At 42.0% G+C, this 72,089-nt stretch overlaps 1 protein-coding gene across 1 annotated transcript; it reads left to right on the forward strand.

Moving 5' to 3' along the window:
* Positions 1 to 20,778: 20,778 nt before the first annotated feature.
* On the forward strand, positions 20,779 to 55,790 carry TIMD4 (T cell immunoglobulin and mucin domain containing 4; the record flags this gene model as incomplete). Its single annotated transcript, XM_079702835.1, has 9 exons — positions 20,779 to 20,836; positions 26,541 to 26,882; positions 29,028 to 29,342; positions 31,125 to 31,208; positions 32,492 to 32,572; positions 51,515 to 51,561; positions 53,025 to 53,118; positions 54,519 to 54,558; positions 55,718 to 55,790. The coding sequence occupies 9 exons, from the start codon at positions 20,779 to 20,781 to the stop codon at positions 55,788 to 55,790; spliced, it is 1,134 nt and encodes a 377-aa protein (XP_079558961.1).
* Positions 55,791 to 72,089: the final 16,299 nt, after the last annotated feature.

A 72,089-nucleotide genomic window follows, 5' to 3' on the forward strand; every position in this document is an offset into this window, starting at 1 on the left:
TTTGGTGGTGCTGAATTCTCTTAGCTTTTGCTTGTGTGTAAAGGTTTTAATTTCTCCATCGAATCTGAATGAGATCCTTGCTGGGTACAGTAATCTTGGTTGTAGGTTTTCCCTTTCATCACTTTAAATATGTCCTACCATTCCCTTCTGGCTTGCAGAGTTTCTGCTGAAAGATCAGCTGTTAACCTTATGGGGATTCCCTTGCATGTTATTTGTTGTTTTTCCCTTGCTGGTTTAATATTTTTTATTTGTATTTAATTTTTGATAGTTTGACTGATATGTGTCTTGTCATGTTGCTCCTTGGGTTTATCCTGCCTGGGACTCTCTGTGCTTCCTGGACTTGCCTGACTGTATCCTTTCCCATGTTAGGGAAATTTCAGCTGTAATCTGTTCAAATATTTTCTCAGACACTTTCTTTTTCTCTTCTTTTTTTGGGACCCATATAATTCAAATGTTGATGTGTTTAATGTTGTCCCAGAAGTCTCTGAGAGTGTCCTCAATTCTTTTAATTCTTTTTCTTTATTCTGCTCTGCGGTAGTTATTTCCACTCTTTTATCTTCCAGGTCACTTATGCGTTCCTCTGCTTCGGTTATTCTGCTATTGATTCCTTCTAGAGAATTTTTAATCTCATTTATTGTGTTGTTCATCATTGTTTGTTTGCTCTTTAGTTCTTATAGGTCCTTGTTAAACCTTTCTTGTATTTCTCCATTCTATTTCTAAGATTTTAGTTCATCTTTACTATCATTACTCTGAATTCTGTTTCAGGTAGCCTGCCTATTTCCTCTTAATTTTTTGGTCTGGTGGGTTTTTACCTTGCCCCTTCATCTGCTGCATAATTCTCTGTCTTCTCATTCTGTTTAACTTGGTGTGTTTGGTGTCTCCTTTAAGCAGGCTAGTTCCCATTGTTTTTGGTGTCTGCCCACAGTGGGTGAGGTTGGTTCAGTGGCTTGTGTAGGCTTCCTGGGGGAGGGGACTGGTGCCTGTGTTCTGGTTGGTGGGGCTGAATCTTGTCTTTCTGGTGGGCAGGGCTGCATCCGGTGGTGTCTTTTGGGGTGTCTGTGAACTTAGTATGATTTTAGGCAGCCTCTCTGCTAATGAGTGGGGTTGTGTTCCTGTCTCACCAATTGTTTAGCATGGGGCATCATGCACTGGAACTTGCTGGCCGTTGGGTGGAGCTGGGTCTTAGCGTTTAGATGGAGATCTCTGGCAGAGCTCTCACTGATTGATATTATGTGATGCGGGCAGGTGTCTGGTGATCCAATGTCCTGAACTCAGCTCTCCCACCTTGGAGGCTCAGGCTGGAGCACCAAGACCCTGTCAGCCACACAGCTCAGAAGGAAAGGGAGAAAAAAGAAGGAAAAAATGAGTTAGAAAAAGATTTTTTTTTTTTTTTTTTTTTTGCGGTATGCGGGCCTCTCACTGCTGTGGCCTCTGCCGCCGCGGAGCACAGGCTCCGGACGTGCAGGCCCAGCGGCCATGGCCCACAGGCCCAGCCGCCCCGCGGCACGTGGGACCCTCCCGGACCGGGGCACGAACCCGTGTCCCCTGCATCGGCAGGCGGACTCCCAACCACTGCGCCACCAGGGAAGCCCCGATTTTTTTTATTTATTAAAAAAAATAAAAAAGAGAGCAACAAAACCATAAACAAATCCACCAATGGTAACACATGCTAAAAACCAAACTATGAGAAACATAAAAATCAGAATGAAATCAGTCACAGAGAGCAAACCCCAAGTCTACTGTTGCTCCCAAAGTCCACTGTGTTGATATTGGGATGGTTCATTGTCTATTCAGGTATTCCTCAGATGCAGGGTACATCAAATTGATTGTGGAGATTTAATCCGCTGCACCTGAGGCTGCTGGGAGAGATTTCCCTTTCTTGTCTTTGTTCACATGGCTCCTGAGGTTCAGCTTTGGCTTTGGCTCTGCCTCTTCATGTACACCTCCCACAGACGTCTGTTCCCCACCTATAGAAGAAGGGGTAAAAGCAGCGGCTGATTCGGGCACTCTTGCTCTCTCAGGCCGTGGGGAGAGAGGGGTACAGTAGTGATAATTCTCTATAGTGTTTTTGAGTGTGTCTCTTTTTATAGCGTTTTAGTGGTTTCTCTATATATTGCATTATTTGTGCATAACTTATCACAGTCTACTTGTGTCATTATTTTACCAGTTTGAGTGAAGTGTACAAACTTGAACTTCCTTAACCTTCTTCTATTTCTAATATGATTGTCTGAAATATTTCCTGTACATAAATTAAGAACAACAGCAGATAGTGTTATAAATTTTGTTCAACCTTAAACATGATTTGTAAAACAGCAGAAGAAGTGAACCCTGTTGTATTCACCAGTATTTTTGCTTATCATCTTTCCTTTCTCTGATATTCTAAGATTCCTTCATTTATTACTTCCTTTTTGTTTAGACAACTTTGTAAGTTATCCTGTTACGGTAGGTCTCCTAGCAACAAATTCTCTTTCATCTGAGACTGTCTTTATCTTCCCCCTTAGTCCTGGAAGTATTTTTGCCAGACATAGAATTCATGTTTGACAGTTGTTTTCTTTTATCACTTCAAAATATTGTACCATTTTTTGGGGCCTCCATGCTGTCAGATGAGAAATTCTGTCATTAAAATTGGTGTTTCTCCATAAATAAACATCATATCTCTCTAGCTGCTTTCAATATTTTTTCTTTGTAAATTCAAAATTTGACTATGATTTTTCTTGGTGTGGAATTATTTTTTTATTTCCCTTGTTTGAAGCTTTCTCAGATTCTTAGAGAATTATTTTTCAATCTATTTTCTCTCTGTTACTCAGATTGGGTAAATTAATCTGTCATCAAGTTCTCTCCTTCTCTCCTCTGTTATCTCCACTCTAATATTGAGCCCATCCATCTAGCTTTTATTTCAGTTATTTTATTTGTCATATTTTTCAATCCCCTGATTGCCATTTGGCTCATTTTTGTAATTTCCATTTCTTTGCTCTTAGTTCTAGACATTTTTAGGGACAAGGATACTTTTTAAAATGATGACCATTTACTTATTAAATATTTCAGTATACATCTCTAAAATATAAAATAAACTTTGTGTGTAATTACCATTATTGCACCTAAGATATTAGTAGTAACTCTTTAAAATCAGTGCATATTTCTTTAATGATTTCTCTCAAGTATCTGTTTATAATTGAGTGATTCAAATCAATATTCAAATAAGACCCTTAGGTTACATTTTGTTGTTTTGTCTTTTAAGTTTCTTGTCATCTAGAACAGTTACTTCTCCCTTTTTTCATGCCTCTGACCTGTTGAAAAACTAGATGGCTTGTTCTGTGAGATGTCCCACATTGTGGATTTTTCAGATTGTTTCATTCCCTATAAACTGGAAGTTAGAGCCAAATGCTTGATTAGATCCAATTTCAATATTTTTGTTAAAAAGTAAGAAGGCAAATTGTGTTATTTTGAGGGGCATTTGAAGAAAATGGTAACTTTAACATTACCATGGAAGACTATGTATGTAAGTAGTACAAATAATTATTCTGTTTATTAAAGTAAAAAATATACTTCATAAGTCATGTTCTTAAAGTGCTATTTCTCATAGCTAAAAATTTGGAGGGGTTACCTAACTATCCAGTAAAGGAGACTTATTTAAATGAATTATGACATATCCTTACAGTGTGCAGCCAATCCTGAAGACATTCAAAAATATGCATAAAAGAAGGTTTAAATTAAAATTTGAGACTATGAAACATGTTCATGGTGCCGTAAATGATAAAAGCTGGTCACCAAGGCATATATATGCTCTGGGTGATTATGACTGGCAGGATCTACAGCACAACACTATCAGTTAGTGGTGGGATCATAAGCTACTTGTCCTGTTTTCCTTTGTAGGAAATAAAGGAAAGAGAGATACCTAATGATCACGCATTGCTTTGTAATAATGCTAATATTAAATTAATGTAAATTATCTTTAAAAAGCATCCCAGAAATAGAATGGTGTAAAGAGGGTGTAAAACTCTGTGGCTTCCTGCAGGTTCCTCAGCTCCTTCATACCACCTTCTTCAAAGATGGAACGCCTGGCTGGGTTCAGTGTGTTTTTATATTAGAAGCCCAGAAGCCTGGGGAAGGAGGCAAAGGCAAATTAGATACAACATGTAAAACAGCATGTATCTGCTTCTTTTCAACCCAGAGATTCAGGGAGCCCTCAGCACATGAATGCCCACCCCGTGACTGAGACACACCGGACGGTCACCCTAGGCACAGTCCAGACTGTGTCATGAGGGTACCCCTCCCCCATACAATGGTAAGGGACACCAGAGGCCAGCCAGGCCACAGCTGTGAAAGAGGACGTGACTTCCAGCACCTTGCCATTTCCCCTTTGGGCTCCTTGTCCTTGTGTAGCCACCCCACCTTTCCCACTTCTTATTTCCAAAGGACTTCCTCCTCCCAGACCTCTCACCATCCCCGCATTGGCTCTTACTGTATTTTTGTTGGGAGCGTTTGTTTGAGGTGAGGTGGTGACCCGGTGTCCAGGCTCTAACCTGCCAGTAAAGTCTAGCTCTACCACCTGTTGGCATGTGTCTTTAGGCAAGGAATGAACAATTCTCAGACTTAGTATCCAAAGTATCATTAGAAACGCAAAGTGTGGACTTGAAGGTTTTCCAAATATTTAATATAGCTGTTTTGCTAGGTTTCCAATGGCAGGATTTGGGGCTGAAGCTGGGGAAGTTTTTTCCTACTCTCCTTTCTTCCCTCTACTTTCCAACTAAGTATTTAGCAGAGAACAGTATTAAAGTAATTTATAGGATATATGTTTTCCCTTGAACTGTTATGTAAAGTTTAATACAGCTAAAAGAAATAAAAGGAACAGATAGCAGTTCTTTTTTCTCTTTGCTTATACACACTCCCCCGTTTATCAAAGGGAAATTGTCATTAGCTGAATGCATTCCAACGTTGTTTCTTTGTACTTTGTTTAGTTTTAATAGAAGTGCCGTTAAGAAAAATTCCTTTATTTCTATAGAGGTTTACATTTTATAATATATTTTCACATACTTTATTGGATAGTGTTTTTTCTTAAGTTCTCCTGTGTGCTTTATTGAGGTGTAATTTACATACAATAAGATTCACTCATTTTAAGCATATATCATATTGGCAACTGCATACAATTATGTAAACACCACCACATTCAAGATGCATACATTTCCATCACACCAGTGAGTTCCCCTGTACCTCTGTGCAGGCAATACCTGTCCCCTCCTCATACTTCCAGCCTCAACTGATCAATTACTGATCTACTGATCTGCTGTCTCTGCTGTCACATGGTTTTTCTATTTTTTTTTTTCAGTCTAGATTTTTCACTGGGCATAATATTTTTGAGATTCATGTTGCACGTATTGGTAGTTTGTTCTTTTTTATTTTATTGCTGATTAGCATTTTAAAATTTTAGAATATATGAATATTTAAGTTTTTGGCTACTGAGAATAATGCTGTGGGCATTTATGTATAAGTCTTTGTGTGGACGTGTTTTCATTTCTCTTGGGTAAATACCTAAGAGTGGAATTGCTGAGCCTCACAGCAAATGTATGTTTAACTTATTACTAATTGTTTGTGGGAGGATGTTTTGATACCACAAAAACTCTGTGCCAGAGGAAGACAGCTCTTCCTACTTTACAGGTAAGGAAACTGAGGCATGAACAAAGTTTGGTGAGTTACTCTGACTTTTCTATTAAGCTTGTGACATTCTGAGACTGGGCCATGTGTCTCCAGTACTCACTTGTCTTTGGTTTGTTTTCTGTTTTCTTTCTTTTTAAATCTTTTGCTTTAATACAAGAATATAAGCTAATTGTTACACAAAATTTTAAAATATAGATTATGAAGGAAAAAGGAACCAAAAATCGCCTGTTCCCTCTGCTGAGAGGAGGACATTGTTAACATCTTTTATATCACTTCAGGCTTGTGTCTGTGTATGTGTGTGTTTCTTCTTAGAAAATGGGTTAAGACTGTGCATAATCATTTGTATCTTGATTGTCACACTCAATCATGAGTCATTTTCCTCACTTCTATCATGGAGATCATTTTACATCAATAAGGATACACCTGTAACATTCTTGTAAATGGTTGCTGAATCTTTATATGGATGATCCAGTCTAACTCTTCATTTCAATGGCACGTGCCACTCAGGTTATTTTCAGTTTTGTGTGATTATTAGCAATAGTCTTGCATTTGTTTTTAATAATTTATTTGTATCTCCACCTATTTCTAAACCATATTTTTGCATTTTGAGATGGTCATTTGATTTAAGATTTACTGTTCTTTAAAAGCATAACTTTGGTTTCTTTCCAAGTTACACTGGAGATGTTGGTAAGGGAATTGGACCTGCTGTATCGGTGGAGGCATGGAGCTCATCTAAGTGAAAAAATATACCTGTTATTCAAGATACTCCAGTGATGGGTTTTGTACTTTGTCACAAATTTTTTTTTATTTGAATATGAAGAAAAAAAAAGTCTTACCTCACAAAAGAGGAACTTTGAGTAAAATTTTGGCAGGAAAGGCTCTGAAAGAACAAGCTTTCTTTAACAATGCAACTGCAGAGGTTTCACTTCTCCGTCTTCCTCTTCTCTTCCCAAGCTAGAAAACTCTTAAACTACATGGACCCTGTTGAAAAGCGCTTCAGTATTAGAGTGGGGGTAGAGCTGATGAAAGGGAAGGAGCCAGATCAGTAACCAGCCTCAATGACAGCGATAAAAATAATCCAGTTCTCTCTCCAAGCGTCCATTCTCAAATTGTCCCTGTGCAGTCACATGTACTAAACTTATTCCTCTTGAGTTTCCCATAAAGAATAACTCTTCTTAAAGGGAACCCTCTTGCACTGTTGGTGGGAATGTAAATTGATACAGCCACTATGGAGAACAGTATGGAGGTTCCTTAAAAAACTAAAAATAAAATTACCATATGATCCAGCAATCCCACTACTGGTCATATACCCAGAGAAAACCATAATTCAAAAAGACACATGTTGGGACTTCCCTGGTGGCCCAGGGGTTAAGGATCCGCCTGCCAATGCAGGGGACATGGGTTCAAGCCCTAGTCCGGGAAGATCCCACATGCCGCGGAGCAGCTAAGCCCGTGTGCCACAACTACTGAGCCTGTGTGCCACAACTACTCAAGCCCATGCACCTAGAGCCCGTGCTCCGCAACAAGAGAAACCACTGCAATGAGAAGCCCATGCACCACAACGAAGACCCAACACAGCCAAAAATAAATAAATAAACTAAACTAAAAAAAAAAAAAAAAAGACACATGCACCCCAATGTTCATTGCAGCACTATTTACAATAGCCAGGCCATGGAAGCAACCTAAATGCCCATCGACAGACAAATGGATAAAGAAGATGTGGTACATATATACAATGGAATATTACTCGGCCATAAAAAGGAACAAAATTGGGTCATTTGTTGAGACATGGATGGATCTAGAGACTGTCATACGGAGTGAAGTAAGTCAGAAAGAGAAAAACAGATATTGTATATTAATGCATATATGTGGAACCTAGAAAAATGGTACAGAGGAACCAGTTTGCAGGGCAGAAATTGAGACACAGATGTAGAGAACAAAGGTATGGACACCAAGGGGGGAAAGTGGCGGGGGGTGTGTGTGATGAATTGGGTGATTGGGATTGACATGTATACACTGATGTGTATAAAATTGATGACTAATGAGAACCTGCTGTATAAAAAAATAAAATAAAATTCAAAAATTAAAAAAGAAAAAAGAAAGAATAACTCTTCTCAAAGGCTCTTTGCCAGAAAAACCAATAGAATAGGGAAGTCAATGGAGGAGATTAATTTGCACTTAAAATTATTTTTTCACTCCTATGTTTCATTTTCTAAAAGGAATATTTTCAGAGACTTGAAGTAGAAGGAAGTTTAGATATCATTTAGTACAGTCTCTTCATTTTATAGATGAGTGGAGATGTATTGTTTAGGTTTCATTCTGATCTTAGTTTTCTTTTTTGCTCTAAAGTTTCAGTTGTTCAGTTCTTGTATTATGTAACTCTTCTTGAAAAGGGTTGTTGGCTCAGTAATTCCTTGATACACAATGACTGACCTGGGTTTTTCTAACAGAAAGGTATTTTCTTTCTTCAAGGGATAAAGTTCGAACCCATCAGGATTATTTCTATTTGAGGAATGAACTAATCAACTTCCCTCAATTAATCCACTACATTTCCCTATTTCTTTGACCTTTCTTGTGTCACTCTTCCTGATATAGAAGAAGAAATAGCCTTATTCCTACAAAGGCAAACTTTTTATGTGTGTTCTTTCCCACCCCTTTTGTTTCATAAATTTTTTTTAAAAAGTAATCCATGTTAATTGAATGCAAAATAGAAAGTAGTTAAGATGCCAACAGCAATTGCTATCTCAGCAATAATTGTCTAGAAACTATAAGATATAAATCACATTAGCTATAGAAAGTATAATGTAGTCATTAACCTAATCAAGGATACACAAAACCTGTATGAAGAAAAATTTTAAACTCTGTCATGGAACACAAGAAAACCTGATATACTACGTTCATGGACTGAATGACTTAATATTTATTAAGATATCATTTCTTCCTTAATCAATCAGGTCATTCAAGCTTATTCAATAAAACTCTAACAGGATCTTTTTTTCCTCCAATTTTATTGGGATATAATTAACAGATAGTATTGTATTAGTTTTAAATGTACAACATGATGATTAGATACTTGTATATATCGTGAAATGATTACCACAATAAGTTTAGTTAATATACATCACCTTACATTGTTAGAATTTATTTTTGTGATGAGAACTCTTAAGATTTACTCTTTTAGCAACTTTCAGCTATACAATATTGTTAAATTTTGTCACCATGTTTTACATTACTTCCTCAGAACTGATTTATCTTATACCTGGAAGTTTGGACTTCTGACCACCTTTACCCATTTTGCCCACCTCCCATTGTAACAGGATCTTTTTAAGTACTCAACCATTGAATCTAGAATTTTCATGGAAGTATAAAATATAAAATAGTTTTTTAAAAAATTTTAATAAGACCAAAGGAAGTGGAAGAGTTTAGAATCACCCTTCTTAATATTAAGTCTTGATACAAAGCTGATATAATAAGGAATGTACAACACCACCACCAACAAGAACAAGAAACCCCAGTGCATCAGAGTAAACAGCATAGAACACAAACACATTCACACATATTTACCTACTCGTCTAATATTCTACATAGCTTATGATAGAGATGGCATCACCAATAATTGAAGAAAGAATGAACATGTAGCAGAAAATAGTGAGAAAACTAGCTTACTATATAGAAAAAATAATGTTGAATCCCTACCTCATACCATATATATGGTGAACTCCAGAGGAATTAAAGACCAATTTCAAACGTAAAACTATACACTTAATAGAAAAAAATATAGGCAAATATTATAGTAATTTTAGAGTGGAAAAAGAACTCTTAAATAAGACCTTCAAGGTAGAAGCCATGAGGATAAAGCTTGATGGGTTTTAATGTATCATTATTAATGTTTTCAGTTCAATGATGTATTCAATCAACAAAGTTGGCAGAGGGATGATGGAGCAGAAGGAATCACTTGTAATGTTCAGAGATGACAATACACACACACACACACACACACAGAGAGAAAGGAAACAATTAGAAAAATGGGCAAAGATAAGAGAAGTCAGCACACTGAAGGGGAAAAACAAACAGTTACAGTAAGTGAAGAGATGATTAAACTCACTAGTAATCAAAGAAATCCGAAGGGAACAAAGTAGCACATTACATCTATCAACATGGCAAAAATTATAGAAGGATTGTATTGTTAGCATAGATGTGGGGAAACAAAATTCACATGCACATCCGGTAGGAGTAAAACTGTGCAGTTGTGCTGGAGAGAGATTTGGCAGTATGTGTTGAAATTAAGTGTGTGACTAGCCTATAATTTAACAATCCCTTGTCTGGATACCTACCCCTAAAAAACTCTTTCTCAGGTCCATGTCAGGACATGTATGAAGTTGTTCATTGAAATGTTTTTAGTGTTAGCCGGGAGTTGGAGGTAAACTAGGTGTTTATCATTAAGAGAACGGATGACTATAATAGGGGATATGCCTACAATGGTATATTATGCAGCAGTTAGAAACTATAAGATAAATGTACATATGGTAACACAGAGCTCAAGAATACAGGGTTGAGTAAACAAGGAAGAAGAATGAGATCTATAACAAAACATTTTGTGAGTTTGAAACAAAGTATACAAAGCAATACTATGCATCTTTCAAGGATACTTATATATCCAATGACACACAATACATTAAAGAAAAATTGGGATAGATGTGGAGATATAAGGGAAAATATGAGAAAGCTTAACAGACCTGAGATGATATTGTGCCTTAAACTGTACAATGAACTCAACTCTACACCTGTGAAAAAATATACGTATTCATTCACACAGAGAAGTACCTATTGAGCACCTGCTGGAAGAGAAAAAATTATCACCCAAACCTCACCACATAGAAATAACCGTTTTTGCCATTTTGTAGACCTGTGCTCTTTTCTCCCCCTCCTTCTCCTATTTCTGAATCCTTGACTAACAAAAATTATACTTCTCTGTTGAAACACACTTTTCCTTTTAAAAGATATACTTCCCAATGCTACAAAATTGGCTTTTTTCCCTTCCTAAAAATGACCCATTCTCTTGACCACCATCATCTGCCTTTCTATTTCTCTTGACAAGGCAACATCGTCAAATAACCTTTTCACATTCACTTCTCAATTTAGAATGGTTGTCATTTCTTCCAAGTTCTATTAAAGCTGTTTTCTCAGAGGTTGCCATTGGTTTCTTAGTTTTAATCAAGTGGTATTTTCTCTGTTTAAATAAATAAGCATTTATTGCATATATACCTTGATATATAGCGTGATGCCAGGATCTAGGTGTTGGGGCTACAGGAAGATTTTAGTACAGTCCCTGTGTTCTGGGAGATCACACTCTGTTTGGAAAGTAGATGTGGAAAAGGATAATCTTATGTGATGTTCTAATTACAGAGATCACATGTGCCCAGGTTGCTACTGGAGCTCAAGTGGGAACTTTGGACTCAGGAAGACATTTTGGAGAAGATTCAGTCTGAGTGTTAAAGGGTGAACCAGTTAAATAACATTAAGGAATTCTAGACAAGTAGCTCTCTAACCTAGCTGTGCATTTGGCTTAAAAAAATACCAATGCCTAGACCCCCCCAAGACCAATGAAATCACAATGTCTGGTGTAGAACCTGGGCATGTATTTGAAATTCCTCCTGTGATTTGAAGGTGCAGCCAGATCTGAGAACCACAGATCTAGGCTGATAAACGAACATGAGCAAGGCTAAGGGGGTGTAGAGAGGTAGGCCATGGGACTAGTAAGTGTCAGAGCCTCCAATCCTGGACTGGATCACTTCAAAGAATGTTTTTAACCCCTCCTTGTTTCTGTTTCCACACCACTGTGGTGGTATTAGGGTACATGACATAATGCTGCAGTGAAACAATTTAGTGGTTTAGAACAAATACAGTTTTGTTTCTGCTTGCTTCCATGGAGGGTCATCGGGGGAGGGGGTCCTGCTTGATGTGATTCTCACCCTGGGACTTAGGCTTGTGGAGCTTTCACTGTTTGGAGCCAGTTGCCCTGTCAGGGGAGGGAAAGTAGTGAATTGTACACCAGTTCTTATAGGCTTCCACCTGCAGGTGACCCATGACACTTCTGCCCACACACACTGGCCAAATCAAGTCTGGTGGTGGAATCTGACACCATGAGGTGGGGCATACTCCTTCACCATGTGCCTGAAGTTAGCTGAAATATTTGTAAAAACAACTACCTCTCAGCTCTATGGAATCAAATGGAGCTCAGTTGCCACAGGCAGCCAGCTATATGCATCCGTGGTTCCACAATACAGTGTAAACTGGAAGTAGTGATTTCACTATATTTGGACCAACTAGGAAATCCCTGGGGGGGGGGGGGTGCTGAATGCTGTACTTTTTCTTCTTACGTCTAATGTGCCCACTTTCAATTTCTTAACCCAAGCTCTGGACTTGCCGGAAAATAAGCGTTGGGTTTCTAACATACCAGCACTTCCCATATTATTCAGATGGAAACCATCTTTCATCTTCAGAGGGTAAAATCCACGTAACAATGACTTTTTGGACTAACCAGAATGAGTATCCACCCAGGTTCCATTTCTCCTTTTCTATTTGTGGAGGTCTCCCTTGTAAGAATGATTTCTAAGGCTTATTGACTCGGGCCAGTTTCCTCCTATCTTTGTTTCTATTGCTTTTAAGTTGAAACAATATTTCCTAATTCTTTATGATTTCAAACAACTTACCCATAAGTAGTCTCATTTCATCCCCAAATCAACTTTATGGTGAATGGATTATTCAATCTTATTTTACAGATGAAGAAATTGAGGTTCAGAAAGGTGAGACAAGGTCTCACAGAGATTTTTGAAATATTTGTATCTCCTGACAGCCACCATGGTCTTCTTTCTACTTTGTATTAGTTTCTCTCTTTCATGAGTCAAAATGTTCATTCATTCATTCATTCATTTATTCACTGACTCAACAAGAACGTGTTATCTACTGGAAGCAATGGGTCAGCTGCAGGGGGTACATATACAGGTCTCTTGTCATGGAAGAGTGTTCTGTTAGAGAAGTTGCTGTTCATTGCTCAACTAACAGCCTTTCCTTTTCCTAATAGAACTCTACTACTTTTTCAGGAAACGAGCATACTGCATCCCTTGATCTCAGAGACCCTAAGTCCCTACCCCAGGCTCAGGGGATGTCCCTGATTTGTCTAAACCAGTCATAGACATCTCATAGATTGGATTTGAGGACTGGCTGGTAGCCTTTTTCTGGATAATAAGTTATAAGAGGAAGACTGCTTAGAAGGTCTTCCCTTCCCCAATGAAAGTCACGGAACAATGGTGTGAGAACCCTTTGACTCTCCTTTCCCCTTCCCAAAGATGAACCTGACATTCAGAAGTACGTCAACCCTACTGTGACCATGTTGTGACAAATGAATAAGAGAGAACAGAAAGAAAAGAAGCCTGAGTCCTTGATAATTTTGAATCTGTGGGTTGCCTACATCCAGATGTCTTGTTATGAGAGAAAAAAACAAACCCTTTATGTTTAGGCTTCTGTGAATTGGATTCTCTGTTGCTCACATTTGAATGAATTCCTAAGTGATTCAGCTGACTATTTTGGTGACAAATATATGAATTCTTATCTGTGTTAGAGTTCTTAGTCATTGCTGCTTCGCCCCAGCCAGTTCTGAGGGACTGTACCTCATTCATAGCCTTCATCGCTCAAATTGCAAATGGAATGATTGTATTCTGCACAGTGGGGTCTTTCTTCTCATGATCCTAGTGTGCCAACCACAGACCTGCCAGTGAACTACAACCTAAGGCCTGCCATGGGAAATGAGAAATGGAGGAACTGGAGTTCTCTTTCAGGGCTATAGAATTTATAATGGAGAGAATGAGTCAACCAACTCAGAGAGCTGAATTGAGGGTCTCAGAGAGGGCTTGGGTCTGGGGTGTGTGATGTGGACCAGGAACAAGCTGAAGTCATGAGGAAACTGGTCATGGGGAGAGGTTCAGAGTTGAGCAGAAAGAGACACCTGAGAGAAGAGCAGCGCAAGTGATGCCTTGGAGGTTCCTGATGGGGTAGGCATTCCAGACCATGAGTGCCCTTGTCAGGAGTCCCCTCTTCCCTGGGGTAATATGAGTGACCGTCTGTCCTTGTCCTCAAAGAAGCTCTAGCAAATATACTAGACAACAAAAGCTATATTGTGAGTTAATTTTTTAACATTTCCTATCTCTCTTTCCTTGCATAAGTAGTGTAAAAGATAATACTTACAGGTTTGCGGTTGGGAATATATGTGAACAATGCAGTACATAGCACATAGCTGCAGTTTAATGAATGTTAATTCCTTTCTATTTTCCTAATAACTAGGGCTGTATGGAGGTAGAATGGACTACTTGGAAGAAAGTATGCAAGCTGATGCTTAACCACATGTATCAGGCTTTGAAATGATGGTAAATTAGTGATCTTTCGCTTGCCTTTCTTTTCCAAGATTCATGATTCTCCACATCTCTGATTGAACTAGCATCTCCAAGTAACCTGGTCTATTTTCTTTGCCTTGTACCAATCCCTACAAAGGAGTGGGTTAAAATGATTGGCTATACCCACCCACTCAGATGCTGGACTGGATCCACACAAATTGAGGAATTGTTGGTTCCACAAAGGAAGGGTTTTTTCCACAAAGGAAGGGATGGTTCTACAAAGGAAGGGATGTTGAGCAGGCAATGACAAGATATCCATTGCAACAGGTCATTCTGCCTTCTGTGCTCCTTCAACACTACCTGAATAGCAGCTACTTGAATAATTAACATTTGTTGGGTGTTCATTATTTGCCTGGTATGTTGCTAAATGCTTTCCATGGACCATCTCATTTAGTACTCAACAGCAATCCAAGATGTAGGTACTATTAACTCCATTTTATAGAGGGGTAATTGTGCACAGAGAGGTTAAGTAAATTGCTCATTGCCACACAGCTGGTATGTGGGCAAGATGGAATCCAGGGAGTCTGATTTCCCACCCCACAGGAAATCATAGATAGTAAGGAAGCTGATGCAAGAGTCACTGGGTGAGAGGAAGCAGGCTGAGTGGATCCTCATGGTTGACAATAAGCAGGAGAGGCTACCCTTCTCCTCCTACTAAGAGAACCCATAGAATAGTCCCCTTCTCAGGTTAAAGCCATTTCCTGATCTCAAGAATCATAAGCTGTACAAGCTGGAGGAGATTTAGAGATCTTACAACTAGTCAGTTCTTGAAAATGCTCCCAATTGTGAAATTCTTTTTTTTTTAATAAGTTTTACTTTCAGGTTCAATGATCATACACAAAAGATAGCAATCAACTATACTTCAATTTAAAAAAAAAAAGGGGTTCCTTTTTGCCCTCAGGATGGTGCCCATACTCCTTCATGTGGCTTTTCAGGCCCTTGGTGATCTGACCCCAGCCTGTGTTCCAGCCTCCTCACTTGGCACTTCCATTTCTTCCTCCTGATTTCAAGTCCAGCCATATTGAAATCCACACACACACACACACATACACCAATCATAATCCTTGGATCCGTACATGGTCTCATTGTTAATCTACACATAGCCCTGTTTTATTTATTTATTTATTTTGTTTGTTTGTTTGTTTGTTTTTGGTTTGTTTTTGTTTTTTTTTGTTTGTTTTATTTTTTAAACTTTTTTTTTGGAGAGAACATTTAAGTTCTGCTTTTATTTTGAAATACTATAATATACACCTTTAAATAGCTTTAATAATGTAATAAACACCTGAAAAGCTGAAATTCTTCAGTTAGTCTGAAATGCCTTGCGGCTATCACCACTGAATTTTATAGGCTCCTCCCTCTGCCTGAAATTCTTTCTACCCCACCCCAATCCTCTCCAATGTCCTTTAGGTCTAGACTAAGAAAGTGTCCTTGACTCTTTTCTTCCACCTTTAAGACTGGGCTAGGAATCTTTTCCTAACACTCCTATAGTGTTCCATCCTTTCCCTGTCACATCTTATCAAAATGTGCTTTATTGTCTGTTAACTTGCTTGTCTCTCACTAGGAAACACTAGCCCATGAGCTTATTGAAGACAAGAATGGCTGGTGTAACACTGCAGCCTGGCACATTGCAAGAACTCAATATATAGTTCAGAGGCTGACAATATTTTATTGTTAAGACCAGATAGTAAACATTTTTGGCTGTGTGGACCATACAGTATCTGTTGCACTTACTCAACTCTGCCATTGCAGTGTGAAAGCAGCCATAGACAAGAAGTAAACAAATGGGCATGGCTGTGTTGCCATAAAACTTTATTTATAAAAATGGATAATGGGCCATAGTTTGCTGACCCCTGCTATAATGATGAAGAAATGAAGAAATAAAAATGAATGAGTGGGATTATATTTAACCAGAGAGGAATTACTGGCTACCACAAAGAGCCCTTTATCAGAAAACATGTATTCTATTTTCTTTCTATTACTTAAAAGACTTTTATCCTCTGTGGCCTTATCTTTAGAATGGGACCTGATAATAGCGCCTCTGCCTAAAGATGAACCTATCAGGTCCTTAAGGGTAAAATCTATGTCTTATTTGTCTTTACTCCCAGAGCCCAGAGCCTAGCAGAGTTCCCACATGCCTAGGGTATAATAAGTGGCAGACACTAGCTGGGGTGAAGTACGTGTTTGGTGAGGCACGTAGTTGGACCAGATAATAGTGTAAACTCTTAAGACTGGGAAAACTTTAGTCATCCAGCCAAATTACCACTATGTAGATGTCCTTCTAGATTTAGACTTGGGACCTTTTGATCCCAAATGACAAAAGACTCAACACAAATTGCTGAAGCCCTAAAGGGAACTTACTGGCACATTGATGTGCCTTGATTCAGGGACTCAAACCATGGTTTCTCTATGTCTCCACTTGCCTTCTGCCTGATTGGTTCTCTTATCAGGCAGCCTTCACCCATTGGCTGTACGATGACAAACATTGGCTGGAGGCTCATGTCCTCACAATTCAAAGACCAGTAGAAAACAGGGAGAGTCCCTATTTCTCAAAAGCTCTAGTAAATGTGACAAGACTGTGTATCCTTGGCTTTGTTTGGGTCACCTGTCCATCCTTGAGCCAATCACCACAAATAAAATCAATGCTAACTGCACTTTGTTGACTGAGAAAGAGGGAGAACAGGTTCTCCAGAGGCAAACTCCATACATAGAAAAAGAAGGTGGCAAACACATGGAGTATCTAGGACTGCTATCGCCCCTCTCCGAAGAATAGTATGCTTTAACACAATGATACAAATTAACCATCCAATATTAGGATGTTTGTGAATTCTCTGAAGTTTGTCCACTGATCCCATCTTAGGAAGAGAAGACAACGAAGCTTAGTCTCTTTTTTCCAGTGTGTGACCCCTTCCAGATACCAAATTATTATTAGCATTTTCATTTCTAAAATAAAGGTATATGTACTTCTTTAATAATAAACTTTATGTATTTTAGAACAGTCTTAGATTTATAGAAAAATTGTGATGCTAATACAGAGAGTTCCCATATAACCAATACCTAGTTTTCCCTATTGTTAACATCTTCCATTAGTGTGGTGTATTTGTTACAATTAGTGAATGAATATTGATAATTATTATTAACCAAAGTCCAAACATTTCCTTAGTTTTTACCTAATGGCCTTTTTGTCTTCCAGGATCCCATTCAGGATACCACATTGCATTTAGTTACCATGTCTCCATAGGCTCCTCTTAGCTGTAAGTTTTTTAGACCTTTCTTATTTTTGATGACCTTGAAGTTTTGAGAAACACTTGCCAGATATTTTGTAGAACGCCCCTCAGTTGGGCTGTGTCTGATGTTTTTCTCATAACTAGACTTAGGTTGTGGGTTCTTGGGAGGAGACTGCAGAGGTAAAGTGCCATTTACCTCACATCTTGCATACTATCAACATGACTTATCTCTGTTGATGCTGATCTTGATTGCCTGCCTGAGGCAGTGTTTGCCAGGGTTCTCCACTGTAAAGTTAGTCTTTTTTTCTCCCTCTCCATACTGTATTTTTTTGGAAGAAAATCACTGTGTCCAGCCCACACTTGAGGAAGGGAGTTTTGCTTCACCTTCTTGAGGAGGGAGTACCTACATAAATTACTTGGAATTCTTCTGTGAAGAAGATTTGTCTCTTCTCCCCCACATATGTATTGATTCAATTATGTATTATATTAGTATGGACATAGATATCTTATCTACTTTGGGTTATAATCCAGGACTACTTTATTTATTTTGTTGTTAAGATTGTTCTAGCTCCGATCATTAGGAACTCTTTCAGTTGTCTCCTTTGTCCCTTTAACAGCTTTAAATTGTAGATCTCCCCCACCCCCACCCCACCCCCAGCACTTCCCTACTTCCTAGCACTGCAAGATGCTCCAGACAAATCTTAAATATTTCCTGCCTCAGTCCTAGAATCAGCCATTTTCCCAAGGAGCTGTAGTTCCTTTTGTTGGAGAGTAGTGTTGGAAACTAAGATCTGAGTGCTAGGTGTGCTTAATATGTACATTTAAAAAAATAAATGTATTGTAAATAACAAATTCTTCTAAATTATTTAAAATAATCTAGTTATTTTTTAAAACTTCTTACTAAAAATATAGTGAATTCCTTTCCTACTCCTTTCCATAAAATTTGAACTCCTTGGGTTTTTCTTCAGTTTTTTACATCCATATTACTAATAATGGGCTTCTGCTGGTATTGTTTGATCAGTTTGGACATTCACTATTGACCTCCTGTAATGGCAAATAGGGTTTGACTCTAGTGCCACCACCCTACTTTCTGTCTGCCCATCTTCCCAAGGAAGTCATATTACAATTTTGTGTTAAACCAGTAGCCAGAGTTTCTATTTGTTATGATATGACCATCATTTTCCCCTGTGAGTTTTGAAAGCATTCCTGCATTATTTTCTAGCTTGGCTATTTAGAAGACCAATGCAATTCTGATTCTAAATACTTTCAATGCAATATGTTTTTGTTTGTTTTCCCTCTGGAGCTTTTTAATATCTTCTCCTTATGTCTAATATTCTTATATTTCATGATAATATACTATTTTTGTGGGGATCTTTTTATTCATGAAGTTTAGCCTTTGATTGGCCCTCCCAAAATGGAGACTCATGTTTTTTAGTTATGAGAATTTAGAAAAATATTTCTTTAATAATTTCCTCCTCTCAATTTTCTGTTTTAATATTCTGAAACACCCCTAGCTATTAGACTTCATAGATAGGTTATACTTTCTAGAAAATTTCCTTAACTTTATTTTTCAAATCTTCCATAAAATTTGGGGGTAAGTATAATCTTTTAAATTTCTAGGAGCTCTTTCTTTTTTCTCTGATTTTTCTTTTTTATTGTTTCTCTGTTTCTTTTTTTCTTGGAAGATACTAGTCTTGGGTTTTTTTGTTTGTTTGTTTATTTGTTTGCTTGTTTTATTCTGCTCTCTCTGTTGTCTTTACATCTTTTTCGTACAGAAGACTTTCCTGAAATGTCTGGAGATTCTTGGTTGTTTATTCATATCTTAAAGTGACACCCTAAAAACTGATTAGCAGTGCTGCATGCATGACTGAGACTCACGCACTGGTGACTTTATTGAAGGGGGACTGGGTGATATTGTTGGGGCGCACCCAAATATCAGTATCTTTGAGTGTTTTATTTGGGCCATCAGTTTATTGAGAGATTAAATCACCCAGTTTCCTGGGAATAGGGTGGGAAAAGGATTCACAGTTTAGTGAACATACAGTGGAAAGACTTTCTTTGAATCCCTCTATTTTCATTCCTTCCCCCTGTTTTCTGGGTTCTCTGATTCCAGAGCCTCACCCAAGATTTGTATTTTCACTAATCCTTCAGTGTGAGAAATTTGAAGGTTTAAGGCTTATTTGGCTGGTGACAATCAAATGAAATTTTCTAAAAAAATCTAGAACATCTGTCCATCCTTAAATTCCCTGTCTCGGGCTAGGTAGGAGTTGGCCACTGGTATGCTTGGTCTCATGGTGCAATGCCATAAGAGTCACAGATCAAAGGAGGGTGTAGTGATTAAGATCACTGACTTTGGGATCAATCAGAAAGTCTTGGCTTAAGTTCTGTTTCTACAGTATTTTTGCTGTGAATGGTCATTTACTTAGCTCCAGTTTCCTCATCTGTTAAAGCTTCAGTTTCCTCATCTGTTAAAATAGAAAAAAATTTCTATTTCTTAGGGTTGTGAGAATTCAATAATACAGCTATATCATGTAGCAGAGTGCCTGGCATCTAATTAAGTATTCAATAACTAATGATGATGAGATAAATCTGTTTTAGAAAACACATCTGGTTGGTGAGCATTGATTTGATTCCTCCTGTAAATGATTCTGTGGTTCTAGATATATTGTTCAATCCATAGAGTGCAGAAGGGCCATAAATATCATCTAGTTCAAGCCCTGAAACCTAGTTCATGAATTGTCTTGTGTGCTCCTCCCCATCAAGTGGTTTCACTAACAAGGGGTAGAATTGGGCGCAGACCTTGAGCTTGTTTGTTACCTTAGCCTGTCTGGTAACTATCACAATATGCTTCCTCTAATGAACCTCTTTCCTTGCCCAGTAAACTCTAATGGTGTTTTTGGCTTATGTGATAGTTGATGGCAGCCCTGCTTTTATTTCTCTATTATCAGGGCAAGGGGTACAGGGACTGGGTGAGGGAGAACGCAGAATGGGAGCAGAGCCAAATGCCCATCTAACTTGCCTTTGGCTCACATGAGGAGTCTGTGTGTAAACCACTGCCAGAGGGGAGAGTTAATTGCATTTTATTGTATAAGCTGCATGGTAGCCAGGAGGACCATGGCTGATGCACAGTTTCCGAGTGTACATACACACAAGCATAGATGCTCATGTACGTGTAGGAAATCCCCCTATATGAGTGGACAACGGAGTACATGCATGCCCACACCATCACTCCACATGTTTGCACACACACTAATGGCCAGGAGAAAAGTGCTCAGCACATTTTATCATACATCCCAGATTGAGGAAGGCCATTCAGGAGGGGGAAAGGGAAGATTATGAGGCAAAAAGAGAAATGAAACCTAAAGGTCCCGCCCTGTCAGCATTAACTGGAGTATAAGAAATGGAATTTGGACAGACAGACAGACTCCTGGGGCCTGTCAACAACCAAAATGTCCAAAGGGCCTCTGATTCTCTGGCTGGTGATTGAGCTCGAGCGGCTTTATCTGAGTAAGTGTTCTCAGACCTTCCATCCAGGAGTCCCTGGAGGCTTGGCACCTCCCGGATTTCCATGGCTGATCTATAAAGGTGAAACCCATTTCACTCCTGCATCCACTCAGCTTCTCTTGTTTGGAAGGTCTCTCCCTTTCTTTGTGACACAGGGTTTATCTTGAGACTGGTTTGGGAGTTTTAGGTTGGGGGTATTTATGTTCATACCAGGAATGGTAATTTAAGAAGAGACACAGAGATAAGGCATCAGATAACATGGGGATAAGAAATGTCCTTTGCAGGTTTTACTAGCACAGTCAGAGCCAGGGGAATTTGTTCTGTTAAGACCCCTTATTATAATCCTTATTTTTCTCTTTATTTTTAGGAGTTTTTGTTTGCTTCTTGGTTTGTTTTATTTTGCTGGGGGTCGGGCGTCCAGGTGAGGTTTACCTTTTCTGCATATTGTTTCCAGGTTTCGGATGATGCAAATGTACACACACTAGGTGTGGACCAGTATAGACCTTCACATCCTGCTGCTATACAGGTGGAATGCTCTGGACTGAGCTGAAGTTGCATCTTGGTCATTAACTTTTGACACTCGTGACTATGGCCCTTCCATGGAAGAAATGAGGGACCTGGAAAAGACCAGTTTTAACAATCCATGATTCTAGAACTAGACAATATCTAATGTCCCTTGCAGTTTCAACAGTTCATAGTTTCTGCACATGAATCTTTCAAATGTGCTGCATGAGAAAACACCTACATTCCATGAAAAACAAGCTTTTGTCATACTGTTCTTTTTTTTTTTTTTTGTGGTATGCGGGCCTCTCACTGTTGTGGCCTCTCCCGTTGCGGAGCACAGGCTCCGGACGCGCAGGCTCAGCAGCCATGGCTCACGGGCCCAGCCGCTCCGCGGCATATGGGATCCTCCCAGACCGGGGCACGAACCCGTATCCCCTGCATCGGCAGGCGGACTCTCAACCACTGTGCCACCAGGGAGGCCCTGTCATACTGTTCTTTGTGCCTTTCTTTCCTCTAGAACTTCATACATCCTCAGGTCTCCACGTAAGTCAAGCTTTTCCTGAGTACCCATAGCCTCCAAACTGGTTTAAGTGTTTCTGCTGTGAGTTCCTGTCCTCTCTGGGGTCCTGCCACTAGAGAACTTGTCGCCCTGTAGTAGTTGCTCATTTAACTGTCTCTCTCCCCAAATACCCTGTGGGAATTAGTGGAATGAAAGCAGTTCCTGTCCCTTTCTTTATCATTGTTTTTGCCTGGTCTTTACCTTGTCCTGGGACCTGGAGGTGTGGAGGGTTTGGTGATGCTGAAAGTTGCTCTGGCCACCTTTCCGGCTACTGGCTGGACACTGACTGAGTGGGCTTCTCCAACCCTACTTGAAGAAGGCAGCACCTAGTGGATGATCTGTTTGTTTTTCATTTGTGCCTTTTCTAAAATGACCATTTTAGAAGGCAGTGACTGCTCAGACTCATTGGTGATCAGAACTGAATGTGCTCTTAAAACATGCCAGATCAAACCCTTCACTGTGTAGGTGATGAAATTGAGACCTAGACTGGGGAAAGGCCTTATTTAAGGTCGCCAGCTAGAGAAGGCACCAGAACCTAGGTTGTACCCACCATCCTGGGTAATTCCCCAAAAGAGAAATTGATTTAATACCAATGATTCCTTTGTTTCAGGTCATTTTGCAGCTGGAAAGAAACAGTTTCTTATCCTATCTCTAAGATCAGAAATGCTTGGTTATTTGTACTCATAATTTATTAATTTCATGTGGCATTTAATACTCCATCTCTTGTGAACTTGAGAACTATTTCTGAGGCGAGCATTATCTTCCTCCTTTGGCTTATGAGGCTAATGAGGTCAGGGTTAGTGTGGCTTTCCTCCGAAGAACACAAAAGCAGTAACCGGCAGAATGAGGTTCTCAATGTAAGCCTGATGGGTGTTTTTCTGCCACACCTGCTTCCTTTTTTTTAACATTAATTTTTAATCCAGTGAGTAATACAGAGACACCCTAGGCGGAACAATTAAAATGTTATAAAGTTAAATCCCTTTTGACTACTGCCCTCAACCCCAGTCCCTTTCCTCTGATCATGGAGCTGCTGACACAATGAGTTGGGTGTATGTCCCACCAGCCACTTTTCTCTACGTTTACTTTCATATGTCTGTGCCCACAAAAACCTGCAAACTGGTTTATTTCTTTTTTAAAATGGTTTTGTATTTTATGTGTCATTTTGAAATTTCTCCTTTTCATACGTTGGTAAGGTTTGGAGTTTTCATGCCGATGGATATAAATCTGTCTAATTCTGTTAATCTTGTACATTGTGGTTCCACAGAAGGACTGTGCCATGTTAGCCACTCCCCATATACACACTGTTCATTTCATTCACACACATATGACACTGCAGTAAATATTTGCAAATAGGCTTCCTTGTGCACCTGTGCTTTTCTAGAGCAAATAACAAACCATGAAATTGCCCAGGCTTAGCTAGGTCACTTGCATGTTGGGTATTAACTGAAACTGCCAAATTTCCCCAGAGTGTGGCTGTACCAATTCACACCCCATTTCACTCCAGTTTACTCCAGTAGGCTAAGTCACTTCCCAGCTCCCAGTCTAGCCAACACTTCATATCATCAGCATTCTAAATTTTTGCCAGTCTAATAGTTGAGATTTACTGATCACTCATATTTCCTTGTCTATGAATTGCCTGTTTTGTCCTTTGCCAGTTTTTCTTTTTTTTTCTTTTTTAACGTTTTTATTGGAGTATACTTGTTTTACAATGGTGTGTTAGTTTCTGCTTTATTACAAAGTGAATCAGTTATACATTTACATATATCCCCATATCTCTTCCCTCTTGTGTCTCCCTCCCTCCCACCCTTCTAGCTGGTCACAAAGCACCAAGCTGATCTCCCTGTGCTATGTGACTGCTTCCCACTAGCTATCCATTTTACATTTGGTAGTGTATATATAAGTCCATGCCACTCTCTCATTTTGTCCCAGCTTACCCTTCCCCATCCCCATGTCCTCAAGTCCATTCTCTAGTAGGTCTGCATCTTTATTCCTGGCTTGCCCCTAGGTTCTTCATGACCATTTCTTTTTTTTTTTTTTTAGATTCCATATATATGTGTTAGCACACGGTATTTGTTTTTCTCTTTCTGACTTACTTCACTCTGTATGACAGACTCTAGGTACATCCATCTCACTACAAATAACTTAATTTCATTTCTTTTTATGGCTGAGTAATATTCCATTGTATATATGTGCCACATCTTCTTTATCCATTCATCTGTCGATGGACACTTAGGTTGCTTCCATGTCCTGGCTATTGTAAATAGAGCTACAATGAACATTGTGGTACATGACTCTTTTTGAATTATGGTTTTCTCAGGATATATGCCCAGTAGTGGGATTGCTGGGTTGTATGGTAGTTCTATTTTTAGTTTTTTAAGGAACCTCCATACTGTTCTCCATAGTGGCTGTATCAATTTACAATCCCACCAACAGTGTATGAGGGTTCCCTTTTCTCCACACCCTCTCCAGCATTTATTGTTTGTAATGATGGCCATTCTGACCGCTGTGAGACGATATCGCATTGTAGTTTTTTGTTGTTTTTTGTTTTTTGTTTTTTTGCGGTATGCGGGCCTCTCACTGTTGTGGCCTCTCCCATTGTGAAGCACAGGCTCCGGACGCACAGGCTCAGCGGCCATGGCTCACGGGGCCTAGCCGCTCCACGGCATGTGGGATCTTCCCGGACCGGGGCACGAACCCGTGTCCCCTGCATCGGCAGGCGGACTCTTAACTACTGTGCCACCAGGGAAGCCCCGCATTGTAGTTTTGATTTGCATTTCTCTCATGATTAATGATGTTGAGCATTCTTTCATGTGTTTGTTGCCTTTGCCAGTTTTTCTATCGAGTCTTTCCTTATTGAGTAGTAGGATGCCTCTTTCTATACTGTGATACTTGGGATAATAAACTGTTGGATCTCCAGTAGAAATAATTCTGTCCCACATTTTTTATTAATTTACCAAATATTCATAGGAACAAGCTCATATTTTAGAAGTCATTGGTTTTTGGTGCATGTGTTCTGCATTGCTATCACAGCTGAGGTTGAAGACAATTATTTTTTTCCCTGGCTTCGTAGGGGGCAAAATGGGCTTCACAGCATGTACAATCTGTGCAACATGTCCATTGTGGCAAAGTAAAGAGACGATGAGCTTAGGGAAGGCTCCAGGTGGGTCTGAATTTGGAATGACCTTTCATCATGAGAGCAAACTTTGCAAAACCCAGCAAGTACATCCTCTGGCTTACTACCTGGGCAACTACTAGGGCTCATGCTCACCTTCTCCCAGAGAAGGATAGCTGGAAGTTGCTGATGCCTAGGGTCAGGGAGGAATACGGTGCTACTGACCATGTCTTACACAACTTAGCCAACGGGGTTAACAGAGTTAGTGAATGGAGAGTCTTACAGGAGGGTACCTTGAAGAAAACAATGAGCAAAGAGATATGGGGATGTATGTATATGTATACCTGATTTGCTTGTTATAAAGCAGAAACTAACACACCATTGTAAAGCAATTATACTCCAATAAAGATGTTAAAAAAAATTAAAAGAAAAAAAGGATCTAGGTACTCAAGAAGGAGCAGGATGTCATCCTGACACTCTGGAGCTATAGCCTGCCTGGCTCTCCTCTCAATAGCATGGTTTGATTGAGAACAATCACTGATGCTCAATTAAATCAGAGGGCTTAACATTTGCAGCAGTGAAAAACTTTCACGGATTCTCAGAGATGGAAGTTATCTTAGAAGAGGTTGTCCAGTGGTCCTCAAACAGAGTGGGTGGTCAGTGACATCAGAACGACCTGGAGACCTCGGTTATGTACATTTCCATGGGCCTTGGCCTCTAAGATTCTGACTCAGGGTTGGGCAAGAAAATAGGTATTTTTAGCAAGCTCCCCAGGCCATGCTGATGAGTAGCTGAAGTTGGGAAACACAGATACTTCATTTTAAAAATGGTGCTATGTTCTATTTCATACAGCTAACATGGTCAACCTAATCACCAGCATCTTTATGTCACAGCTGCCATTCCAAGAATTCCTGTGATTTCTTTCCAGTTCTAACATTAAAAAAAAAAAATCCACAAACTCCACCTAAGTTCACGTTCTCTAACAACAAACAAATGGTCCAGAGCAATTAATTTCTATCTCCAGTACTAAAAGGAGATGAGGACAATGGGATATAGTTCAACAGCCTGTCTCCCAGCCATAGCAACACTTTGAGGTGGAAGACAGACAGAGACCCATTTGAGACATTCAAGTCAGTAGCAGGTGATCACTGCCTATTAAGATACACTGGGTACAGTGCTGTTTTGGACCTGTTTATATGAGTTAGTGGAATTGGATTAAAGGGTCAGGATTTTCCATGGAGAATTTATGGTTTCACTGAATGGTACTCAAGGTCAGAGTTTTTTTAATCAGCAAATCTGCTGTGGAGATGTGTTCAGAGACTCAGGCGGTCAGCTGTTTCCACTTGAGGGATGGAGGGGTGTGGAGTTAGGAGCTTAGCAGCGGCGAAGGGCAGGCCAGAATTTGGGCTAAAGAAACATATACACTACGACCCTCTTCATCTTCCTGGAAGCATCTATCTGCACAATCCCTGTAGAGCATATTTGAGAGATTTCGGTACCTCACAACCTAGTTTTCTCATCTTTCCTCACAGCTCCAGCTGCATCAGAGATTGTCGTGAGAGCGTTTTGGGGTCAGTCGGTGACTTTGCCCTGTACGTACTCATCCTGGTCTCCTAACAGCAACGGCATGTGCTGGGGCAAAGGCCAGTGTCCCAACTCCAAATGCAATGACGAGCTTCTCTACACCGATGGGACAAGGGTGGTCGTGAGGAAGTCGCCAAAATACCAACTTCTGGGGAATATCCGGAGAGGAGATGTCTCCTTGACCATCTTCAACACCAACGAAGGTGACAGTGGTGTGTACTGCTGCCGCATAGAGGTGCCTGGCTGGTTCAACGATGTGAAGATGAACATCCGCCTGGACCTGAGGAGAGGTGAGCACACAGCGGCTGTGTCTGTGGATGGAGAGGTTCACGAGTCATGGGTCATAGAGTCAGTGGGTGGTGGTGGAGAGACTGAAGCTGCTTAAGCAATGAGTGGGCAGATTAAATCTGAGACATGTTGATGACTAGAGGAGCCATAGTCTGGAGCAGATGCCTGTGGGAGCCAAAAATCCCACAGAAATGAGTGAGGGGTAGAGGGTGGGGGGTAGGGAACCAGTGAAATTCAGGGTCACTTTGAAGAGGGCAGCTGCTTCTTCTCTAGGGAATTGCAGAAAGTTGGGCCCAGTGCTTTCAGATCTCCCAGTTATTATGTGAAGTATATTGATTTTTGCATGTTGGCAGAGATTTCAAAATATAAAAAAATATTGGATGAATGAGATAAAATGTGTTGTTCATGGATCAGCTTCAGCCCATAAGCCCAACTTCCAGCAGAGGGGAAAGGGCAGGGGATTTGGAGATAGTCATAGCAGTTTTCAGGTGATCTTTCCTTCTGTTACTATCAGTTGCTTTTGATGAAATTTGAAGTATGGTGGAACTCATAACGATTTGAGCTGCATGGAGTGCAGCCTATGGTTGAATTATGTGAACAATAACCACTGTTCCTGCTGGTCTGGAATGGAGCCTCTCAAATTCAGCCCTGTGCTCAGCCTGCACCAAGGACTGAGGATTCTTGGGCTCTGTTCCTAACTGGACTGGCATCTTGGAAGGCAGGTTCTGGCTAACCATGCAAGTAATAAGCTTCTCCGATGACTCTCATGTGCTCTAAAATTTGAGAACAACTGATGTGGATGCTTCTAATTAGAGAACTTGCACAAGCATATATGAAAGTATATTTTTTATATACTAAATATATATATTTAGTATATTTTTCTCTCAAAGCAACTTTGTGAGATAGAGGTATCATTAGGATTTGTTGAAGTTAAATGATGTCAATCCAAGTCTTTGCTTTTCAAGCCTGATATAACCAGCTCTTATTCTATAAAATATTGGTTGACATCAGCACTCTATGAGGACATTTCTAAGTTCACTTGAAATTAATGATGGTCCATTAGAGTTTCTGGTCCATTAGAGTTAGTGGAAATTTGGCATATTTAAGAGAGGGTGGTATCTGTAGAATAACTGTTGCTAATGAACTCAGATTCAGATGTTTAGGGGGTGAGTGGTTTGGGCATGAACCAATCTTTAATATCTGAAAGAGACCACATTTTCACCCTATGTTACACTCTTTGGACTCGCTCTTTTTAGATTTTAATTTTTATTGTAGAAAGAACACCTAACATGAGTTCTACCCTCTTCATGAATTTTCAAGCGTACAATATACTATTGTTAACTATGGTTACAATGTGTGCAGCAAATTTCTAGAGCTTATTCATCTTGCTTGACTGAAATGTTATGTTTGGGCTCACTTTTGATAGGACCATTCATTTCCTCATTCATGCCATGTTTTTGGAACACATACTATGTACCAGACACTGTCGTAGGTATTAGATTTGTAGCAGAGAACAAAATAAATACCAGCCATTCCCTCGTGGAGCTTACAGTGTACTAGGAGAAACAGACATTCCATAATAATCAACAAATAAATGTGTAGTTAGGAAATGCAACAAACGCTATGAAGGTCAAGTATGAGTGTGAAAAAAACATTGTTATTGTCGAATGCGGATGACCTTGCAGAAGCGTCCTTTTAGCTGAGACATGAGGGTTAAGGAGGAGTCCATCTAAGGAAGAGAGAGTCTAGGAAGCAGTAGGTACAAAGTCCCTCAGATGGAAGGTCACTAATACTGTGGAAGAACTGAAGAAAGGCCAGTGGGCTGGGGAAAAGTGAGGAGAATAGAGTGGAGGCCCGAGATGGGAAAGAAAGAGCAGATCAGGTGGGGCCCTGAGGGTGAGGTTGAGGGTTGGGTCTTCATCTTAAGGGCAAGGAGAACCCAGGAAAAAAGTTTAGGTAGGGGACTGACAAAATTAGATTTGTCATTTTCAAAGATTACTCTGGCCAGTGTGCGAAGAACAGGTTGGAAAGGCCAGGACTAGAGTTAAGAAACCCAGTTTTCATGGGCATTTTAGTGGTCCAGGCTCGTGGGCCGGGTGAGGCAGCAGAAAGGCAGAGAAATGGACGGATGCCGGCTACATCTGTAGTGTTTCCCTCTTCCTCCGTCTCCACTTGGCACCAGACGTATCTTCTATTGGGTACAGGTCCCACAACCACGCGCTCAACAACCACCCGTCGCCCAACCACCACCACTGTGACGACAACCACAGCTGTGCTTCCAACAACCACAGTCATGCCTGCACCTGACCTGCCAGCCACACCACCGCTTCAGATGAGAACCACTGCTGCACTCACCACCATGGCAGCCACATGCCCTCTGACAACACAGGACTCCCTTCGTGAGGAAGACACGATACTTCTGACCCTAGAGCCTTCCACAGAAGGGCCCATCCTCATTGCAGGTGCCTGGTTCAACGGGCCATTCTTTCCCTTCTTCTGGTCAGATGCACCTTGGATCCCTTGGAAGAGGGTTCTCCTGCTGAATGGGGCAGCCCAGCAACTTGCTCTTAGGTCTATGTGTGTGTGTGTCTGTGTATGAGTTTGCCAGGGCTGTCATAACAAATTCCACAGACTGGGTGGCTTAAACAACAAAAGTTTACTTTCTCACAATTCCGGAGGCTAGAAGTCTGAGATCAAGGTGTCAGCAGGGTTGGTTTCTTCCGAGGCCTTTCTCCTTGACTTCTAGATGGCCGTCCTCTCCCTGTGTCCTCACATGGTCTTCCTCCTTTGCGTGTTTGTGTTCTAATGTCCTCTTTTTGTAAGAACACCAGTGATATTCGATCAGGGACCATCCATATCACATCATTTTTACTTTAATTACCTCTTTAAAGGCACTATCTCCAAATACAGTCACATTCCAAGCTACTTGGGGTTAGGGCTTCAATGTATGAATTTTCAGGTAGGGCTGGGGTGGGGGTGGAAGGGGACCACACAATTCATCCCATAACTGTATGTGTGTGTATAGTTTCATTAAATTGTTCCTTTTCATTGTTTTATGATTTCCTTTTTTGTTGCTTTTTTTTTTCCTTTGTGCTTTTGAAAAGTCAGCATTTTTGGTTCTCCAGCTGACCTCCCAGGAGTCTCGGGGACACTTAGTAAAGAACCAGGAAATGTCAACCTGGGTCAGACACCAGTTCCATCCTGCCGGGGCTTAAGTCCCTACTCAGGCATTAGAGATTGGTTGAGGAAAGGCCTCCAGATGCCTTAAAATATCCCTTGGTGAACTGGTTCTACCTTTTCTTTCTTTCTCTCTCTCTTTCTTTCTTTCTTTCTTCTTTCTTTCTTTCTTTCTTTCTTTCTTTCTTTCTTTCTTTCTCTCTCTCCCTCCCTCCCTCCTTTCCTCTTTCCCCTCCTCTCCCTCCCTTCCTTCCTTCCTTCCTGCCTTCCTTCCTTCCTTCCTCTCTTTCTTTCTCTCTCCCTCCTCTCTCTCCCTCCCTCCCTCCCTCCTTTCCTCTCTCCCCTCCCCTCCCCTCCCCTCCCTCCCTCCCTCCCTTCCTTCCTTCCTTCCTCTCTTTCTTTCTCTCTCTCCTCTCTCTCTCCCTCCCTCCCTCCTTTCCTCTCTCCCCTCCCCTCCCTCCCTCCCTCCTTTCCTCTCTCCCCTCCCCTCCCTTCCTTCCTTCCTTCCTCTCTTTCTCTCTCTCTCTTTCTCTTTCTCTCTAGCTCCCTCCCTTCTTTCCTTCCTTCCTTCATCCTGAATCCTTCTTGATCCTACATCTTGGAACTCTCATTGAATTACTAGCTCCATTAATTATGGGGGCTTATCAAAGCTCCCACCATGTTTCAACCTCTGATTCCGAGGTAAGAATATTAGAAAAGAATCATGAGATAGCTTGAAAGCTTAGGCATTTCAGCTGCCTCAATAAGGCCTGGATTAATTTAAACAACTTTACATTATTGAATTGGCTAATTCCATTATACTCTGTGTAGTTGCCCAAGGTCCATGAACCCTAAGCCAATTTTTATATGTATTTTTTTTATTCCTTTGATCTTTAAAATAATCATCTTAGAATACTACATTTGCAGTTTTTCCCCTAGATTCTAAAAATTACTTACAATCCTTGGAAGAAAAACTGAAATAAACATAGAAAAGTACAAAGACAACTATAAAAATAGCCCCAAATCCCACCACTCAGCACAAACACCTATTTTTAGCTGCCTTTTATCAAACTTTTTTTCTCTTCCAGAATCAGAAACTGTCCTTCTCCCTAGGACCTCTCAGAGAAGCACTGAGGTGACTTCTGCAGACACTGCCTTGCTCACATCCAAAGGTATGTGGCCGGGGTTCTCTCTTTTTCTTTCCTCACCGCTTAGACTGAGGGAAACACTGAATAGAGTGTCACCAAGTCAGATGACTAGAGATGACTGTTGGGTCCTGTGTGCCATGAAGTCCACCTGGAACAAATTGGTATCAATACCGCATTTGTGGCTCATTCCTCCCTGTGGATTTGAGAGAGTGAGAGAGACCCATTGACCTTGATTTGTTTGTGCAATTCTCCAGGGTAGCACATCTCTAGAATATCTGCCTTTCCACTCTAGGCTGGGTGGCGCTCGGCTATCTCATCCCCCAATCCTAAGCATACCGGTCTTCTGTGTTGAAACCCTGGAGGGTGTACTCACTTGACTCCTTGGCTCTTTATAGTGGAGGGAGAGTTCTTTCATTCATTTGTCCTTTCATCCATCCAGCCAGACTTCTTTAGGTATTTACTAGTGCCCAGGGGCAGAGAACACCCTGAAAATAATTCACAGCCTTGCAGGTGCTAGGGGGGCCTGCCTGGGCTTGGTTATCAGTTGTACTACTTTCCCCTGGGGGTCTCTGCCCTCCATTGTGTAACTTCATGCATATAAAATTTGGATGAGTGCGTGGCACGTTAGTAAGCGTGCAAAAGGTAGCTGTTACCTTAGTGGAGCTTATAATCAAGCAGAGGAAAACAGACATCTATGAGGTAGATAAATCAATGCTTGTGATAGTGGAGTATAGGGGGGCAGTAAAATAGAGTGGTTCATGTGTGTGTGCGTTCCGGTGTTACCCTGCCTGGGTGCAAATCATGCCTCTTCTCTGCTGTGTGACTTTGGGAAAGTTCCTTAATCTCTCTGGGCCTTGGCTTCCTAACTGGTCAAATGGGAATAATGAAGCACTTACCCTGTGTCTCTTTCTGAGGATTAAGTGAGAGAATGCAGGTAGATGACTTAGAACAGCATCTGGCATGTACTAAATGCTCAGTAAACATTAGCCCTTTTTTTTTTTTTTGTGGTACGCGGGTCTCTCCCGTTGCGGAGCACAGGCTCTGGACATGCAGGCTCAGCAACCTTGGCTCATGGGCCCAGCCGCTCCGCAGCATGTGGGATCTTCCCGGACCAGGGCATGAACCCCTGTCCCCTGCATCGGCAGGCGGACTCTCAACCACTGCGCCACCAGGGAGGCCCAGCCCTTTTTTTTAATGACAAAAGTCAGTTTAGGGGAAGAGTGCCCCCCCACCCCCCACCTCCCCACAAAATAGGAAGACAGGCATCTACCTAAGTTTGTTTTCTCCTTTCCTTTGTATATTTCCAGGGTCTGAAAGTTGGATTCTCCAGTCAACATCCCAGGCATTGATGCAGGAAGCGAGTGACTCGGTGATTTCTCAGCCAAGAGGTAGGGGGGTTGTGCTCCTCTGAGCGGTTTGCCTTTGGACTTGGGAACAATCTGTCATCTGCCTGCTTGTCTTGGAATTCTGCTCTTTTGATTGCACTGTGATCACATCCTACATCCTCCCGCCAGCTGGGATGAAAGTGAAACCTGCTAAAAGCATCAGTGCTGGCTCCATCCCTTCTCTGCCTCATTTCTGAAAACCCTCTGTTGGGATCTGAAGCTAGGAATGCTAGTAGGAAAAGCAACCATTCATCTTTCAAAACGTTACTAATTTATTTTAAATTATGCAAATAGTACACCAGTGTATTTTTGTTAGGGATAAATTTTTTAAAAGCTATTTATTTATTTTTATTTATTTATTTGGTTGCTCTGGGTCTTAGGTGCAGCGGGTATACTCTTTAGTTACAGCTCACCGGCTCCTTAGTTGCGGCATGCATGTAGGATATAGTTCCCTGACCAGAGATGGAACCCGGGCTCTCTGCATTGGGACCGTGGAGTCTTAACCACTGTGCCACCAGGGAAGTCCCTAGGGATACATTTTTTTAAAGTAGAAATAACATTCTCTTTGACTCCCTGTCTTTAATCCCAGTTCCTCCCCTGAGTTAATCACTGATATTAGTTGAAGATGATCATTCTTCAGGTCTTTTTCTATTCCCTTATGAGTGGGTATAGATATAAAAATATACAGTTGTGTTTTGTGTGTGGATTTTTTTTTAAATGCTATCATATTGTGTGCAGCCTTCTGCATTTTTATTCGCCTAACATTATACAGTGGACCACTTTCTTTTTTGGTCCATGTTGATCTCCATCACTGTGTTAAATTGCTGTATAGTATTTTCTACTATGGGTACTTATAGTATCCATTCCCCATTGAGGGGCACTAAGGTTGTTCCAAAACTTCACATCATAAATATTCTGCAGTGAGGATCCTTATAGGTGTCTCCTTAGTGTTCATGCAAGTGTTTCTTTAGCTAGGGTGGTGACCAAGAAGGAGAAATGCTAGGTTCACAGAAATGTGTGCTTTTATTTTTTTATAAATTTATTTTTATTTTATTTTTGGCTATGTTGGGTCTTCATTGCTGCATGCGAGCTTTCTCTAGCTGCAGTGAGCAGGGGCTACTCTTTGTAGCGGTGCGCAGGCTTCTCACTGCGGTGGCTTCTCTGGTTGCGGAGCACGGGCTTTAGGCACGCAGGCTTCAGTAGTTGTGGCACATGGGCTCAGTAGCTGTGGCTCGTGGGCTCTAGAGTGCAGGCTCAGTAGTTGTGGCGCATGGGCTTATTTGCTCTGCGGCATGTGGGATCTTCCCAGACCAGGGCTCGAACCTGTATCCCCTGCATTGGCAGGCGGATTCTTAACCACTGAGCCACCAGGGAAGTCTGAAACGTGTGCTTCTAAATTTTATAGCTATTACAAAATTGTCCTCTGGAAAGGCTGTGCTAATTTCTCTTCCCACCCACAGAGTATCTGCTTTCCCATATCCTCCCCACACTTGATATAACCATTTGTTTAATTGTTTTCGATCTCCCGAGAAGAAAATGTCATCTCATTCTTCTGTTGTTCTGATTAACAGAGAGTTGGAGTGTCTTTCTCTATGTTTATTAGCCAGAAAACAGCCATCCTTTAACTCTGTGAAGGAGGCAATGACAAAGGCTCGGAAGATGGAATTAGAGGGTCCAGACAAGAGTGAGTGGAAGGGAGATAGGTTTTGAAGGAAGACTCTAAATCAAGATGAAATGCAAGGGTGATCTCATGTTGAAAAGCTTTGGCATGCACTAACTCACCCAGTGGGAGGACGGGAAACCTGGACTGGATGTTGATAACAAGGTGCCAATGATCCAAACCTTCTTTGTCCATGGGATGCGGTAGGGTGAGGGCCTGTTTTCTGGCAGAAGAGAAGGTAGCAACTAGAAAAGTGACAAAGGATGGTCAACGAGTTTTCAAAATGTTTCATTTTTTCCACTTAAATCTTGGACTATTTTACACTGAATTGCAAGGGAACAGAAGGTCATCTGATGTTTTACCGTCTTTTATAATATCCCTGATAATTTCATTTCACTCCTGCTTGATAAATCCTGGGAGAGAGAACACTTGTGCCCATACCCATAGGCGGCACTGCTGAAGAGGAACTGGTTATAGGAAGGTCTGTCAGTCTCTGTGTAACATCTATTCGTTGTGGAAGAAGCCAGGGTTTATTAAGCACATATCATGTGCCAGCATGGGGTCAACTGTTCTCCTGGGCCACTTAATTCAATCCCTCTTACCAGATGCTCCAATCTCTATTTGTCATAGCTTTTTCAAGCCCACACAGCTGTTGGGTGCCAGATCCGGGAAGTCTAGCTCTGATTCCATACTCTTAGGTATTGTTTTATTTTGCCTTACCTTCCAGTCTGAAATAAAATATCATGCTCTTGTCATTTACCATCCTTTTTTTCCATCGGTTTTTGTAATGAAATATTTATAATACATATTGAGGATTTAACTAGGTGTTAGGTGCTGTATAAGGGTTTTAACTTGTATTGTTTTATTTAAATCTAACAATGACCTTCTAGCCAGGTATAGGTATTATCCCCATTTTACAGATAAAGAAATGGAGGGTCAGGGAGTTTATTAGAGAAGCTAACACCTACTGAGGTCTGTCTTTGTTTCAACGCTCTGCATTTTACATGCATTACCTCATTTGATTTTTCACAAAATCCTATGAGATAGATACCATTATCACCTCCATTTTAGAGTCCATGAATGTTACATATCTTGTCTGGTAGATGATGGACCTGGATTTAACCCTTCTCTGCTCAACTCTGATGCCATTTTGATCCCATGCTAGGCTGCCCCCGCCCCATCTACCCTCTGGAAGCACTTAGAGAATAAAACTACTTCTTCATTTGCATAAAATGCTTTCAACCCATTTCAGGGAACCTACATGCTTCTGTGGGCTTTTTCTTACCTTGGCTAAATATTCCCAATTCCTTCCTCATGTCTTCATGTAATTTTTGGATGGCCAGGCTTCCATGGTTGAGGGCTGCTTTAAATTGTTCAAGTGGATCTTGGTACAATTATTATTCCCTAAAATTAGCATTACCTGGAATGGCAATTCTTAACCTCTTCTCTTTGGCCGCCTGGAACAGAGTTCAGAGATGTGGAGTGATTTGCCCAAGATCACACAGCAGTGCAGAGAGAGAGGTGGGATCACACCCAGTTTCCAGGGATATTATTAAAATGTGTACATGGACTCCTAAATGGAGTTGTCTGTGGATGAACTTGGCAGGGGGACAAGAACCCCCCTGAAATTTTATATATATATATATATATATATATATATATATATATATATATAATCTATCTATCTCTCTCTCTCTCTCTCTCTGTATATATATATAGTTGTGTGTGTATATGTGCACACACATTTTCCTGGGGAAAAAGTATAGAACTTTTATTAGATTCTCCAAGAATTCTGCAAAGCTCCAAATGATTAGGAACCATAATTCAAACACAAACAACAATAACAACAATAAAAAGTCTCATAGGTTTCTTCCCCCCAGCTAAAGGCAGCCTGTTAGGGGAATATGAACTCTTACGCCTCTAGGTAGCTGGGAACTCAAATCAGTCCCTCTAGCCTGAGGATTAATTTCATTTCTTGCTTGGCCACAGGAATGTGTGAAATGGTCCCAAATTGTTCCCTAGTGACCCAACATCTCTACTGGGTAAGGACTCTGAAGCTAGGGTGAGGAGACCCACATCACCATGTCATTTCCTAAGTAAAATCGGGTGGCTTGGGATTAAATTCTCTGCAGATTATGCCTCAGCCTCACTTTTAGTGCCTCAATAACATCCCAAATCCTTTTTTTCTAGTCCTTTCTCCTCATATTCTTCTTGGTAGCCTGAGGTGGGGGTTAAAAGACCTCATTTGGGGAATGTGAAGGCTCAGGGTTATATACCAGCTCTAACGTTTTATCCTTTATTTTTTTCTTTTAGAATCTCAGGTTCTTGTTCTAGCCTTTTTGAAATCTCAGTTTCCTCAAAATGTGCAATGGAGATAATAGTACATGGTTCATAGGGCTGTTAAGTGAGGCAATGCATGAGAAAAATGTCTGGTCCATAAGTACTGGCTAGTAAATGACAGTCCTCGTGACAGATTCTGATCCCCTCTGCTCGCTGCATCTCTGCTGATCTTCCTACTCACACATCTTCTTTCTCTGGCCAGGCCGGCTGGGGAGCAAGAGGCCACATGTACCAGCTCCCAGCTGACTCTCTTCCTTCCAAATACAGAGACACTTTTTTTTTTTCCTGATTTCAAAACATATTAAAGAGCTACAGTAATCAAAACAGTATGGTGCTGGCACAAAGACATACAGACCAATGAATACAGTAGAGAATAAACCCTCACATACATGGCAGAGACACTTTTTGGTTTTATGATTTTTTTAACTGCTAATTGCACCAGGAAAACAGCTGATGAGTGGCAAAATTGCAAACTTGGGGAAGTGATGAAAGCTTTTTAAAAAGTCTCATGGCAGTCATTCTCGACTCACTATTAAAATAAATCTGATTCTGAAAGCTTTTCACTGGCTGCTTAGTACATGGCTCTAAGGAACTCTCGGTTAGGGGTTTTGTTCCTCTGGTGGACATCTTTAATCTTCTGATGCCTCTCAGTTGTTTTGTCCTTCTCACATCATTCAATTTAGGGAGGCTTCACTCTATAATTTAGGCTCAGAAATCAAGTTTTGCTTGAAAAAGAGCTGTGGTCGAGTTTGCCATGCAAGGGCTTCCTGATTTGTATTATTTATTTGATTAGACACCTCCAAGTATGTATCTCCTGCTCCGGTGCCCTCCTCTGCTTTGAAGATGTTTGGTCTGCAGACATCATCTGAAGAAGCCCTAGTCAGGGTGTCAAATCTTCACCTCCACTCTGTGGCTGCCTAGAAATGGAGCTCAGAGATGTGGAATGACTTTCCTAAGATCACACAGTGAGGCAGAGGGAGAGCTGAGACTCTTGCCCAGGTTTCAGAGGTTTGAAATTTGGGCCCACAAACTCCTCAGGAGGTGTTGTCAGTGGAAAACTGATGGGAAATTGAGGCCCAGCAAAGGCCAGTGAGTTGAGAGAGGGCTTGCAGTGATAGGGAGGCTGCTGAGACCAGAGGCCAGTTCTCCTGATCCCACGTACAGTTAACCTTTGTCCCAAGACTGGCAGCCACTATCTCTCAACAGAGCTTCCCTGAGGGCAGATTTTCCTATTTGCTCCTCAAGGATTAGGATTCAGTTTTTCTCAGCCCCCAGGTAGATCATTATACTCATCAACAGCATGAAGTCCAAGCTGTGAAATAATTTCAAATTTAATGCCCCTAAATATGCATGAGGACTTGGCTGTCAACCCAGGAAAACTGGAAAAAAATGAACATTTCTCTGGTAATAGTCATAATTTCCTTTTCTGAGATTCTTACAGTAGTGTTTTCTCCATCCCAGTGTTGGATGGTGGGGTAGTGGGGATGGGGTGCTTTTAGGAGCTCTTGTTCTCTTACTGTATCTTTCTGTTTTACAAAACCAGCCCAAGCGTCATGGTCCAGAGCAAGCTGGCCTTGCCATGGAATCAAAGGATTCTCAGAGGGAAAAGTGGTTAGAGATGAGATTTTATATCTTTACCTTGGCATTTGGTTTGGATATATGGAATAGGTCACATGATATTTGGTAAAGGCCTTTCAAATCTGTCATTCATTAAACATGGCTTACCTGGGTGCTTCCCTGTGCAGGGCCCAGAACATATAAAAATGAGGAAGTCTTGGGCTTCCCTGGTGGCGCAGTGGTTGAGAGTCTGCCTGCCAATGCAGGGGACGTGGGTTCGTGCCCTGGTCCAGGAAGATCCCACATGCCGCGGAGTGGCTGGGCCCGTGAGCCATGGCTGCTGAGCCTGCGCATCCGGAGCCTGTGCTCCGCAACGGGAGAGGCCACAACAGTGAGAGGCCCGCATACCACACACACACAAAAATTTAAAAATGAAGTCTTGACCTCTGTTCTTAAAGGGGTGGGACAGACAGGCTTGTGTAGAGCAAACAATCATCCAGTGAGCTTGGTTTTGAGATAGAAGTATGAAAAGGTGCCCTGGGGGCCCAAAGGAGGGAGAGAAGGATTCTAACTTGGAAAGAAAGGCCAGGGTGATTTCACTCAATGATCCTCGAATTGGTTCTTCATGGATGAGAACATCTCATTGAGCAGAGAAGGGTGAACAGGCAGGGAGAAAGCATGAGCAGAAATAGGGGGACTTATAATAGCATGAAATCTTTGATGATTGTTTAAGAGTCTAGTTTAATCTAATGGAGACAGGAAGCTAGGAGTGGCCTAGGTTCTTAAAGGACTTGATTGATGGGCTGAAGAATTTAGATTTCATTCCGGGGTCACACAGATCCAGTCATGTTTTTGGAGTCGGGAATGGCATTTTCAGCTCTGTTTTAGGAAAAATTGATCTGGCAAGAGTGTGGAAGATGTATTCGAGGGGAGTAAGGCTGGAGGCGGAGAGCCTCCTGCAGTAACTCAGGCAGGAGGTGAGTGTCTCGACTAGGATGATGGCAGCAGTGACAGCAGCGAAGGGACAGTCAGAGCCATTTAGGACTTTGAACTGAGAAGACTTGGTGACTGGAGTAAGAAGGAAGGATGATTGATTCTCCGCACTTGGGAGATCAGCTCGATGTGATGGATTCACTGGTAAAGGAACCCCAGGAGGAAGAGTGAAATTTATTTGGGCGATCTTGACTTTGAAGTGCCCCTGGGAAATGTCTAACAGGCCGTTGGAAATGTGGGGCTGGGCGGACTTACGGATGCCTCGGTGGGGATTGGGTGTCTGATGATTGGCACCTCCTGTGATCAAAGGGTCATTGCTGTGCTGAATAAGGAGTTGCCCCTATACCAAAACTTTCACACGTACTATCTCATGAGGGAGAGTTCAGGCCTATGGATATAATATGACAGTTACTGAGTGCTTATTATAGGACAGGGCTGGGCTCCATGCTTTCAGTGCATTATCTCAACATGAGGCGTCGTCCAGATCTGTGAGGAAGATTCTATTATTGCATTCGTTGTAAAGGAGAAGAAACAGGTTTGCAGAGGTTAAGACATTTGCCAGAGTTGGAACCCCAGGTCTCTTGGCTCTTGAAAATTAGCTCTTAAACACTTGATTCTATTGTCTCATTAGCAGAGGGCGTCATTGAAGCTCCTATGGCATTGTCTGAAGATATTGTGGGAGAGGAAGGGTGGGATGAAGGCAGACACCCCACCTCCTTACAGGAGCGACTCCATTGGGAGAGGGTGTAGTAGAGGCAGAAAAGCTGGCCCGGGGGGCCAGTTAGAGAGACAGCAGAGGAGGGAAGTTGTCCAGGAGACAAAGATTATGGGGTGTGTACTTAAATATGAGGGAATTCTAAATACCGGTCAGATGTGGCATCTAGACAGGTGGCTGTGAACTGTGGCAGGAGGACCGCTAAGCAAACAGGGTGAGTATTGTGGATGGACAGCCTGAAGTCCAACACTGAGCAACTGTGAGAGAATAAATGCTAGGCGTTCTTTCAAGGAGTTGGAGGGTAAATATTTAGAGGGGAGGCAGGGTAGAGGGAGGAGGCTTGTACTGTTATAGGAGGAGGGGAGGCCATCAAAAATGGGAGAGGTAGGGTTTGGTCTAGAAATGGAGATAGGAGACAGGGGAGTTAGATTGGCATCAGTGAAGGTGGGAGAGCAATCAGATATCATGCTGACCTCCCAGGGAGGTAGGAGAAGACTGGGGAACCAAGACCTTGAACTCTGAGATCATCCAGTCTGTCTATGCCAGACCTGGCCATGGTCTGGAACCACAGAGAGCTTAGTCAAAGCATAGATGGCCCTACTCTATCCAAGACTTGCAGAATGAGGACCTCTGGGGTGGGTCCAAGAAACTGAAGCCCAGCCCTAGCCCCAAGAAGGCATTTAGGAATTGCTGGTGTAGTCGACTCTCCTTATTCTACACGGAAGGAAACTGAAGCACAGAAGCACGAAAAAATTTCAAAGAGAAGAGGAAGTTAAGTCCTACGTAGGACTCTCTTCTGGGTCCCAAATCAGAGCTCTTTCCCCTGCGCTGCACTATTTCATTGAAGTCAAAATTGAGTCCTGTTAGAACTTGACACTTTCTGGGTCCTCAGTTGATCAAGGGCATAAAGAACTTGTAGGAGGAGTTGCCATTCTCAGTGCAAGTTCAGCAGAAGGAACAGGTGAAGGCAGGGGAATGAAGCAAAGCTCATTTTCACTCACAAATGCCGTTGTTAGGAGGAAAGAAATTGGATGCAGTTGATTTCAAAGTCGACATCTTTCGCGAGGCAGTAGCCTGTTCGTTTTATCTTTCATGCCCAGTGCTGTTCGCAGGCTGGAATCAGTTGGTAAGCTGGCAGTCTGGGGATGAAGGAAAAGGACAAAGAGTGGATTCTCATGATGCTTCTCACAGTAGTGTTACATCTATCAACCGTACAAATGTGTTTTTTTCCATTAATAAGGTTGGGATTGAATCTGTGTAATTCTAGCATCTAACATCTCACCTTCAGAAAGGTCAACCAAATAAGACGAAAGAAAGTTGCCAAGCTTTAGGAGAGGCTTGTCCATGGTAAGGCGAACAGAAAGTGAAAGTGAAGTAAGGTACTATCCACTGAAAATAGAACTCGGAGCTGGCCCTAAGATGGGTCCTCACTAATGGTTACCCAGGTGAGCTGGGTGACCGCTCTGCAGACCAAAATGTCCCTTGGACACCAAGTCAGGCGCTGGAGACATCTCCGGTTTCACAGGAGGGTAGGATCAATAGATAAACCTCAGTGAGCTCTGTGATGAGGTGAGGTAGCTGTTCTCCCCACTACGAACAAGTCAATGAATAAAGGTACCAATGGGGCTTCCCTGGTGGCGCAGTGGTTGAGAGCCCGCCAGCCGATGCAGGGGACACGGGTTCGTGCCCCAGTCTGGGAAGATCCCACATGCCGCGGAGTGGCTGGGCCCGTGAGCCATGGCTGCTAAGCCTGCGCGTCCGGAGCCTGTGCTCCGCGGCGGGAGAGGCCACAACAGTGAGAGGCCCACACACCGCAAAAAAAAAAAAAAAAAGGTACCAATGCCCTTTGGCAAGAACCTACCCACACTTGTGGACTATTGACTCCTGTGATGCCCAGAAGCAGAAGAGGGAAACAGAAGTGGAATTTGGAATCAGACATCATTGCTCTACCATTTACTAGCAATCAGCACTAGCTTTGCAGCCTTGGGCAAGATACGAGACCTCTCTGGGCTTCAGTTTCCCCCCCTTTCAATAATTCTGCCCAAGTTTATTTACCTCAAAGATTCATTTTCAAGTTCAAATGGGATAATAAACGTGAAAGTACTCTGTGCATTTTTAGCTGCTTCCATTATGCTTAACATGGTCATTCAATAATAATAATTTTTAGAATGTCTTTTCAGAAACTGCACCCACCTAGGCAGTGGAGGTCTAGGGTTCCATACCAACAGGACCACTTCCCACTGTGCCATGAAATAGCATGGTCATGCACCCTCCAGCACTGATCTTTTCAGAGCAAGTGTTTGTGAGCTCTTGCTACACTTCCCAAAGGCCACAGAGCCCAGAGGATAAGAGCTTGGGCTCTACAGATAGGTAAGCCTGCCTCTGAGGTTTGCTCTCTCCCTTCCTAGCTATGTCACTTGAGCCAGTTGCCTGACATCTCTAGGCCACAGGACTCCTGCTGTGAAATGAGGACAGTAATGGTACCTAGTGCAGAATGCTCTGAGATCAAACGTGGAAAACACTTTGCACTGTGCTGGGCATGGAGTCAGTGCTTGGTACATGGTATCCATTTATTAATATTGTTGTTGTTGATAATCCAGAGGTTCTTTGTGAAATGTGCACCTTGCCCCCTCCCTCAATTAAAACGAAGGGATCAGCTGGTGTGTGCAGAGCAGTGCTAGGCATTGCCCCTCAGAGAGGAGTCCAGTGGGGAAGGATTAGGGATGAGGTCTTGTCTGTGCTTCACCGAGACACGCAGAGATTGGCACGCGGGAGAAGTAGCCTGAGGTGGTGACTCTGAGCTCTCACAGTAGTGAGGACATTTGTGCTGCTGGGCATCCTTGGAGGCAGTGGAAGCCTGAGACACAGTTTAGAACTGGTTGACTCTCAAACAATGGTGTTCTGAGTCTCTGGTTTCCTTCTCTTACCTCAGCTGTGTAAGACGTGAAGTCATCGCATCATTCCTCCCCCTTTATGAACCACTTCGGGTGCCAACACAATTTGCTCTCTGGTTCCTTTCAAAATTAAATGGACCCTACCCAATTTTTCTCTTGGAGCTAAGGAACACCTGATTCATGTATATAATGTTCTCTTGATTGATTGATAGAAGTGCATCATACTCTTTTTGATCGTTCCACATATCAAAAACATGCAGGGGTCTCCAAAATTTAAAGGAAGTATGTGAATTCAGTAAATGCCTGTTTCTATTTTCAAAAGGTATTTTGAAATTCCAGAACTGCTTTAGCGCTGCCAGATGAGGTCAGGAAGTATGGGTTCTGGTCACTTCCTTTGTTACTTATTACTGTGAAACCTTGAGCAACTGAAACTGTCTCTCTAGATTTTAATTTTTCTCTTGATTAAAAAAAAGGGCATCAGAGGAGATAATTTTGAATTCCTTTCAAATCTAAAACATTCAGACTTTTGGATCCTTTTGTTGTTCTTTGGATTTTTAAGACCATACCACAAGTAAGCCACAAGGGGACAGCATAAGCCAGCTGCTACCTAGGAAAGAAAAGAAACTTCTCTGAAGGCTTGAAGTTCTGACTTTTAAAATTCTAGGTTGTGTTAAGATTGTATCATTGAATTGACTTATTTCAAAACTAAATTTGTTTTAAAAGTAGAGACCGATGAGTCCCAGTGTCTATGAATTCAGTGATGAGTCAACATATGTAATATGAGCACTGAGAAGATAGTGCTCTTATTTCCAGGTGATTTCTGGCATGAAACCCATTGGTTAGAGGGTTCATGTTTTCGAATAGGATTTTAATATGCTCTTTTTCTTTTCTCTCAGAGAGGTTACCATCATGATTTTTTGAGTCATTCCAAGTTGAGTTGAGTTCAAATTTCCTTTTATTGTCCGTGTTACCTTGGATGAGTGATTTAAACTTTCAGCCTCAGTTTATACATCCGTAAAATGGGTTTTGTAAGCATTAAAGTGAAATAATTTACATGAAGTGCTCATCACTATGCCAGGCCTGTGATAGTGCTCAGTAAACTGATTCTGAGAGGGAGGTTCTAGGAGTTTTGAAGCACATTTCTGTTAATGGGCTGGAAACGGGCAATATTCAAAACAGATTCTTAAAAGATTTTCTACCCTAAATATTCAGTGCCATTCCAGAATTGCACAAAGCACATGGTTTTATTTGAGTAAGAGAGTGGGGTCCAGTCTACTCCCTCAGGTATAAGACCACCTTGAAGGGAAGTCTCTCATCACCCTAGGGTGTGAAGGTCTGAAGGTTTTCAAAATTGTACTCAGATGGAACACATTTAATTCCCTGACTCCATGGGCATTGTTTCTTCATGTAGACTCACTTACCAGTAGTCAGCAAACGTTTTCTGCGAAGGGCCAGATAATACATCTTCAGGCCTTACAAGCCGTGCTGTCTCTGTCATAGCTACTCAACCCTGCCCTAACACTGTAGGAGCAGCCGGAGATAACACACATGCAAATGGTGTCTCTAGGCTTCAATAACACTGTACTGATGGACAATGAAATATAAAGTACCTGCAGTTTTCATGTGTTATGAATTCTGCTTCTTTTGATTTTTTCCCAACCATTTAAAAATCTAAAAAGGATTCTTGGCTCTGAGGCTGTGCAAAAACAGGCCAAGGCTGGATTTGGCCCCTAGGCTGTCATTTGCAGCCCTTGATCTATACCATCCAGATACCGGATGCGTTCCTTAGAAAGGGCAGATGTGAATTTATTTGGATAGGTTTGTTCCTGAGTGTACACTGAACATTGCCCCCTACCGTACTAGAGGAGAAGTCCTCTGAAGGGAAAGATGGTGTTTTCATGCCGTACTGTTAACATTTAAACTTTATTTTTCATGTTACGAAATAAATACATGCTCTTATAAAATAAAAAGTTAAAACACTATAAAGTTGAAGTTCCTTGTATTCCAAACATTCCACCCAGCCCCCGCCCCAAATGATTGAGATGACGAGATAATACTGTAACAGTTTGGGCTATATCCTCTCAGGTCATTTTTTGTTCTTAATAGCATAGTCACATCTATTATTATTTTTCATAAAAATGTTCAAATTGTTTACAAAATCATTCTCTCTATAGTCTTTTAAAACTTGCTTTAAAGTTCATTCAACATTTTTGTTCAACAAGTCTTTACTGCAAAGCTACTACGTGTCAGGCATAGATTAGATTGAACTATATGAAATGCCTGATATTTAAACTAATTTTTAAAAACTTTCTATTTTGAAATAATTGTAGACTTCCACAAACTTGCAAAAATAGTACAGAGAGAGTTACACATTCCTCCAGCTTCCCTCAGTGGCAACATCTTTCACTATTAAGGTACATTACCAAAATGAAGAAATTTACATCAGTACAAACAATTAACTAGACTACAAATGCTACTTGGATTTCACCAGTTTTTTTGTTTTGTTTTGTTTTTTGTTTTTTTTTGCGGTACGCGGGCCTCTCACTGCTGTGGCCTCTCCCGTTGCGGAGCACAGGCTCCGGACGCGCAGGCTCAGCGGCCATGGCTCATGGGCCCAGCTGCTCCGTGGCAATGTGGGATCTTCCCAGACCAGGGCACGAACCCGTGTCCCCTGCATGGGCAGGCGGAGTCTCAACCACTGCGCCACCAGGGAAGCCCTTCACCAGTTTTTATATGCACTCATTATTTAAAAAACAAACCGGTTTTGACCTTTAAAAATGACTAATATATATATCCTGTTACATCTTCATACCTCAGTACTCTTAGATCTTAGGAGGTGCCTCTTTCTAATAGCACCACAAAACCCTTCTTTGGCTGCAGGTGAATGAGTTTCTAACAGCTATCTTCAAAGTTTCACTTAGAATGTCACTGTGGCCTTGCTTCAGAGAAATGACACACCCCTAACAGTTTGCCCAGAATGTCACTGTGGCCTTGCTTCAGAGAAATGACACACCCCTAAAATTTGCCCTTGACTAAGTCATTCTGCAGAGGTTCCAGTAATTAACACATGATACATGGAATATTTTACAGTTAAAGTTTTCACATTTGAGAAAATTAGAAATCATACAAAAGTATAAATTTAAAAAATTGAATTACCTACAATATTCCCACTCAAAGTCAGGTGTATTTAGCCTGGATTTCTTTTTAGTTTTCTTTGGGGAACAAGAGGTATGCATGTATTTGTATATATATTTTGAAGTATTTACATATTCATTCCCTACACTAAGTATAGCTTTATATCCTTAAAAAAATTACTATGTAATGATAATTTTCTCAGGTCATTCAAACACTTTGTAAAAAGTTGTCCAGAGATATAAAGGTTAAAAAAGACATAGGAGATCAGTTGGTGAAATAGCAGCATTTTCAGATGAATAAACTGTGGCTCAGAGAGAGGAAATGTCTTGCCCAAGGTCACAGAGCCAGGAAGTCTGGGGGAAATACTTAGTGGTGGTAAAGCATGAGGGAGGCCGACTGGCAGCCTCACTGTGCTCTGAGGTCTGGGGTTAATTTTTTACAGAAATTCCATTTTTCAGAGTACCCATGTATACCCAGAACTCAAGAGCCTAAAATTAAACCAGCAAGCCAATTTACTAATTTACAGTGTGAACTCTAACTGCCAAGGGGTCCCTATTTTGGTGTTTTTTTTTTAAATGTAAATACATTCTCACCTTGTAGGAAAATCTGATATTCATCAGAAGCATTGGTGGGTACATGGACCTGGGAAAAGCATGGTTAATCTTAAGATTCTTTTGTTGTTGTTCTTGCAATTTAACTAATTTTTTTAAGATAGATACTACACCTACATGACAAAACTACAAAGCGTACAAAAAACTTTTAAATAAAAAGTCAATCTGCCTTTCATCCCATGTGCCCATCCCGAGAGCCACTGTTGTCTTGGAGGCCAGTGTCTCTGTGTTAGTTTTCGGCTGCTGTTATTACAAATTACCTGAATGGTAGTGTCTTAAAATAGCACAGATTAATCTTATAGTTCTGGAGATCAGAAGTCCTAAAATCAAGGGGTTGATGGGGCTGTATTCCTTCTGAATTGTCTGGGGGCGGGTAATCAATTTCCTTGCCTTTTCCAGCTTTTGCATGTCACTTGCTTTCTTTGGCTTTCAGCCCATTACCTCCATCTTTAAGTCAGCAACTTAGGATCTTCAAATCTCTCTTTCTCTCTGACCTCTTCTTCCATCCTCACCTATCCCAGCTTTGACATTTTGGCCTCCCTCTTATAAGGATCCTTGTGATTGCATTGGGCCCACTGGGTAATGCAGGATAATCTTCCCATCTCAAGAGCCTTCACTTGATCACATTGCAAAGTCTCTTTTGCCATACATATACATATCACAAACTCTGAAGATTAGACACAGACACCTTTGGGTTTCATTACTTTGTCTACCATAGTCTCCAAGTGGCTCATTCTTCCTCTCTTGACCAGGCTAAAAATGTATTATTAGTGGTAAAACACTTATTGATAATTTGTTCAAATACACCTCCATACTAACACGTACATGTTGGAATATATCCCTCCCGAATAAATGTTGCAAGGATTCAATTTAATTAAATGTAAACAGAAGCTCTCATTTTCCCCACTCCCAGTGGATGGCCTTGCACAGTCAAGGTGAGCGCTGAGCCCTCTCTGGAGAACACGGCTCTGGACCATCACTTTTCTAGATTCAATGCAAATCATTATACCGAGCATTCTTTCTTGCCTCAGTGGGACATGCTATTTATGTGGTACAATTATGCTTGAACTCCAGTATAATAAGGTTGTTAAGAGCATAGGTGGGTTTTTTTGTTTTTTGTGGGGTTTTTTGCGGTACGCATGCCTCTCACTGCTGTGGCCTCTCCCGTTGCGTAGCACAGGCTCCGGACGCACAGGCTCAGCAGCCATGGCTCACGGGCCCAGCCGCTCCGTGGCATGTGGAACCTTCCCGGACCAGGGCCCGAACCCTCGTCCCCTGCATCGGCAGGCAGACTCTCAACCACTGCACCACCAGGAGAGCCCTAAGCATAGGTGTTTGATGTCAGTCAGACAGGTTCAAATTCTAGCTCCACCACCTATGACCTATTTGACCTTCATCACATTGCTCAACCCTCCGAACCTTAGTTTTTTCCCTGGCAATATGGGCTAATGTCTGCCCCATAGGGTTGTTCCTGAAGATTAAATGTTCAGTGGAATGCTAGTAATAATATATTAGATAATGCTCTTTTGAGCTTAATGCGAGGCCTTTCGATTCCATTTAGTCATGTTATGTGTGCTCAGCACCCATTTCCTTATTCTTTCTTTGGCTGGTTTCCCCCATGGAAGGCCACTCTCATTCTTCATATGTCAGTTTCCTTTAATACCTGTATCTGTTTCCCAGGGCTACGGTAACAATTATCACAAACAAGGTGGCTTAAAACAACAGAAAGTTATTCTCTCACAGTTCTGGAGGCTAGCAGTCTGAAATCCAGGTGTCAGCACAGCCTTACTCTCTCTGAAGGCTCTAGAGGAGAATATTTCCTTGCCTCTTCCAGCTTCTGGTGCCGCAGGGATTCCTTGATTTATGGCAGCATCACTCTCATCTCTGCCTCCGTGTTCATGTGACCTTCCCTGTGTGTGGCTCTGTGTGTCCTCTTGTCTTCCTGTAAAGGTACCAGCCATTGGATTTAGGGCCTATCCTAAATCTAGGATGATTTAATCTTAAGATCCTTAACTAATTACGTCTGTAAAGACCCTATTTCTAAATAAGGTTGCAATCTGAGGTTCTACTTGGACATGATTTGCAGGGGGTGAGCATGGGGACAATATTCAACCCACTACAATTCCTCTCTCACAGAATTGCTTTTCTTGCAAGTTCTGGGAGGCTCTGCCTTTGCCTGAATGTGCTCGTGGCAGCGTTCAGGGCCTTGAGAATGTAATGGCCAGCAGAACACAGAGGACATGAAAACCAATAGCCTGGACTTGTCTAACTCCTATCCCCCAGCTGCAGGCATTGCTACTTTTCACAAGGAAGAAAAGCCAACCACCCATGTGTACTTCTTCTTGCTCTTTGGTGTATAATACTGCAGCCCTATGAGTACTTCCATTTGGGCTTCTGGCATTTTCAGAAGAGACAAGGAAGAGAAGGAGAAGAAAAAGTGCTGTCTGGTATCACTCAGCAGTGTTTGTGTTTGCAAAATGTGTCTCCCTTTAGACAACTCCAATTTAAAATACAGATTAGCTCTGACAAAAATGACCCAGGCTGGCTTTTCTCTTTGATGGTTTCAATTTCAGGCTTAACCCATCACAAATGATTGTGATACAGCAGGATTTTGACAGAACAGGGTAGGAATTTTGAATACTTAGCTGCAGTTTCCAGCTCTAGGGGATAATAGCTGAGAGAAAAACAACATTAACTAAGTTGTAGGATATGAAAACATGCTGAATTTCCCCCTCTGAGTTTTATGTTCCTAGGCATTCAACAAGTCACTTTCCCTGTAGAACGAATAAGCTCTCTTGTACCAAATTATGAGCCTTAAAAAACCTGTCACTTTTCTCCTTTTGCCTTGAGTGCAGAGAAGCTTGGGGGAAACAGCGATCAATTTCAATAATTATTACATTCGGGCCTCCTCTGTGTGTGGCTTTGTATTCTGCTTCCACAGTAAGGTTTTATTGCATCCCTCCTGGACATTCTCCCCTGCCCGGGCCCCTGGGACACTGCTCTCACTCACTGCCCCCTGCCCTGTTTGTTACTTCTTCCTTCTCCTCCACCTCCTCTCCCTACCTTTTTTTTTTTTTTTTTTGCAGTACGCGGGCCTCTCACTGTTGTGGCCTCTCCCGTTGCGGAGCACAGGCTCCGGACGTGCAGGCTCAGCGGCCATGGCTCACGGGTCCAGCCTCTCCACGGCATGTGGGATCTTCCCAGGCCGGGGCACGAACCCGTGTCCCCTGCATCGGCAGGCAGACTCTCAACCACTGCGCCACTAGCGAAGCCCCTCCTCTGCCTACCTTTTAAGTGCTAGGGTTTCTCAGGATTCCTGCCCCCCTCTTTCTCTGGACATGTAGCCCTTGGGTTTCTTGCACACTCTGAGGTTTTTATCTGCTGCCTGGATCCTGATGTCTCCTAAATCAGCATCTCCAGCTCCAACCTTTTCCCGAGTTTGATTCACATTCAAATCAGTCAACTGCTTATTATGCAAATAGTGTTTGCAGTGTCCCTCTGGTAGCGTACACTCAGCGACTCTAAATCTGAGCTCCTTGCCTTTCTCCCACTGCCTTGCTGCTTCTTCTCTTCCCAATCCTAGGGGACAGTTCAGGCAATGGCCCATTTTCGCAAGGAGGAAACTTCGAGTTATCTAAGGCTCACCTCTTTCTCACCCCCCATTCAATGTCCGTATCCTCTTGATCTCCCTCCTAAGCATTTCTGGAATCTGTCTCTCTCCCTTCACTTCTAGCTCTGAATTTCAGACCTGGAATCAGATAGATAGTAATCTCTTCTTGGCTGTTCTCTTATCCTCCTAACTGGATCATAACGTGCTCGAAATGTTTCTGTGGTTTCCCACTGCTTACAGAACTAAAGGGAGACTTAGCAGCATGAAGCAAAAGGCCTTCCGTGACTGGTTCCTGCCCATCTCCATGCCATCCCCTGCCACCCCCCACTTCTCATTTTACACCTTCACAGACGCTTGCCAGTTGAATGGGAACCATCCTGTTTCATGTTTCCATAACTTTGCTGATGTTCTTCTACCTAAAATGCCTTTACCATCTTGCTTTGTTAATTGTTACACAACCTTAACTCAGTTCAGGTGTTAACTCATTCAACAAACATTTATTGAGCACCAAGTATGTGTCAGGCAGTGTTGGAGTCCCACTGTTGAGCGGGCACAGAGGGACAGTGTCTTCATGGAGCTTAATTCTGATAGCACTCACTGAACTACCATGGGGCTAAGTGCCTCTCCCTCTGCCCACCCTCCCCGGCAGCCTGTCCATCCTGCATCCTTACCTTTGGCCTTTTAGGCTGAAATAAGCTTCTGGTCTCCCTCCTCTAGTGTACTGTAAATTTCATGAGGGTGGCACCATGCCATATTCATCTCTGCATTCTTGGTGTCCAGAACCGTGCTTAGTACTTGGTAGATTCTCAGTATGGTTCCCTTGTTGAACTCAGCTATCAGTTATAAATCCATGACTCCGCGTCTCAGCTTAAATTTCACATTCTCAAGGATGTGACCCTCTAGAACCGGTCAGCCATCCTTATGATGTACCTCTGACACCTTATACTATTTCTTCCCAGAATTTTGCACAATTGCTTTTTTACAACTATTTACATTATTTGTTTAAATTTGGTTTTCTGTACTAAGTTGTAAACTCCATCGAGAAGGTCGATGGTACAGCTAGAATAGTGCATGGCCTATAATAAATGCTTAATAAATATTTGTTAACTGATAGACTGACAGGTTTTCTTGCTGGAGAAAAGTCCTGAATGCATTACTGGGGCTTAAAGAAAACTTAGATTCAATTGCCTGCTGGCCTAATGCCTCACTCTACCCATCTATAAAATGGAGATGCTCCTGTGGGATAATACTGGACAGCAGATGAGCTTTAGATAAAAACATACCAAAACAAATGTGTATAAATAAATTATGCAAAAAAGGAAAGTTGGGATTAAAAGATTAAACACATCAACTGAAGTGTCTATTTCAGGGTGTTGCATTTTATTCTCCCACAGGAAATATAAACATTATCTTCTCTTTCTCCTTCCCAGCATCTGAGACGCCATTTCTTGTGCAAAATGGATTTGAATCAGAACAGGTAAACATTTTTGTGAAGTATATGACCTACAGTTTTAAAATCCACAATAAAGTTTTGTGGAAATGGACTGGGAGAGCAGATCTATCTAAGAGCAAAATACATTGCAACTGTTATGAAACAATGAGGGAATTTGTAGACTTGTACTCTTGGCAGAAATAATGTTGATATCGTTACGTCTATATGTGCAGACGCTTTGAAAAGAAAAAAGAAGTATAAACAAAAACATTGAAATGATTATGTGGTCCCTCTGCTACCCCAGAATTAGTGACATTCTACAGAATCAACACCTGTCACCAGCGTTCCTCTTATTTTCTGAGCTTATCCTTCATTCATTTGTATTATTATGAAAGTGACTCAAGCTGCTTCATGTAAAACCTTCAGGTAGTATAGACAACCTATAAGGGAAAAGTGAAGGTCTCATTCATTCTTCCTTCTTCCCCTCCTCTCTCCTCGGAGAGAGAGTATTGCCCTGCCTCTGCTGCCTTGTAAGAGAAGGAACAGGAAGCTGAGGGGATGGAGCCTGGCCTGGCCAATGGGAGATGGTGTAGCCCCCAGGGAACTAGATGCTGCCTGTAGAGCAGTGATTCTCAGACTATTTGGTGTCAGGACCCTTTTATATTCATAAAAATTAAAACTGAGACATTAAAAACAATATGAATTCATTTAAAAAAGTATAACAAACCCATTACATGTTAACATAAATAATACTTTATGAAAAATAACTACATTTTCCTGAATGAAAAAATATGAGGGAGAAAAGTGGCATTGGTTTACATTTTTGCAAGTCTCATTAATGTCTGGCTCAATAGGAGATAGAGGTTCTCATATCTTGCATATTATGTTATCAGAGCACTGACACCTTCACATCACATGTCACATAACTGTAACCTCTGGGAAACTTCACTGTACATCTCATGAAAGAATGACAGTAAAAATGGCAAATAATGTGTCCTGAAAATCATTTTGATCTCATGGGGGGGGGTCCCCTGGCTACACTTTGAGAACCACCACTGCAGAAAATTTGAAATTGAGTTCCACCTTCTCTTTCATCTTATTGCCTCTAGAAGTCTAAGTCAGCCAGGAAAAGAACTAACACACAGGTGTAGGTAGAGCTGAAAGGATTTAGGTGATGGTCAGTAAAGAGATTTGACAGTGGAGGGCACAGCTTACAGGACAGTTATTTTTTTAATCTTCACACCCCACAACCCAACTGCCTGGTGTTTAAGACTTAGGAAAATCTGAGGGAAGGGTCTGGGTAAAATGTTTCAGATTTTCCACTTTTTTTTTTTTTTTAAGTCTAATTTGTAAGGCTGGCTTTGTTTTGATCTTGAGACACATTGGGCAAAAGGGGGTGAGCTGCAGTGAAGCTGCCGGTCACTGGATGGTGTGCTAGTGATGGGAAACTCACAGGAGGATGCTGTTCGGAAATGAGTGACCCAGTCGCCTTCCCTGTGTCTCACCAGATAAAAATGACCAACAACTACAACCTGCTCATGATCATTGCTCCCTCCCTGGGACTTGTGCTGTTGGCATTGCTTCTGGCATTTTTCCTTCGAGGTAAGGAGGGCAGGACCAGGTGGGATGAAGCCCTTCAGAGCTTTGGAAACTCTAGGGGGATCTGGGAGTGGATGGATTCTGCTTCCTGCCTGTTTTCCCCATTCCTTAGAGCCCCACTTCTATCATTGCCTTCATCATCTCCATCAAGGAGGTTAGAGGTAAACTCATTCTCCCCAAGATGCTAAAGGCTTTGAGCATCATCCTCCTGATAGAATTTACATTTTGGGAAAGAAAAGTAAAAGAAGAGCACCTTTATTTATTGGACACTTATTCTCTGCCAGTCCTGATGCTATATTCTTGACATATCTAACTCGTTTCATGCTCCTGACTGCCTTAAGGGGGAAGTACTATTCTTATCACTGTCTTGGGGTGGAGGAAACCCTGACCCAGCCTCTTCCTCTGGCTAGGAATGCCCCAGGAAGAGAGCCGTGAATCACCCCGGTCTTCTTATTTGTTCCCTTAAAGTAAAACTTCTTAACCTAGGGTCCACAGATGGACCTCAGGGGACCAGTGAATCCCTTACAATCGTGTGGAAAAGCACTTGTACATTCATATCTGCATTTTTTTAGAGGACAGGTGTCCATAGCTGTCATTAGATTCTTGAGCTGGTCCATGACCTTGTGTCTGCGCTCCCCCACTTTCAAAAAAAAAAAAAAAGCTTTAAAACATTGCAAAAAGAAATCATGAACCAGCGTTTATAGTTTTCATGCCAAGTATAGGCACGTAGCACCTGGTCCTGTAAAAATGGGGAAAAAATTGTTCTGTAGTCATTAACAGAAACTGATAGTAAGTGAGGAGCTCTGACTAGTAGTAACCACCTCAGCCTGTTTGAGCAACAACAGCGAAACTCGTGTGTCTCCACATCTATCCCTAGTGAACACTACAAAAGGAAATTTGGAGCTTAGTGGAAGTTTGTCATTAACCTTCATACAAAGGCATGTTACAGTTTGGGAAATTATGGGTACATGTCCTAAGGAATTGTTTTAAAACCCAAGTGAGTACTTGAATTCAAATAACTCAAGAATAAAGCAGCTTAGGGAATTCCCTGGCCCTCCAGTGGCCCTCCCTTTCACTGCCGGGGCCTGGGTTCAATCCCTGGTCGGGGAACTAAGATTCCTCAAGCCTCACACCCCGGCCAAAAAAAAAAAAAAAAAAAAGAATAAAGCAGCTTAACACCATTGCCCACGATGTTGGAACAACTCTGTGATTGATGAGCAGTAACTAGGGGCCTAAAGAAGCAATCATCTGATCTGGGGAAAGGAGTGGCTTTCTCTACCAAATCCAGTTCCTAAGATCCCACCTTTGGACCACCTCTGCTCTTCATAATGTTGCTCCGTCCCTCCCCCAGCATTTCACATAAGCACAGCTACTCTGCTTCTAACCTGGCCTTGTCTTTTCAGGGAAAGTCATGAAAACCAATTGTGTCCAGAAGCACACCAGGTAATTCATCTTGCATGACTGACTGTTGTAATGATTGTACAAGCTGTTACAAATGATTAGATACTACTCAGTGGTTTAATGACTTGTGTTTGTATTCTGATTAAATACACGGTTGGAGAAATGTGGCATTAGAGGTGGAAAAGGTGTGGGGATTCAGCTCACGTTAACCTCTGTCTTGGTTAACACTATGATATTTGTCCAAAATGCAAATACAGTGGCAGGTTGCATTAACAGAAGTATGACATGCAAAAGAAAGAAGGTGATATGTCGTTCTACCCATTAGTTGTTCCACTCTGGGTGACTCACTTTAAAAGGTCATTGTTAAACTGGAGTTCACTGAGAGGAGAGTTGGCAGTATGGAGAATGAAAACACATGTATAGTATCATTCCTGGGATTTAATTCCTCTGGCAAATTAGACCATGGGAGCAGGTTTTTTGTTTTTGTTTTTGTTTTTTCAGTACGCGGGCCTCTCACTGTTGTGGCCTCTCCCGTTGCGGAGCACAGGCTCCGGACGCGCAGGCTCAGCAGCCATGGCTCACGGGCCTAGCCGCTCCGCGGCATGTGGGATTCTCCCGGACCGGAGCACGAACCCGTGTCCCCTGCATCGGCAGGCGGACTCCCAACCACTGTGCCACCAGGGAAGCCCGGGAGCAGTTTTTTGTTTTGTTTTTTAAATAATTTGAAGAGTCTCTGGAAAGGGATTTTGGATATCTGTCCTGTTATATAGCTTTTTGGTAAAGAAATGAAAAGATTTGGTATAAACTGTGATGAAGACCTTGCTTTCACTTAATAATTGCATCAATACCACAATATCTATATTAACAAGTAAATATTAACAAGTAGTGAAACTGAAGGTTAGCAAGGTAACTTTTCAAAGTCATACTTGGAGATCCTCTTGGTAAATAAACACATTTAGATCATGATTTTATACTTTGCTAATACAGAAACTTTAAATCCCCTTATTATAATAGATTGGCAAAAGCCCTTTATCCCCTGTGGCCTCAGTTTTCCCATCTGTGAAATGTGAGGCTTGGACTGGATGGACTCTGAGCCCTTTTAACTCTAACAGCCCTTGATTAGGTGTTTTATAATCTAGCAGCATCCATTCATTCCTGGTCTTGGTGTTTCTCATCATCAGCCTCTCTTCTCTCTTTACAGGCTAGTCAGTGTTGGAGAAGGTAAAAATGTACTCGACGAAAGAGAAGATGAAGATGGTCTTTTCACACTCTAGAGTGCCCCTTTCTCTTAGGATTGAGGATGAGGATATGGTGTGTCAATTATCAAAATAAGTCTTAGAATGTTTTGTTGTTGTTGTTTTTTAAAAAAAATCTGTTGCCTTGGTGTCACTGATCCAGTCTTGCCTTAGTTTCACAAGTGAAAGTTACCTTAGAGACCACACCTTCTCATGGTTTAATCTTTGTAGCATTACTGCTAAGTGATCTTCCACAGTATAATTGAACACCTTCAGTGATGGTGAACTCACTATTACACCCAAGGAAGTCCATTCAATCTCAGGGCACTTCTGAGACTTAGAAATATTTAGAACAAAGTCTGTGTCCAGATAGCATCTGCCTGCTGGTCCTAGTTGAACTTGTGCTTACACAGAAGAGGTCTAAACTCTCTTCTACCTGGTAGCAGTGCTTCAGATACTGAAAGGAGGACCTCATGTTTCTCTAAATTGCCTTGTTTCTGGGACATGATTTCTGGTCCCTTCCCTACCCTAGTTGTCTTTGCCTTGCATGCATTTGTATCTCTCCTTTTATGCCCAGATTTAAGAATTCAGTGCCCCACTCTGGGTATGGTATGAGCATCCCTGTGTTATTGATTATCATCAATAACATATTGATGATATATTATGTATTGATTGTCATCAATAATGCAGGAAATGACATGGAATCACACCATCACTTTGACTCACCTCTAAAACGTCTAGGTTTTCTATTATTTTCTGTTCACACCTGAGTATCTTTAGAGGTGACCATAGTGTCACATCTTAATTCTTGCTTGGGGAATTTAATGTTGGAAACAGCCAAGAGTTCATCAGAGTAAATTGTGGTGAATGACATGGATGTTCAAGCAGGGCCGGCACATGGATGTGACAGTGAGTCGGTCCAGATCAGTTTCTCTAAATAAAGTTCCTGGTAATTGACTCCTCAATAAGAATAGGTTTATTTAAACCTACTTTGAGAGCTAGTAGCATGAGGAACCATGGGAGAGAGGTTAAAACAAGCAGTTGATGACTGAATGGAAAGGATGTGCACCTGAGTGAGAGGCCTCTGGTTGGGCAGAAATGTGGAAAGTCAGCCAGAGCTGAAAGAAATTTGTCTGAAATACTTCCTGGTATGTTTGGGGCAGTAACCGCCTTAATAAAATAAGTGCACAGTCTTTCCAGGTAACCATACTTTATATTTCGACTCTCTTGACATTACTTTTAAGAGAGGGGGAAAAAAGCAGTCTTATGACTTGACTGCTACAGCCTCTAGATTCCTCAAACTGTTAGTTCACACGGATCCAGCAGTTAATAAAAACATCCCCCTCTTACCTGAGCACTTGGAGAACTACCTGCCCAGGGCAGCATGCCTTCTGCCTCACTCTTTTGGTGCCAAGGTGAGTGGCAGGTTTGGACTAAGTGAAGGAAATAATTAGCAGCACATGGGTTGCTTCTTTATTTGGCTTGACTTTCTCCTCTGTGTTAACTGAAAATACTGGAAATGACTTGACCAGCCTGTTACATTCAAATTTAGAAACTGGGGGTGGGTGGGTGTGGGGCAATAGAGACAGGTGCAGGGCTTCAGTGTCCCCATCTGGAAAATGGAGTGGGACTAGGTGACCTTGTACAAACAGGTTTTAATATTTCATGGGTCATTGAGACTCCCCATCCTAACTTAGCTCACGATGCCTACCCACCTTCCCAAATGACCACCACCAGTGCCATGACCAACTTGGGTCTGCCTAGAAAAGCCGACAGCAAATACCATACCCCCTAAAAGGAACATCTCAGCTCAATGTGTATCTTTGTGTTTTGCAAGGGGCCATCTTCCGTCTTTTCCCAACTATATTTCTGCAACTCCTTGGTCAGATTCAGAAACATTTAAATGAGTAGTTGTAGTATTTTACAACGGGTAATGGCCTCCAGGGCCCTCTAGCCTAGTAGCTCTCAACCTTAGCTGAACACTGCAATTCTCTGGGGAATTTTTAAAAATATCAATTCCTGAGTCCTACCCTTTAGAAGATTCTTTTGTAATTGGTCTAGGGTGTGGCCTGGGCATCTGATTTTTTTTTTTTTTTTTAATGCTCCAAGTGGCTCTAATGTGCAGCCAGGGCTGAGAACCACTGCTGTTGCTGCATGGTTCTCAAACGGGGCACTTCAGACCAGCAGCCTGAGCATCACCTGGACCTTGTTAGTCATACACATTCTCATCCCCACACCACACCTACTGACTCAGAAACTCCCAAGTGGAGCCCCGTGATCTGTAGTTGAATCACCTTCCAGGTGATTATGATGCACCTTAGAGTTTGAGAACTATGGAAGCATAATAATCCCTAACAGGAGGATGGAGATTTTAAGAAAATACTCTCCTGTGACCAGGGCTCTGTGGTGGTGGGTGTGGCCATTGGGGTGGGGGAGCGCGGGGGAGTGGGAGTTTCCAGCAGCCAGCGCCCAAGGTCTGGGTGGACTCCTTGTCAGCCCTCAGTTAAGCTAGCATTAGTTCCTGCGTGGACTCTTAGGGTAGCTTCTAACCACCCTCACCAACTTCACTCCTTTCCATCTCCAATTTGTTCTCCATGCTGTGATAGAGGAATCTTCCCAACGCAGATGTGAGACTCCTATCTCCTGATTTCCACCCAAGGGGGCATAGAAGAAGGCATAGGCTCTGCCCAAGGCTGGGGTGGCAAACTCAGAGGATGGGCAGCTGATGCGGAGGAGTGAAGCAGGGGGAAGTGATGTGGCCTCTACTGAAATGGAAGCTTGTGTGTCCAATTACAGGCACTAACACTCACACTTGGTATTAAAATAATGTCCTAGGGCTTCCCTGGTGGTGCAGTGCTTGAGAGTCTGCCTGCCGATGCAGGGGACACGGGTTCGTGCCCCGGTCCGGGAAGATCCCACATGCCGCGGAGCGGCTGGGCCCATGAGCCATGGCCACTGAGCCTGAGCGTCCGGAGCCTGTGCTCCGCAACAGGAGAGGCCACAACAGTGAGAGGCCCGCATACCGCAAAAAATAAAAAAAAATAATGTTCTAGGCAAGCAAAACATGGCCAGGAACTAGAACAAGGCAGCTAGTTTGAGACTCAAAGGTTTAGGGGGTGGGGAGTGGAAGTCACAGAATGATGAATTAATAAATATATAATGCTTATACTGAGACTCCTTGATCCGAGGAGTTTGCTGGGGCACTTGTTCCTCTTTCCCTCTCTGTGCAATCAGGATGAATTGGTAGCAGTCTACAAACAACTCCCTAGTATCTATTGTGTAAGGGGCCCAGAAGAGAGAATCACTTCCCTTAAGGAGCCTAAAAATCGAAATGAGACAAAACCCACCAGGGAAATGCAGTAGAAGGGAATCAGAGTCGTGTTTTTATTCCCACAAGGAAGGACTTTGTTGGCCACAGGGCTCTTACAGTTGATGTTTACATGGGGGGACCACAGTCAAACCTTGAGGATTTAAAGCAACCTAATTCTGCAACCTCGACCTTGGCCTTTCTAGACTAAAAGAAATGGATTACATCCCATCCTTAAGGAGCGTTTGCTATGTTCTGAGTGCTTCTCTACCAAGTGCGTCAAGGCAGTTTCTCATTGAATCCTCACAGCTGCCCCATGAAACAGTATATTACTCCCGAGAAAACAGAAGCAGAGAGAGGTGAAGAAATTTGCTCAAGGTCACATAGTCCTACCCGCTGTGACAGAGCCGCGTCTGAAAACCAGGCCTGAAGGACTCCAGGCTCTTCACCACTACCCCATACTTCACAGGATGGCCCTCGTTTAACACTTCAAGCATTTGAAACTGAGACGCTGACCCGTGTTGGTCCGAAATGGGTTTTAGTTTACTCAGGTCCATGGCAACCTGAGTGTTGGGATGCTTCTCCAATGGCAACCCCTTTATAGCTCCATCTTCCCTTGCCCCCCGTATTTGTTACGCAGGATCTTGTTTGCATTTGCCGAGGAAGCTGCTAGTAGAGAAGCTGGCAGGAACCTTAATGAAGCCAGGTGGACCCACTGAAATGGGAATGTGTTGAACTAAGTCGTGAAGAGCTGAAGTTAGCTGTCAGCGGGCTTAATGAGAGGTTAACAGGAATCCGGCAGTGGGCGGCTGGTGAGGCTCTTTGTTTCTCTAAAGAAAAACGAAAAGTTAAGTGGGCTCCCTGCGTGGAGGGAGGAAACCACTTGTAACCAAAAGGCTGGATCTGAAATAGAGTTTCATTTAGATTTGTCCACATGTTACAGTCTTAAGAAAAAGAAAAAAACAAGCACCGTGAGTTCTCGGCTCTCTGAGCACTAAAGGACAGCAAAGGGAAGTGTTCCCGAATATGATGAATGCACATGCTGCTGTGAAGGAGCCTGGGGAGACCTGGAGATGGCTGCTCGCAAAACAGAAGGTGGGTTCACTTTCTAATTACGCTGAAAAGGTGTACTTCTGCAGTTGTAACTTTATCCGTGTTGCATAAGCAGTCGGGGGACGGGGGAGCAGCAAAGACCCTACACACCCTTCGATTCAGCTCTCATTTCTTAGCTGATGAAACTGAGGCCCAGAGAGGGGGAATGAGTTACCCCAGGCTACACAGGAAACCAGTGCTAGAGCAGAGACCTAAACCATGTAACCCTAGATTTACCTCTACGGCCCTGGTATAACCTTGTTCTTGGAATTTTCTAGTTTCACCTGCCTGATTAGTTACCCTTTGAAGTCACATTCTTTAAGTTCTTGTTGGGCATGCAACTCCGCATTTCTTTTCCATAAGCTATCTTTCCCAGCACACACTTGACCCTGAGGTGGACTCCTCTCAGAAAGAGGAATCGGAACGCTGAAGTGCAAAGCTTGGCTGTTGCTCTCTTAGGGACGCCGCCATTAACTAGGGTGGCCAACTTGTCCGAGTTTTTCTTTGTTTTTTTTTTTTGCAGTACGCGGGCCTCTCACTGCTGTGGCCTCTCCCATTGCAGAGGACAGGCTCCGGGTGTGCAGGCTCAGTGGCAATGGCTCATGGGCCCAGCTGCTCCGCGGCATGTGGGATCTTCCCGGACCGGGGCACGAACCCGCGTCCCCTGCATCGGCAGGCAGACTCTCAACCACTGCGCCACCAGGGAAGCCCTGTCCCAGTTTTAACAGTCAAAATCCTTGCATGCAAGAACCTCCCCTCGGTCCCTGACAAACTGGGATGGTTTGTCAACCTAAGTCCATAAGTAAATTAGAGATCAAAAACAACAACCTTCTGAGTTCTTTCATTCACTGCCCCAGCTCTTGACTTTATTGCAGGGATTATTTTTTTTTCTGTGACTTTGCAATTGGACCCAAGGGGAATTTAATTTCAGCTCCAGCATTAGAATAGACTGCAAAACCTAGATTCTAGACTCTTGTTATGCAAACTGTGGGCTTCAGACAATTATTGTCATCACCTGGGAGCTAGTTAGTAATGCAGAATATCAGTCCCACCCCAGACCCTCAAAATCTGCATTTAAATAAGGCCTGTGTGATTCACATGCACATTAAAGATTGGGAAGTACTTGTCTAAACCACTGATTTTCAAACTTGGCTGTACACTGGAATCTTGTGGGGAGCTTAAAAAAATCCTGAAGCTGGACTCCCCTCTGCACTCTTGGTTTAATTGGCATGGGGGAGACCTGGGCTTCAGGAGATTTTAAAGCACCTCAGGTACTTCTAATATACGGCCATGTTTGCAAACCACTATTTTAAAGGGAGGACAGCTTTGCACCAGAAAGTAATGATGCTAATTAATCAGGTTAACTCTTGGCCCAAGTTATAGGTTTATGTGAATCTAGTCCAAGAAATGATCAATAAAATTGTTCAAGAAGATCTGAGGAGACAAGGTAATGACCTCAATGTCCTAATTACTGTGGACATGAGGCCCATTAAAGTAATTAAAAACCAAGATATAATATTTGGTTTGTGGAAAGCGATAATGAGAAAACAGAAAAGATAAACAGAGAAGGAATGTCTGGCGGGGGTGGGGGGGAAAGGGTAGTGCTATTAATCTCTTCAGAGGTATCAGAGGCGTAATGAAGAGGTGGTACCAAGGTGATAAGAGAAACATGGAGGGGGGTTAAGTGGAAACCTTTGCTGCAGAACAAGGAACTTGGTCAATAGGCAACTCTCTGCCCTCCAGTACCTAAATATAATGGGAGACCCTGTATATATGTGAATTTGGTGAAGGGAGTATGTTCAAGCAAGGGAGTACATTCACGTCTCTGTAGAAGGTCGCTGCTGGTCACAAGGAACAGATAATTAATGGTTTTAGTGCTTTTCTAAGTATGTGAAGATGCAAGAATCCAGGTTCATAAAAGTTTTCTTCTGAAAATATCTAACTATCTGAAGGCCTGTTCTGCCTTTTTCCCCAGAGCACAGAGTTTCTCATTCCTGATCTCCACCCTGAACTTCTTTCAGGGTGTGTTGAAGGTCGGCAGCTACGGTGGCTCATCACTCAATCCTTGTAGAGCCAGGTGGTTAGTGACTTTTTTTTTTTTTTTTGGTACGCGGGCCTCTCACTGTTGTGGCCTCTCCCGTTGCGGAGCACAGGCTCCAGACACGCAGGCTCAGCGGCCATGGCTCACGGGCCTAGCTGCTCCGCGGCATGTGGGATCTTCCTGGACCGGGGCACGAACCCGTGTCCCCTGCATCGGCAGGCGGACTCTCAACCACTGCGCCACCAGGGAAGCTCTAGTGACATTCTTTAGTTGGCAATGAGATATTAGAGTCTCTGTGACTTTCCTTGACTCTTCCTTCATGGTTGCAGATGGCTGCCACAGCTCTACTGTGCCCTCACACAAACACATCCCAAGCAGGAAGGACGAGGTAGATGGGAGATGGGACTTTTTCCCTAATATGACACTTATCTTTTGTCAAAAAGGGAAATGTTTCATAGACTTTACCAGAAGACCTCCGCATATATTTCACTGGGTCACAGGCCCACCCTTAGGCAAGAGGGACTGAGGCTGTGCACATTGCCGTTCAGCCAAAACTTAGGATCAGTCAGCGTGGAAGAAACTGGGAATGGCTATTGGGCAAACAGTCTTGATTTCTACCACATTCACTCATCTAACAAAAGCATATTGGGTGTCTCCTATGGGCCAAAGGGCCGTGTTGGGTGCTGGGGTATAACGATGAACTAGACAGACCTGCCTGGTCCCTGGTCCCAGACAGCTTACAGTCTACAAAACCATTTCCGTCTTTATTATGCTAAATGCATAGTACAGAAATTTGAATCATTTCTAATGTACCTGAGAGGCAAAAAGAATGAAGAGAGAAAAAAGAATGAAAGTTTGGAATTCTGCATGCACACTTCCTAGAAGCTGTGGAACTGTGCCTTTGATGCAAGTGTCCGGCGTCAATGCAGGATGGGGGTGGAAACATTCTGCCCTAGGAGGTGATGGCCAATTAGAGCGAAAATTCTTAGCTACCGTGAAACTTTGTAAGCTGAGTGGAGAGTGGTCAGCTTGGTAAAAATGCAGTGTTAGAGTAATGGAAATGACCACTTCTGTATTTCTATGCTGTTTCATACTTTTCTAAGCATTTTCAAACATAAAGCAGTCTGTGTCAGAGGAAGGGTGCATCTCCATTTTATAAAGGAGAAAAAGGGAAGCACAGAGAGGTCCAGTGACATTCCAGGTTCCCTCTGTCATGAGAACTAGAATCAAGTGTCCTCAATCCAGGAGTCAATATCATCTTCATGGGGTGCCTGCCATGTGCACCTAGCTTTGCACTTGGACCTACTCACAGGACCAGCAGTCAGCACTAACATGATTTCAGCACTTCTGTGTGCCAGGCACTACCCTAAGCACTTTAAATGCACTATTTTATTTAATCATAGCAACGTCTCTATGAGGGAGCTGCCAGTTTTATCCGTTTGATAGATGAGGAAATGGAAGCTCAGATACAAAAAGTAGCTTGTCTGCAGTCGAGCTGGATTCAAACTCTGGAGCAGCTCCAAAGCCCAGGGCCTTAGCCCCTGTGCCCTGGCCCCTCCAGACACATAAAGTACCGTGGTGATCTCTCAATGATTATACTAGTGTGTGAGGTGGAAAGGACTATTCAGCTGGAAGTTGTAGGTTTCCCCCTAATAACCTCAGTAAAATCAGGTGTTCTCCCTGCCTACGTCTGTCTGAATACAACAGACCTGGAAATGGGAGTGGGGGGAATGTAAAGGACATGAAGCCAGAGGGTCTTTGGGCCTGGGCCTCACATTCTTGAAGAGACTAGAGTTTAAATTTACCACCAAATGAGGCTATGTTTTCAGGCATAGAGATTGAATGATCAGGATTGAACATTTAACATATGCTCCAAAATGGCCTCCTCCCTCCCTTTGAAGATATAACCTGAGAGACAGAAACAAAACAGAAAGAGAAAGGAAGTAGCCTGGAGAGCCTGCCGTCCTCCTCCCTGGCCTTGCCCTTATGCTGCCTTTTATCTCTGTTCTCCACCCGGTATCTCTCTTCCCTGGGCTCTGCTCTCTTTCCCTCCCCCTGCTCTTCCCTCTGAGATGCCTTCAGCATCTTATCTTCCTTTAGCAGCTCCATCAACAAAGTCCTATCATTTTTTCCCTCTTGATTCAGGATGCCTCTGCATCATTTTATTCTGTTCCTCTGAGCTTTGGTTTTCAATCTCTTCCTAAACTTAATCTCAGATCGTTCTTCACTGAGATGAAAAAAAAAAAAAAAAACCAGACTGAATGAGATTATACAACCTGACAATACCTTCTGACTGGGGGATCAAGATAATTAGAAAAGACAGCAGAGTCTTGCTTCCCCATAACGCCCTGGACATGCCATGGTGAAATAAGTTTTTAATTAACCAAAGACTCAGCAACAACTAATGCTACAATCTCCTCTTCATCCACCACCTTTTTAAAACAATGGTTGAAAAATTCTGTAACACGTTGGTAAATGGAAAGAGCACAGGTCTTGGAGTCAAACTGGCCCAGAACCTGAAGCTGCTCTAGCCTGGCTGGGTGGCCCAGGACAAGTCATTTGGTTTCTCTTAGTCTAAGTTTCATCACCTGTAAATTGGGAATAATAATGGGACCCTCCTCATAAGTAAGTATTAAATGTAGCAATCCTAGGAAAGCACTGGCACAGGGTGGGTGCTCCATAAATAGTTGGTGCTGTTGTCGTAGTTCCCTCTCCAGCCCCAGCAAGTTCAGAGTCTATGTTTACTAAAACTTGCTGGCAGGACCTGCATAGTCTCCAGTGAGGATAGATCCTGGGCATCATGTTGAACCTGGGGGCTTCCAGTCTATCTCAGAAGCTGTGTGAATGATTTGTGGTCCTCATACTTTAGAGAGCCTAAGAATCATGTGGGAACATGTTAAAATACATATACCTGGGTCCAACCCCCAAGAGATGCTGATTCAGTGAGTCTGGAATTGGGTCCTACTACTTGCGTTTTTATAACCTCACTTGGTGGAGTTCTGAAGCAGGGGGCACAGACGCTTTGAAGGTGGCTCAGAAGCTCACGATCAAACAGTGCTCCTATTAGCCATCACGATTCCTGACCCCTCTGCCTTGCCATCCTTTTCTGAACTCTGACCCTGCTTTATCTTTGTTTGTCTCTGGGCCCTGTGCTCTGATTTTGCTCTTTTGTGGTCAACTGTGGTTGACCCCAGGGCATTGCCCACTTCATCTGTGGTTCTTACTCTCAGCTATTGCTCCTGGTTCACAGCTAATTTTCATGAACACCTCTAAGTTTTGGCTTTTGGCTTAATCCTGTTTTCCATCCTAAATTCCTCTAAGGTGATGCTGGCACTCTTGTGGCTTCTGCACATCTGTTGACAGTTGTCATTTGCTGTCCTCTCCTGCCTCTCATTTGTGTCTTTGGTACCAGCCACCCCTTTGGATTTCCAGTATGATGGAGAATCTTGGACCATGGCAAGGGGATCATTTCAAACTTGAATCATGATTTAAAAACACCAGGAATGTGGAATGTAGACAATGCATTGAATGTTTATGTTAAAGTATGCTGGGTGATTTTCTATTTGAATTTTAAATCCATCTTATCTATCTTGGTTCATTGTGGGGCTTTTCTACCCCCACCAAAAGATGAAGACTATAAGAAAATGCTCTGGTTTCTGCCTGGATTCTTACTTTAAAAAAAAAAAAATTGTGGTAATACATATATACCATAAAATTTGCCATTTTATCCATTTTTAATGTACAATTCAGTGGTATTAATTACATTCACAATGTTGTACAAAATTATGTACGTTATCTATTTCCAAAACTTCTTCATCATCCCAAACAGAAAGTCAGTAACAGTTAAGCAATAACTCCCCATTACCCCTTCCCTCAGCCCCTGGCAACCACCATTCTACTTCCTGTCTGAATTTGCCTATTCTAGATATTTCATATAAGTGGAATAATATTTGTCCTTCTTTGTATGGCTTTTTCATATAGTGTAATGTTTTTAAGTTTCATCCATGTTGTAGCATGTATCAGAACTTCATTCCTTTTTATGGATGAATAACATTCCATTGTATGTATACACCACGTTTTGTTTATCTGTTCATCTGTTGATAGACACTTGGGGTGTTTCCACTGTTTGGCTATAATAGTGCAATGATCATTGGTGTACAAGTATCTGTTAAAGTCTCTGCTTAAGATTTTTGGGGTATATACCTGAGATGAAATTGCTGGGTCATATGGTAATTCTGTGTTTAGCTTTTTGAGGAACTACCATACCGTTTGGCTCAGGGGGTGCACCATTTTATACTCCCACCCCCAATGTACAAGCGTTCCAATTCTACATCCTCACCAACACTTTTTACTTTCCTTAAAAATGAAAAAAAAGAAACCAAAAAAAAAAAAAACTTAGCCATTCTAGTAGGTGTGAGGTGGTATCTGCTGGGTTTGATTTGTATTTCACTAATGGCTAATGATGTTGAACTTATTTTCATATGCTTGTTGGTCATTTGTGTATCTTCTTTGGAGAAATATCTATGTCCTTTTCCTATTTTAAAATTGGGTTTGTCTTTTTGTTGTTGTGTTGTAGGAATTCTTTATATTCAATATATTCTGGAGATTCATTTCTTATCAGATACATGATTTGAAAATATTATCTCCCATTCTGTAGGTTGTCTTTTCACTTTCTTGATAATGTCCTTTGCACGAAAGTTTTTAATTTTGATAAAGTTCATTTCGTCAATTTTTTCTTCTGTTGCTTGTTATCTTAGTGTCATATTTAAGAATCCATTTCCAAATCCAAGGTAATGAAAATATACCCCAATGTTTTCTTTTAAGAGTGTTTTGGTTTAGTCTTTTGTTGTTGTTGTTGAAGTATAGTTGATTTACAACATTGTGTCAGTTTCAGGTGTACAGCAAAGTGATTTAGTTACATATATATATTCCACTACTTGAGGTCTTTTCAGCTTTGTTTCTGTTGTCCTTTGTCTCCATAGGTTCTTACTCATGTTGTCTTAATTTCTTGTATGCCTGGCTATCTTGATTGTATGGAGATTATTGCATTTGGGAATTATTGGTGTAAATAATTTGAGTCCCAGTATAATGTGATCTTCTCCAGAAAGAACCTTTTGAATTTGCTTCTGCCAGGCATTTTGTGTGTCACCAGTCTAGGACTACCATAATTCAAGTTCAATGCTTGAAGGTTTATGGATTACTTAGATCACTTGGTGTGAGGTTGCAAGCCCATATGACAACAGGTTCATCCTTATCCTGAGGGTATAGCCCTTTTTGTCCTAGCTTATATTGGATAGTGGTTTATCGAAGTCCCTAACTTTGGTGAATTCTAGACCTTGACACTTTTCCTCTAACTTCGTCAGGCAGCCCAAACCACAGCTTTGCAAATATCCCTTCCAGATTGGAAAATGGCTTTATGGCAAAAGAAACTTTGAGTTCTAGACTTACTTCTCTGGTTTAGCATATTCTTTACTTTTAGGCCTAATGATTTTTCATTGTTTTGTTAGCCCTTTGGTAGTTGAAAGAATATTTTAAAATATTTTGGTCAGGTTTTTTGTGTCTTCAATTGGATGGTTGGCCTAAATTATCTAATCAATATTACCTAATCAACTGATTGTCCTTGAAAGTGTTTATTTCACCAATAGCCTTGCCAGTGCCAATCATTGTCAAATTTATCATTTTCTTTGAAACAAAGATAAACAGAACAAAAAGTTATATTTAGTTCCACAATAAGATTCTAGTGTCTACTTAATAGGCTACCTTGATTTATTTTCAATCCAAAAAGTCTATTTCCTGGTATGTTGATATATTTAACTTGGAGGAGACTAGACCAAAGGGGATTTGATGTCTGTATACAAACATTTGAAGGACTGCCATTGGGAAGAGGAAGTAGTCTTGTTCTGTGTGATTCTGGAATGCAAAGTTAAGACTGGGAATGGAAATTCCAAAAATCAGTTTATATCTAATGAAAGGAGTGCTTTACCAGAACAACTTTAGGGCTTCCCTGGTGGCGCTGTGGTTGAGAGTCCGCCTGCCAATGCAGGGGACACGGGTTCGTGCCCCGGTCCGGGAAGATCCCGCGGAACGGCTAGGCCGGTGAGCCATGGCCACTGAGCCTGCGCGTCCGGAGCCTGTGCTCTGCAACGGGAGAGGCCACAACAGTGAGAGGCCCGCGTACTGCAAAAAAAAAAAAAAAGAAAAGACACTATTAGAACAACTTAGAACAATGATCAGTGGTGCATATTGTGGAGAGTAGGATTTTGGTCACCAAACATTCATTTGTTCTGCTTTTCCATTTGGACTGATTCCTTTGATATCTCTCTTCTTCCCTTTCATTATAGTTCCACTGCAGCTGACTCATCCCCCCACAACCATGGCACGTAAACCAAGCCTGGGGTATCAGAACACTGCTTAGACCTACCCCACCCCTCTCAATCCACTGAGCAGGGATGGATTGCTGCTGTTTTTTTTTCCTTTCTTGGGTATTTGCACTATTTGTGGAGCAGGTTTTTCTATGCAGGAGCCACTTTTTTTTGTACAGGGGTAAGCTGGGGTTTTTCAGGGAGCCCTACTTGGTGTCTCCTTCCTTATTTTCTTTTCTCAATCTATGCAAGCGGCTCTGGCCTCCATCATCTCCTGAGAGGCCAGAGGGCTGCCACCCCAGCTCTTGGGCCCAGGGGTAACGCCTCCTAGAGGGAGGGCACACTAGTTCTCTGGCGTGCCCTGAGGCATGGGTGTGTGTGGGCAGGGGTAGGTGCAGGGGAGAGATGGCGAGGACTATTGTTGTCCTTTGGAGCTTGGTAAAGAGGGTGGGCCTAGGGCTTGGCAAGTGCCACTTCTGGCAGGTTTGGAAATTTCCAAATAAATCTTTGTTTATTGGTGGTAAAAAAAAAAAAAAAAAGTTCGAAGGTGACGATTCCAATGAGAAGTTGTTTGATGACGATGCCAGTGACAAGTTGTTTGAAGATTCTGATGAGAGAGGGACTGTGGGTGATTTAGGGAATGTTAAGGAGGAAGGGCCCCTGTCCACAGGCAGCAGCTTTGTCCTCAGTAGTGATGACGACGATGACAACGCTGTTTAATCCCTTAAACTTGCTTTGTAGGGTGATTCCTCCCTCTCCATTTTGCCTCTGCTCCAGGGTAATTACTAGTAGTGTTACATGAACATGTGCTTAGAGGTAGGATGCCATCAGATTAATGCAGTGAAGTGTTCATGGTTACCTGTACTTAACGATTGTAAATATATGTGAACAAGTCAATTGGATTCTTGTCTTGTGTCAGATTTGTTAAGTGCATGCAGAATAATATTTTTTAAAGTATTCTGATTGAAGTTTGTGATATTCAAAAATAAAAATTAAAAAAAAGCCCCAAGTTAGGCCAATTAGAGACAAAAAGAAACAATTCTGAGTTATCCAGGGTGATTATCTTTACCTGCTGGCCCTGAAGGAGGGAATAGAAGGCTGCAGCTGCCATTGTGCCACCACAAGGAGAGTCTACTTGAGAGAAAGAGGAGCTAAGAAGAAATATGGGGAAAAAGAACAAACCCTGGTGACATTGGTTAAGTCTTGATTATGCCAAAACTTAAAGTATGGACTTAGACTATTCATGCTCTGAGATATGTAGCAATAAATTCCCATTTTGCTTAAGCTAGTTTGAATTGGGTTTTCTGCCATTTGAAATGGAAAGATTTTTAACCAAAATGGGTAGTAAACCCCCCATTCACAGTAGTGTTTACACACAAGAGGATGACCAGCCTTCAGAGTAGGGATGGAGGGGATACCCAGATTATGTGAAAGGTTGGCTTTGAGGACTTCCAGTTCTCAATTCTTGGCTTCTCCAAAACTCTCCTTTATTTGCTTTTGTTCTGCCCAGTGGGCTGGTAGTTTCAAAGAGACTCCAAGAAGACTGTGTTGGCTATCCCTCAGGACCGAGCAATGTAGAAGTAAATACATGTCCAGGCCTGGGATGCATATTTAATGGAGAAATACATAATGTGTAATCCTGAAATGAATGATTTATAGAAAGTTGGATTATTCACTTTGCACTTAATTTAGTTGTTTTGTTTAGCCAAAGCAAGGCTTCCTGACAGGATTTTCATCATAGTCTTGGCTGAGTAATGAGTTTCTTTGCCAAGATGAATTATTGATTAGACCTTTGTATCAGCTGCCTGGCAAATTAATGAAAACGGTTTCATTTTAAAGATGTACATATTCAGACATATGTGCACAAAAGAAGTTTTGAGTACTGTACTTTAACTCTGCATCGGTTAATCATCCCATGAGTATTTATGGATCTGAGCTATATCATGGTGTTGGGTTATTTTTAGACCCAAATAAGTAATAGTTCCCATCTGTGGATATAAATATTTTCTCTCCTTTTGTTGTTATAATTATATATATTTTAGGTCCAGATGTTTAATTTCTTTTAAAAAATGGGAAAATTTCTTTTCAAATAAACTGAAATACCAAGTACTTAATGATGGCTTAACATTTATATGATGTGTTTAATTTTGTAAAATGTTTTATCTCAACTTCCCTAATGTATAATAGTTAATTAACACTTAGAATGTAGCAAGCACTTTGCTAGGAACATTACATGGGTTATATTATTTAATTCTCACACCACCCTACAAACTAGCTACTATTATTATTCCCATCTTATAGTTGAAGAAGTTAAAGTCTTGCGGGGGGCAATTAGCTTACCCAGAACTACAAAGACTCACATAGGCATAAACCAGGGCATAAACCCAGATGTTCTGACCCTGGAAGCCAAGCTTTTAACCCATATCCTAAATAAATGCTACAAATCCCATGGGTATTACAAATTTAATATCGCCATCTGCATGGGAATCTCACATTCTATCAGTAATCTTTGTGAAGTTATGTCATTATTACCCCTATTTATCAGGGGAGGAAATTAAGACACAGAGAGATAAAATGACAAGGCAAGTAGTCACATTGCTTTCTGTTTGGCTATAATACCTTTCATCATCAAGAGAAATCAAAGACACAGACCTACTTGAGAATGGACTTGAGGATATGGGGAGGGGGAAGAGTAAGCTGTGACAAAGTGAAGGAGAGGCATGGACATATATACAGTACCAAACGTAAGGTAGGTAGATAGTGGGAAGCAGCCGCATAGCACAGGGAGATCAGCTCAGTGCTTTGTGACCGCCTGGAGGGGTGGGATAGGAAGGGTGGGAGGGAGGGAGACGCAAGAGGGAAGGGATGTGGGAACAGATGTATATGTATGACTGATTCACTTTGTTATAAAGCAGAAACTAATAAAATTAAAAAATAAAAAAAAAGAGAAATCAGGGCTTCCCTGGTGGCGCAGTGGTTGAGAGTCCGCCTGCCGATGCAGGGGATGGGGGTTCGTGCCCCGGTCCGGGAAGATCCCACGTGCCGTGAAGCGGCTGGGCCCGTGAACCATGCCCGCTGAGCCTGCGCATCCGGAGCCTGTGCTCCGCAACGGGAGAGGCCACAACAGTGAGAGGCCCGCGTACCTGGAAAAAAAAAAAAAAGAGAGAAATCAAAGTATTATCTCTAGATTAGATAGGACTTTCACCGAGGCAAGAAATCATTCTTTTGAGTCCCTTCACAATACTTCATACAGTTATAATGGAAATAAAATTTAAACAATAAGGCAAATGTAAAAAATATTAAAGTATTTCATTTTCTCTAAATCAGACTGTAAACCTATAATCTGGGAGGCTGTAGGGAAAGTAAATTTCAATCATTTTGGGAGGCTCCCCTCTCTTTCCCAGGGGTCACATCCAAGTTTTGGAGACATGAGTTGTTGCCAAAAAGTGGGGGAAATATTCCTTTATTTTTAATCCATCACAGCCTCCACTGAGATCTCCATTACCAAACCTGAGTGGGGAGAGTGGGGTCTCTTG

This window comes from Hyperoodon ampullatus, assembly GCF_949752795.1.
Source record: "Hyperoodon ampullatus genome assembly, chromosome: 4".
Taxonomy (NCBI): Eukaryota; Metazoa; Chordata; class Mammalia; order Artiodactyla; family Ziphiidae; genus Hyperoodon; species Hyperoodon ampullatus.